The sequence below is a fragment of the Nyctereutes procyonoides genome, unplaced genomic scaffold (genome assembly GCF_905146905.1).
Source record: "Nyctereutes procyonoides isolate TBG_1078 unplaced genomic scaffold, NYPRO_anot_genome, whole genome shotgun sequence".
Taxonomy (NCBI): domain Eukaryota; kingdom Metazoa; phylum Chordata; class Mammalia; order Carnivora; family Canidae; genus Nyctereutes; species Nyctereutes procyonoides.
In genome coordinates this window covers 31,297,888-31,368,090 of record NW_026575047.1, presented here as the reverse complement: position 1 = coordinate 31,368,090, position 70,203 = coordinate 31,297,888, and the positions used below count along the sequence as shown (strand labels likewise).

The 70,203-nt window shown below is 57.8% G+C and overlaps 1 protein-coding gene across 1 annotated transcript; it reads right to left on the bottom strand.

Annotated features, from left to right (window-relative positions):
• Positions 1-43,658: 43,658 nt before the first annotated feature.
• Positions 43,659-46,002, bottom strand: ADRA2C (adrenoceptor alpha 2C). Its single transcript, XM_055326539.1, has one exon. The coding sequence runs from the start codon at positions 45,633-45,635 to the stop codon at positions 44,217-44,219; it is 1,419 nt and encodes a 472-aa protein (XP_055182514.1). The 5' UTR covers positions 45,636-46,002; the 3' UTR covers positions 43,659-44,216.
• Positions 46,003-70,203: the final 24,201 nt, after the last annotated feature.

The window sequence follows — 70,203 nt, the reverse complement described above, 5'->3', positions numbered from 1 at the left end:
AAGCTGAAAGCACAGCCCCTGTGCACGCACACACATTACACACGTGTAGCATGCCCATACACTCGGGGCACTAGTATAGCCCCAAAGCCTTCATGCCACATAGGACATGCCTTCAAGCAACCAGAGCAGCTGGTGGGGCTGCCTTGTGTGGTAGTGAGCATCCTGTGTCTGGAAGCATCAGGAATGGCCTAGACACCCACCTTTCTAAACAGTTCTCAGAGGGGTTTCGGCCTTGAGTATGAAGGACCTTCCAAAGCCAAGCTTCTGAGCCCCAAAAGGATAGCTGGTGGTTGGATGATCAACCATGGACACACCTTCTGAGACAGAGTGAGCGGGGCCTCTGAGCGCTGGGCTGGCTGAGGCAGGGGAAGCTGCACACAGTCCTCCGGGCATCTCATTAACCTCCCGAGTCCCACTCCAGAGGGTTGGGCTGAGTCTCGTAGTGCACACCCACAGCAAGCCCATGAGCAGGAGGGCTGTGGGGGGGGGGGGGTTGGGGGCTGAGGGCAGGCCCAGGGTGGCAGCTGGCCTCCTCTGGGGCCTCCTAAGGGCCTTCTCCTGACGTTCACTATCCTCGTTAACACCCCTTAGCAGGTAAGAAGGCAGATGTCCATCTGGGGGTGTAGCTATCCTGAGGCTGGGGTGCCACCCAAGGGGTGGGTTCTCCACGTGTCTGACCCCTGGGACTGTGCTCAGGATTTGCTGCCAGACCAGCAGTTCTGCTCTCTGAAATCCAGGCACCAGAGCCCGCACCCAGCCTGACTGCCCTCCAGAAGAGCCTTGTGGGGTCAGTGGGGCCGCCTCCCCACGGGGAAAGGATCAGGCTTACTGCCAGCTTCCCCAGCAGCCCTCACATGGTGTCCTTTCCTGGTGGCACACAGCCCGGTGGTTCCATGTGCAATAATCTTTCTAGAGCCGAAGGAGAATGGGCAGGTGCCGACCTGCATGCGGGTCTGGGCTGCCCCGGGGTGCAGGCACCCTGCTGCCAGCCCTGGGCTGAACCAGGCTCCAAGTAGCCTAGGCCCGCTCTGCTCTGGTCCCTTGGTGCCATGGGACTAGTCCTGCTGGTGTTGGATGAGCAGCACTGAGCCCATGCCCAGGGCTCCTTTGTCATGGTGGACTATTTCCTTGGGTGCTGCCCCAGAGTGGGGGTGAAGTGAGGGTACCAGGTAGGTCAGACCCTGTGCATGGAGCCCAGCCAACCTGGCACTCCTGGGTCCCTCGGGAATCACCGTGTCTCACGTGGGCATGTTGTACCCCACCCAGACTGATGCCCCTAGCCCGCCCCCGGAAGGGCATGTGTCAGCTCCTGTGCTAGGCTGTCGGGCAGCAGACAGCAAGGACGGGGCAGGGACAGACTTGTAGGCAGTCCTGTTGCACCCTCCATAAGAATGTGTGGATCAAAAGAGGGGGCCATGCTCGCCTCCCAGGACAAGTGAGGAATCGGGGGCTCTAGAAGGGTGTGCTGAGGTGCAAAGTGTCCCCCAGAATTCATGTTCACCTCGAAACTCCAAATGTTGTGTTGTCCCATGGAAACAGGACAAACACCATCTTTGCAGATGGAATTAGTAAAGCTGAGGTCTGCCTGGATTTAGGGTGGGCCCTGATCCCACATGACTGACGTCCTGGTTAGAGAAGGACAGACACACAGAGGAGGAGCCATGTGAGGATGAGGAGGGGCTGGCCTGATGGGGCCATTAGCCCAGGAAGGCCTGAAGCCCCAGAAGGGTGGACGAGGCAGGAAGGACTCTTCCTGAGAGCCCCTGGAGGGAGCCCAGCCCCGCTGACGCCCACACTTGGACTCTGGCCTCCAGCGCCGTGACAGGATGATTTCCTGCTGCCGTGGGCCAGTCGTGTGTGGGACGCATTGCCACGCTCACAGGAAACTGAGGGATGGTGACTTATCCGAGCCGTCACGGTCTCCATGCTACATCAAACCAAATCTCAGCCAGGGGGAACGGAGCAATGTGGCCTCTACCTCCAGAGGCCAGATGTGGCCACATGCTGCTCCCAAGAGCCCTGGGCGGAGGCATTGCCCGTAGGGGTCAGACCAGGGCCACACGGAGCCTCTGGATCCTGGCCAGGCCAGGGGCAGGGGGTGGGTGGGGGGAGGACTGGGCCTCTCTGGGCCTCAGTTTGCTCATCTGTAAAGTGGGGCTGGGGGGTAGTACCAGCCCATAAGTGTGTTGTGGGTTTGCTCTTCTCGGCCTCGGGAGTGTTTGTAAAGCACTTACCCTGCGATCTGGCCGTGAGTCAGCCCGTGATGACCGGCGGCGCTGTCATACTGATGACTGCCTTTTGGTGTTGTATCAGGTTTAATGAGGCCGTGCCTGCCCTAGCACCAAATCCGCAGGTCTCAAAGCAGGCGCAGCCCACTGGCGCACAACTGGCAGCATCAGCGCCCCCCAGGCCCCAGGCTCCTGCTGCTGTAGTGAACCTCCCTGGATTTGGTCATGCCAAACAAGAGCCGTTTCGTTCTAGCTCACGGCTCCGTGGTCAGGCATTCCGACTCGGCACTGCTGGGTGGTTCTTCTGCTCCCAGGGCCCTCGCCTGAGGTCTCTTGGTGGCACTGGAGGCCGGTCTGGGCTTCAGGGTCTCCTGTGGCGGCACTCACACTGGCTCCTGGGCAGGCCAGGCTCTGCTGGGACTGTGGCCAGAGCGCCGACGCACCGCCTGGCCTGCCCGGTAGGCTCAGGCAGTCAGGCTTCCACTGGGAGGACGAGGATGCAATCATGACTTCATTTGCTCCTTCATTCAAGAGACAACTGTGGTGCGCTCCTGCTGTGCCAGGCCCGGTGCTCAGGCTGGGGATTAGCAGTGGTCAATAAAAATTCCTGTCTGCCTGGTGCTTTCCTTCTGTGAATGAAGCAGACAAAAGCAAGATCAATGAAGTGGCTCATGGATTAATGATAAGAGCTAGATAGAAAAGGCAAGAAAGGGAAAGTGAAATGTCGTGGGGAAGCTTCTAGTTTTTAGATTCCACATGTTAAAATTCAGGGACCACCTGGAGTCAGGGCGCCGGGCATGCCAACGTCTTAGGAGCGTTGCCGGCAGAGGGAGCGGCAGGTGCCGAGGCCCTGTGGCAGGGTGGGTTGGCCACACAGATGGGAGAGCCAAGAGCTGAAGTGTGGGAGCTGATGAGCCCAGAGGGGGCACCGGGTCAGGTCTTGTGCAGCCTGATTGACGTGGAATTTAGTAGGACCTCTGGAGGCTCTGTCGGCACGGGTTTCGGGGTCAAGGTGATGGCAGAGAGCTGTAAGTGGGCCTCTGTGGCCATCCAGGCCAGGCTAAAGCTTTTGGAGCAGGATGGGACCACTGAAGGCTGCACCTTGGGGCTGCAGGACGAGCCAGCAGGTCCTGCTGTGTCCACACACATGCAGGAGAAGAAGGGAGGACCCACAGGGGGGTCAGGGCAGAAGGAGCAGCATTCGTGGTGAGAGGGCAGTGGAGTAGGTTGGAAACAAAGTCAGGGAGTCCAGGGGTGTGGTGAGTTGGAGCCTGAGTCAGACCACCCGGTAGGACATCGGGAGGCAGGTGGATACAGCCTCAGGGACCCCAGAGTGAAACCCAGGCTGAAGGCGGGTTCAAGATGGACTGCAAAGTGTGACCCTGAGTGAGGGCACCGTGGGTGGGTTGGGGGGTGCCCAGCGTGGAGAGGCAGGGAGGGCAGCCAGCAGAAGGCACCTAGGGCAGCATCCACGGAGGGGTGCAGCAGGCGGGGCGGAAGGAGGGAGGGGAAACCAGCCCTGAGAAGCCTTCATGGAGGAGTGAGCAGGATCTGGGGTTCAGGGCCCTGGGGGCCATGTGAGGATTTGCAGAAGACCCAGATGGGGGTCCCCTAAATGGGGACCTGGAAGGGCAAGGCAGCTGGGGATGGACCGCCAGAAATGGGGTGCTGAGGGGCCCACATGTTGATGGGGGCCTTTCCAATGCCATCCCCCCCACCCCCCCTACACTGAGCTCCAGGCCTAGGGCACACAGAGCTCCCAGCGGCTTGCAGGTGGAGCCAGCAGAAGGGAGCTGATCTCTTTGTGATACGCGTCCGGCTGTGCGTCCAGGGGACACCTCAGGCCTGGGCTGGGGAGAGGGAGGTAGCTGGGCCAGAGGCCTCTGGTCCTCACCTTAGACCCACCAAGTCAGATGGGGAGCCATCAGCCTGGGAAGAACAGGAAGAACAGGGCCCAGGGGCACGTGTGCATGTGTGTGTGCACCTGCATGTGCAGACCATGTATGTGTGTGTGTGTATGGGCACCCACCTGTGTGCCTGTCCGTGAGCACACATTTGTGTGCATGTGTCGGGGGAAGAGACAGAATGAAGGTGCTTCCCACCTGCCCCCACCACGTCCAGCTTTCCATAGTAGTGACATCGTCAGAGGAGGCCGAGTGTGGTCCTGACCACAGGAAGCAGGGACAGGGTCACAGGGAGAGCAGGTTTCTTTGGCAAATTGGGGAGCCTTGGAAAATGCTGGGATTTCCAGAGGCTGAGACAGGAAGGGCCTTCCAGTGGTCAGTCAGCAGGAACACAGGGCTGAGCTGGGCACAGGGCGCAGGGCGCAGGTGCCATGGGCCACACGGCTTAGTAGGAGCTGGATCCTGGGCTCAAGAACTGTGAGGAATAGGCTCCCCAGTCTGGGGTTTTGTCATGGCGGCCCCAGTGGACGGACACAGAGGGGATTCCTCTGGTGTAGGACAGGAGGGCAGGAGTCCCTCCCGACCCCGGGCAGCCACCCTGGGGTCCCCAGTGGGTTCTGGGTGCCTCCATCCCCACAAGTCTCTGAACCAGAGGAGAGATCGTCCTCACCAGATGGTGTTTTGAGTGACACACTGTTGGCCTTCCCAGTGTTTTCAATTTTTTCCCATTTAAAAATAGAATAATTTTATATTTAGCAAGTTTAGATTTCTGGGGTCCTCTGGAGAAAACTTCAGAAGACCCACCTCCTGGACACACTGGCACAGAGGCCACCACGGGTGGGATGGGGGAGTGGCTGCCCCCGGGAGGGGTGTGTGCTCCCACCGCCGTCCCCCCCCCCCGGCACTGGCTACCCCTCACCCCTTCACAGGTGTGCTTGCGCCGTTGCTTTGTGCCAGAGCCTTGAACCCAGGGCCTCTGCCACGGGCCCAGAGCAGCATAGCCCGAGTGAGAGAGGCCTTCCTCTCACTCAGTAGAACTCATCTGGGGTCAGTCCAGCCCGACGGCAGAGGGTAGGTTATCCCAAAGGCCCTCCAGTCCCGGGGAGGTCCCAGCGCCCCGCGGGAGGTGCCTGTACACCATGTTCCTTACTAGCAGCGGCAAGGTACGCACAGACTCCAGGAAGGGGAGTGACAGGCGTAAGAGAGGGTCTTCTGGGGAGGGTGGGTCATCCTCCCTGTCCTGTGATCCCCTTATCCCTCTGCTCACTGACAGATGCTGCCAGAGGACCACGGTGTGCTGTGTGCCCCGGCCACCAGACCTCTGCCCCGATGCCTGACCTCTCTGGGTCTCAGTTTCCCTGCCTGTGATGCAGTGGGCTGGAGTCCGTGTTCCTGAGGGGTCTCCCAGCCACGCTCTCCTGGGGGGTCAGGACACAGAGGTAATACAATAGGGTTCCAGTCCTGTCCCCCATGTTTAGGCTGGATCGAACCTCCCCTGAGCCACCCCCAGCAACCTGGAGAGAAGCTACTAGAACGTGTGGCAGAGAACCCTGTGCTGGCAGCGTCCAGTCCTCCCCGCTTCCTGGGTGCGCGGGAGGATGTGATGCGGGGCACATGACTAGCTGTCCCCGGGGCCCGTGGGTGGTTGTGGTGCGTGGGGCTCACTGGGCTGCCCCCAGCATGACTGGCCACGCAGCTGAGCACCGCCGCCACCCTGGTTGGACGCGAGCCTTTGCTGTTTGGGTCACAGTTTCCAGGCTTCGTCTGCTGGCAAGAGCGCCGGGCCAGTGCTGACGAAGACGCGTGGGGCTTCTCTTCCCACGCTGCCCATCGCTGCTCCAGTGAGTCTCACGTTGGGGTTGGCTCCTGGGGAAGTGCGGCTGCTGCCTGGAGCCAGCGCTCCGTTCCTGGGGCAGGGCCAGGTCTGGGTAGGCCCACCTCCTGCAGCATTCCCGGAGCCCGAGATGGTGCAGAGGAGGCCAAGCAGGCCTACAGAAATGGGGGCGCCAGGCCCCATCAGAGAAGCAAGCGGATGCCCCCCTCCTCCCAGTGAAAGGGGGACAGTGCACAGCTCGAGGGTGGGTGCCGGAGGCCTGGAGGCAGGTTGATGCCAGGAGGTCCCCACCGGAGCCTGTCACTGCTCCTGGGAACGCGGCTCAACGGTGGTCAGCCAGCCTGCACCAGGCCCAGGGGTCGAGCCACCGTCCCTGCCCGTCCTCCACTCTGTCGGCCACAGGCCCTCCCTCCCGCTGCCCGCAGGTCAAAGGCCACACTCCCCCTGCCGGGGTCCATTTCTGCAGCACCCGCTCCGAAGTCCATAACCTTCCTTGGGTGGGACGTGGGCTTCCCTGGCCAGCTCCCCACTCGCTCCAGCACCAGCTCAAAGGCGGAGTGAGGCCGGCCCCCAAACATGGGGAAGGGGATCGTGTCCAGGCCAGGGCTGCAGTGAGCGTGCTGTGGGAAGCACAGGGGGACAGAGCAGCAGCAGAGGAAGGCAAACAGAACTGGCCACCGTGGGGCGAGGGCCTTTCTCTGAAGCCACCTCCCCTGTGAGGAGGGCGATGCCCGTCACCCCAGGGAGGCCAGCACGGACTTGTTTGTTCGACGCCAGGCAGCACTCCTGGGGGCCAGTGACAGGGAGCTGGCTGGAGTAGGAGCCAGCACAGTGCAATGTGGACAAGAAGGGTACCATGAAACAGATCATAGTACAGACAGGGAAACTGAGGCATATCGGAGGGAAGCGAGGTCCCCAGCGTCATGCAGCTGGATGTGGCCATGGGAGGATTCAAACCCGGGCTTCTGGGCTGCTAGTTCCGTGTCCCCAACATGCCAGACACGGCAGGGAGAGCTCAGGAAGCTCGCCCCAGGAGGGCTGAAGTCTTAAACCTAATAAAAGGGCCCAGACCCCTGGCGATGGCCATAGGAGCCGTTGTCTTGTCCTTCCTGGCCACTGCGAGCAAGGACATGGTGCTGTGGAGGCTCTGCAGAGCTCGTCGTGCAGGGGAGGAGGCACCGAGACAAACCAGGAGCAGGAAGGACGAGCGCAGGGGACACAGAGGGATGTGAGCCAGAGAAGAAGGTAAGGCAGCATGTGGGGTGCGACAACCAGACCTGCGAGCCCCCGGGGGGGATGAGGGGAGAACTGTCTCCGAAGGGGTGAGGCCGGGAGCCGGGCAGGGGAGGCCCAGGTTAGTCGAAGGTGAGGAGACAGCAGAAGCCACTGCACTGTGGGGAAATGGGGCCGGTGGGCAGCAGTGGCGTTCTGGTAGGTTCTGTGCATGCAGCTGGCGGCGATGGTGCACAAGGGTGCAGGCGGGCGGGGCTGGGGCAACGAGAGGCCCAGGCCAGCCTGGAACGTGCGTTTTTCAGACGCTATCTTGACCCGGTTTGAGCCCCAGCCAGAGGCCGGTCAGCTCCCCGTCTAGATCAGCTGATTACGTCCACACCCCAGACCCCTCCCCTCAGGTTCTCACACTTGGAAGCCCACTAAGCACCACCCCCCATGCCCTGGGGCCAAGCACCACAAGCACCACACAGCAGGGCCAGCCCCAACGTGGGCAGCCCCCAAAAGTATTCAAGTGCGCCCGGCTGCAGGGAGTCCTGGGAACGAGCTAAGCCTACCCAGCCTGGCACCCACCCCACTCATGCTGCCAGCTATCACCCCGTGTCTGGGCAGCCAGCATCGCCCCGTGGCCTGAACGATCCCAGGATGGCCATCAGCTCAGGTAGGACCAGCAGGGGGCTGGCAGGGGTCTGAGCCGCTTCTGGGGGCCGAATGTTGGGGTGGGGCGATGGACACGGGCCCAGGGTTGGGATGGTGCCCCATGTGGAGATGTGGTTTGGGAGTCCTGAAACCCTGCTGCTGGGTGAGTGTAGACAACCCCAGGGCTGGGGGCGTAACCAGAGCTGGGGACAGGAGGAGGAACAGCAGGGAGACATTTAGGGAGCAGCGGTGGGGGACCCAGCAAGGGAGGGGAGGGAGCCCCTGCTGGGGGTCCTGGGAACCCAGAGAAGTGTTTTGGGGTGACAAGCCACACTGAGGGTGCTGAATGGGTGATGGTCGGGCGGCAGGGGGAGCTCCATGGGGCTGAGGATGGGCTCAGCACACCCCAGCGGCCAGCCGCTTGTCCAAGTGGTTTGGGAGGAGGAGTCGGGGACCATGGAGGACGCCCAGGTGACGCTGCCCCCAGCCGATCCCACCTGCATGTTTAGAGATCTGTTTCCGCAATAAGCGTGGTGAACCGTGCAATCATCAGAGCAGTAACAAGCACGTACGAGGCCTCTTTGCGGGCTCCGCTGTCTCTACCGCTGAGTATCTGATGAGTGTCCAAGTTCTCCCAGAGGTGAGCATGAGCGTGGGACACCCCTACCCAGCCAGGGGATCCCACAAGAGGTCCCCACTGCACCCTACACAGGCCGGGCCCACGGCAGGCAGCACCATACGGTGAGGTGTGTCATCCAGAGGCCGAGCCAGATGGCACGGGGAGCTGGGTCCCCATTTCTCATCCCTTTTGCTGCTTCAAGGAAATTGTCTTATTTTCATTCAAAACACTGGTGCTGTGGACAAGGGGAAGGTGACTGAATTCTCCTCCTTTGGCGGGTTCTCTGCTGGCATCCGAGATACCCCTGCCCCAAGCTCCGCCACCCCTGGCTTCCCAGGTCCCTCCTGGCTGCTGTAACAATTCCCTTGAATCTGTGGCATTGAACAGAAATTTAATCATTTGCCATCGTGGGGTCAAAAATCTAAAATCCACATGTTCCTCCGGGGGTGGGGGATGTGCAGGGGAGGATCCAGCTCCTGGGTTTCTCTGGCCTCTGGAGGTGTGCGTGTTCCTGGGCTTGTAGCCCCTTCTCTGCACGACCCTGACCTCGGCTCTGGTCATGTCTGCCTCTCCCCTCTGACTCCTCCCCCACCTTCTGCTCCCAGGGACCCTGTGATAACCTGGGGCCCTGCAGGTCAGCCGGGGTGACCTCCGTATGCCAGGGTCCTCAATCACATCTGCAGTCTTGTCACATGAGGTGACAAGGCCCGAGGTTTAGGGATCAGGATGTGGGTGTCCGTGGGAGCCGTGATCCAGTGCAGCAAGCTCCCCAGCCAGGGCCCGTGGGTGTGAAGGCGCACGACGCCTGCCAGGCGGCCACAGGAGGGTCTGGGCCACTGAAAACACAAGAGCCTGGCCTCAGCTTTCCCTGCCTCCAAATGGGACGGGCCACCAGCAGGCCACAGGGTTACCACGGAGAACTGAACAGGGGCAACGTGGGTCCCCCAACACGTGCCAGCTGCCGAGGGCCATGGCTTCAGGATCTGTCCCGGGGTCCCCAGGGGCACGGAGTTCAGATGGCAGCAAGTGGACACCCACAGAGCAGAGCCGCAGGGAGGTGCCCACCTTGTTGGGGCTCGTTGCTCATCACTGCTGGCCCCCTGCAGGGAGAGACACCATCCCCTGAAACTCCTGATCCCGGCTGCCCCTAAATGTCACCTCAGTAGACGTCGTGCACCGCCACGCCAAGCCACCTATGTGCCTGCAAGGGCCAGGGCAGCTCTTAGGAGCAGACTCTGGGTGCGACCGTCCGAGGGCCCCTGCTGGGGGTGGGGGGATCTTCACGGGACCCAGGCTCGCCCGCGGACACGGAGACCCCGCAGCACGTCCTTGAGAACAGCCTGTCCAACACCGTGTTCTCACCAGTGATGGTTTGGGCTCAGCTCAAAGATAATTAAACAGAGCTCCATTCCCGAACACATCGAGCGGTACCACTTCTCCACCTGAAAACCCCCGAACGCTCGTTGTCACTCTCAGAAAAGAATTCACAGGCGCTTTGGCAGAGAACCCACTGGTCCCCACCGCGTGTCCCGCCTCTGCCCCTCTGCACTGGCGTGGCCGCAGTGGCTGGGCTGCCAGCCTCTGGAAATGCTCTCCCTCTGGCCTGGACTGACCAGCTCTGGCCCCCACTGGCCACCCCTTGTGCATCCTCCCCTCTCTGACCTGGGACACCCCGTGAGAGGCACCCCCGCCAGGCCCCCAGCCTCCGCGCACCTCAGGGAGGCTGTGCCGACCAAGAGTGAGGTCCCCCCCCTTTCCCGCTGGCACCGTGAGATCCTGGACCGTGGACCCTGGATGGGAGGTCCAGCCAGCGCTGGCACAGGACTGGTGTCCAGGGAATGCTTCCGAAGCACCACTGGCAAGCCCGCCTGTGGAGCACATCCAGACAGCCCGCCCGGTGCCCAGTGTGTTCTGGGCGCTGCTCGCTTTATCCCTTAAATGGCCCCCCATTTCCAAATGGAGAAGCAGAGTCTCCAGGGGGCCAGGACCCTGCGAGGGCTGCAGTGGCAAAGTAATGGAGCCGGGGCAGGAACCTGCGTCTCCCAACTCGGCCCCTCCACGCAGGCTTGAGTGCCAGTCGTGCACCTGGCCACAGGCCTCACAGGGCAGGGATTGTGCGGCACGGGCTCTGAAGATGGGGGCAGAGGACGGAGTGAGCTCGGGGCTGCTCCATCACTGGGCAGGGAGGACCGCGTGGGCCAGGAGCCGTACCCCAGCTCAGCAACAGTCCCTGAGCCGGCCCCTTCACTCATCATCGTCCCCGGAGCCAGTGTCCCCCAGGCGCCCACCCCCTCAGGGTGCTGGGGGCAATCAGGGAGGCCCTCTGGAGGAGGCACTGTGGGAGGGGACAGACGGCACTCCAACAGGAGCCAGCAGCGGGCATGGACTTGGGTCCTGCCCCGGGGGCCTGGTCCTTCGTCATTGGCATGTCGGGAATCAGTCCACACAGGCCCTGGAGCACCCAGTTCTCATGCCCACACGTGTTCGGCGATCCTCTCGATGACCCTGTGGGCACTGCCCCCATGCCCCACCTTCCTGCCAGAGCAAGGAGGTGAGAGCCAACCTAGGCCAGGAAGCACCGGGTGCAGTGGGTGGGTGGGTCGGTACCCGTGCGAGGGGCCTCGCCTGCCGGGCTCCCAGCTCTGTGGCAGGTTCGCTGAGCTCCAGAGCTCCCTGGAAAGTCAGCCTCCTCCAGCCCCCTGCACAGGTGAGGAGAGGGTACTGCCGGGGTCGGGGCCGTCAGCTTCCAGGCCAGTGCTGGTCCCAGGACCCATTCTGCACCCCAGGGGCCCTCCAGTCACAGAGGCATCAGGTACTGTTGTCATATTTGCTTGCTGTGTGGCCTTGGGAAAGTTACTTAATCTCTCTGAGCCCCCATTCCAAATTCAGGGCAGTTCATTTCTATGTCCCACCTGTGCTTTGTGACCCTTGATGTGAGGGTCACATGAGATGATGAAGCCCCCAGATCCCTGTAAAATTCCACAAGCAAAACATGCAAGAGATGACGGGCAGGACAGGAACAAGGGTGGCAGGACCAAGTCTCATGAGAGCAGTGGACATGTTACCCTGACTCAGTCGGCACCGTGTACTGGGCACGTGGTGCGTGCCTGGTGTGAAGAGTGACACCTGCCGGCCTTGTCACTCCCCCACCAGACCCTCTCCAGGGCTCCTGGTCACCGAGACCCCAGGGTTTTGGCCTGGGCGCCAGCTGGGTCACACCCCTGCTCCCGGACCTCAGCCCCTGGACTCTGCCCGCCAGGCCCAAGCGTGCTCTGACCCAGGCTGACTCACCCCTCTCTCATGCATGTGTGAGACACGTGCACCCCCTCTACCCCGTGTCCAGCTGCGGAGGCAGACACCGAGAGAGGTCGAGATGTTTGCCCTGTGGCTGCTGATCCCCCGCCAGGCTGATCCCCCGCCAGGCTGGTCCACACAGGCCTGTCCCACAGTCCTGTGTCACGAGTCTGTGCCCTGCAGCTCTCCTCCCTCCCCAGGACACAGGGCTCTCACCAGGCCTATGCCGCTGGCCACCTCCATGCCGTGGGCACACAGCCATCACCTAAGACACCCAGACCTCCTAATTGTCAACTCAGAACCTGCTCCTTGTGGTCCTCCCATGTCAGCTGTGGGCACCCATGTCCTTCCATAGCCAGGGCCATGGGTCTGCACATTGTCACCACCTCCAGGCTGCAGGTAAGTCCTATGGGCTCTGCCTTCTGCACGTAGCTAGAGCCCACTGCCTCGGCTTTCCCCAGGCCGCTCCAAGCCCCCACCATCGTGCCCCCGGTCCCCTTGTCCCTGCCCTCCACGGCCATCCTTGATAGGCAGCACCAGAGGGACCCTCTGAGACACAAGGCAGGAAATTGACCTCTGCCTCCTCTGCTCAGCATATCCCAATGAGGGCCCATCCCACCCACAGTCAAATCCAAAGTGCCAACACCGTCTACAGGATTCCACCAGACTCGGCCTCCTGCTCCTTCTTCTCCCCATGTCTACACCTCCTTGCTATATTGCTTGCCTGCACCAGCATGCTTTTGCCCCAGGGCCTTTGCACATGCTCTTCCCTGTCAGGAACTCTCCTCTGATGTCATCATAGCTCACACCATCACTTCCCTCTACTCCAGTGACAAAGGTACCCTCTGGGAAGGGGAAAGAATCTTCTCTGATCTCATGTAGAAAATAACATCCCCCACCCAACACACACACACACACACACACACACACACACTCTTTCTCTAACGCTCTTGCCTCTTGTGAGTTTTCCCTTCAGTTGTCAGTCTCTCCCACTGGAATGGAAGCTCCGGGGTGTAGGTATTGGGCCCTCTAGCGTCCTGCGGCACGCAGGATACACTCAGCAAACAACTGTGGGGTGATTCTGCTGCCAGTGCTTACAGATGCTTCCCAGGGTTTCCTCCGGGCCCAATGCCACCAGCGAGTGCTGGGGACAAATGAGCTCGGCGACATTTCATTTCACGTTTGAAATTTTCATCAAGGACAAGTCTCATGGGTTACAGAAAGATCAGTAAAATTAATTCTCAAGGACCCAGATTAAATTTAAACAGAAAAGCACTATTTATCCAGCCCAGGAAAGCATTTATATAAACGCGTTTATATAACGCGTTAGGACACCGAGGGACGCCACTTGTGTGGTCACATTCATAGTTCTCATGCGGACACCGTGTCCACGAAAACCGCTCAAATCCGTGCCAAACCTCGGGATCAAAACTCTGAGATTAAACCCACGTGCCTTTACCCGTAAAAACACGTCCTTTCTTTGTTTGACTAAGTGGCTGGAGGTTTTGCGATTCCAACATGGGAGGAAGCCATCGAAGGGGGTGGGAGCCCCGATCATGATGCTAAACATCCTTCTCTCATTTTCCTCAAACTTGCAAAGGCCTGTCAGTGCCTGCAGGGGTCGAGGGGTCAGTCGGCTTAGCGGGCAATCCCCCGGTGCCAGGAACCCGAGCAGGCCGCTTCCCGGGCAAGGGTTTGTGCTCCTGGCGCTGCCGGCGCGCAGAGCTTCTGTGCATGTTTCTTTCACAGGAGCTTTTGTTCCCTAAATAGCGTGTGACTGACAATCTATTCCTCAGGTTGGGGAACAGTCACGTGAAGGAGACAATCTCGGAAAACCCACATTTGATTTGGGGAGGGCTGCTTCAAACCCTGGAAGAGAAGGTATTTTGAATTTTTAAATGATGGAATATGTATATTTTTTTCCCTCTGGTTTTTTTGAGGTGGGTGACAGAAAAATCAGCTAATTCTTTAAAACCTGAAATTGTTTTAAAAAAATATATCACATATGTATGACAAATTGTACTGTCTCTGATTGCATTGGGTTTTATTTGGGGGGGGGGATTTTTAAAAGCATAATTCTCCTGTCCTCCTACTCACTCCCTAGTGCCTCCCGGCTGGCAGAGGGAAATGTTCTGCTTCAGTTCCTGAGGCTCCTGGAAGTCTTTGTTGGTGACCTTTGTATGTGAGGGGTCAGCAGATCTCCTGCAGTCCCTCCCCTAACATGTGGAAACTGCCTTGGTTAACCTGCCCCATTAAAAGGGATCTACAAGGTATAAATGGCACAGGCTTCATTTGAGCTGAAGATGGTATAAAGTTAATTAAAATATAATTTATTCTTCAGTCACATTAATAGGAGCAGAGGATTGGGAATAAAGGGGGTGATGGCTCTGCTGCGTCCTGGGCTAATGGCACCATTCTTTGTAGTATGGAAGCCTGCTTTGCCTGCTGCAAAGGGGTGATGATTGGCAGATTAGAGTAGGTTTATTAGCAAGGAGTCGCTTGTAAAGGGGACCTGAAGCTGGATCCTTGGAGGGGGGCATGTAAGAATCGGGGCTGTTTCTGAGGGAAAGAACTCTGTGGATCCGGCCACTGCCTGCAGACTCCTAAAGAGCTGTCACAGGGCTGTGTGGCCCCAATGGCAAAGCCAGGAGCACTTAAGGATATTCTGGTTGTGTACTGCTCTTATAACAACCCACGCCAAAATTTAGTGGCTTAAAACAACAATATCTCACTATGTTCGGTGGCTCTGTGGTTTGATGGGGCTCAGCTGGGAGGTTCTCCTTTGGGTCTCACACATGGCTGCTGTAGGACGTCGGGCAGGCTGCTGTCATCTGAAGGCTCGACCGGGCTGGATGTCCAGGTCGGCCACTCCTGCGGCTGGCAGCCAATGCTGGCACTTGGCTGGCAGTTTCACTGGGGCTGCTGACCACAGAGCCTCCACGCGGCTTCTCCGTGTGGCAGGGGCTCTTCTCGGGTGCCACTGGCCTCCCAGGGTGAGCACTCCAGGACACCCCGCACAAGCTACATGGCTTCTTACCACCCAGCTTGCAAACCCCTTGGAGTCCCTGCCACCGCACTCCGTTGGCCAAGGTGGTCCCGAGGGCAGCTGGACAGAAGAGAGTTCTAATGGGAGGATCGCATGCAGGCCAACGCCAGCTCTGCAGTGACGGCTCTCAGGGCATCTGCCAGAGGCAGAGAAGCCAAGCTGTCCGACTCCACTGGTTGGCTCAGCCACCATGAGAAGGACCAGACCAGTGGCTTTAACAACAGAAGCGTAGTTCCTCGGCTTCTGGAGGCTAGGAATCTGGGATCAGTTGTGGCAGGCAGTTCCCCAGAGTCCTCCCTCCATGGAGTGTGGACACTGTCCCCTCCTGTGTCCTCACGTGGTTGTCCTCTGTGTGTCGTGTCCTGATCCCCTGGTCCTATAAGGACATGTTGGGTCAGGGCCCCCCCAGTGACCTCATTGGACCCTAACTACATCTTTCAAGGCCCCACCCCCACCTCCAGCCACATTCTAGGGGAGCGCCTCAGCATGTGTGTTTGGGACACAGGTCAGCTCATGCACGTTTCTCAGGAGAGAGGAACAGGAGGCCACATCATGGAGCCCAGGAGAACATTGACCTGCTGTGAGGTGCAGGCCAGACCAGGAGAGGGTCCAGGAGTTCCAGGGAGGTGTCATCCAAGTGGACTGGAAGAGTGGGCTGGAGTTGGCTGGCTGAGGTGGGGGGCAGGGGGGCAGAGGACAGGCAGGGGTGCTGCGGCATCCCAGGAGAGGCCCCACAGGAGACACACCTGGAGGGCAGCGGGAGGCTGTCTTAGGCCGGGGTTCCTGGGAGCAGGCCTGAGTCAGGAGTCCTTCGAAGACCCTTCCCAGGAGGGCAATGGGAGGAGGGAGCCCCGAGGGGACATGGCCACACCCCTGAGCAGGGCTCCTTGCTCAGAAGGCAGGAAGAAATCTTTGTTCTCTGTCTTGACCAGTGGTGGGTTTCATATATGGGGTTCAATATGAACCCCCAGCACCGGGCCCAGGGCTATGGGGGTGAGAGCAGACCCCGGAGCTCTGTCCCTTGCTTCCAACAGCCAAACCCCGGGGCTCTGCTAGGGTGGATGGCAGGAGGTCACAGGGCGGGGCAGAGGGGTGAACAGTGCAGATGCCATCCCTGCAAGTCCAGTCTGGGCCTGGAGGTGATGGGAGGCAGGACCCCATGAGCTAAGGCCTGTGCATGCTCCACTGTCCCCTGGTCCTCCACACACAAGACACCAACTTGAAGATCAGATTGTCAGGAGTTTCAAGACAGTGACCTTACAGTATGGAGCCCTGCCTGGGGGCCCTTTGGGGAATGGGGGCCACATGTCCTTGGAGCTCCTGCTGCTTACTCTGCACCCCAGTCACCAGCTTAGCCCCCCCCACCCCTGAGTCAGGGGCCAGGGGAGCACACAAGACCTCCTGGGATCTTCCCTGGGGCCACCCGCAGATGAGGGGATGTGGGCCTAGAACCCTGCCCGGAAGGGTCAAGGCTCCTGTGGGCACCCCAAGAGCACCTGCCTTGGGGCCCATAGAAGGCTCCGGCATCCAGGAGACCCGCAGGTAGGGGGCTGCTTCTCTGCTCTTTCTGTCATCATCATGGCCATGGTTATCCCAGAAGGAAGCCCGGGCACCTGCACTTGAACTCAGGTCATCCCATCCTGCTGCACCTCCCAATCTCAGGTGGGAGTGGGGGGTACTGGGATGAGACCCTCCCCTGTCACCTGCCCCTGGAATCTGCTCCTGCCACCCTGTGCTGTCATTGGCTCCACCAAGCCAGGCGCCCGGCCCCTGTGTTCCCAGCATCAGCCCGCTGGGTGGGCTCTGGATCCCCAGCTGGGAGGACGAAGGGGTAGGGGTGGGGGCATGGTGGGTCCAGACTCAGCATCCTCTGCCAGGGCACTGGGCAGCGCAGCAGGTCCAAGAGTCCAGACAGGAGCCCTGGGAGCCAGGCAGCCTTCAGTAGTCACCTTGCTGGGACGCCTGGGTGGCTCAGTGATTAAGCATCTGCCTTCAGCCCAGGGCGTGATCCCAGGATCCTGGGATGGAGTCCCACATCGAGCTCCCTGTAGGGAGCCTGCTTCTTCCTCTGCCTGTGTCTCTGCCTCTCTCTGTATGTCTCTCATGAATAAATAAATAAGATCTTTTAAAAAAAAATCACCCTTGCAAAGACCACGTGGAGCACATTCGTGGAAACACCAGCGTCGTCAGGTGCACCAGGTCCTGTGGCGGAACAGCCCACCACAGGCACAGGGAGCGGAAGCCGCCAAGACAGGAGGTGCTCACGTGTCTGTGCAGGACGGTGCTCATGTGTCTCTTGCCATGGAATGAATTACTTAAAACACACACACACAGAGGAAAGGAAAACTGAATTTCCAGGCTTGGGGTGGGAGGTATCCCCGGGGAGGTCCTACAGGGATTACAGGAACCTTGGTTGGTCAGTCCTGAGCGTGCCGACTATGCGCTTACGGCATGTGCCTTCTTTTTCCTGGAAAATCAAGTGGGAGATGGAATCTGGTTTGCAAACGGCTACAGTGTGCGGGTCTCGAAGAGAGGGGGAGAAGGGCCCTCCCTGCCCCCCTGTCCCTCTGCCTCCTGCCCTCGGAACCGGAGCTGGCACCTGTGGGAGGGGGCCTGCTGCGCAGGCGCCCCGGGAGAATGCAAGGGGAGCTGCTGCTACTCTACGGCTGTCCGTGGGCGTCTGTTTTGTGGAACTAAGTGCTGGAAAGCCCCCCCTTGCTGCTGTTTCCCATTTGTTTCCCTGGCTGTGGAGTCCCTCAGCGCCCCCCACCCCTAGAGCTGTGTTTTATGTAAAGCACAAAGCAACTGCAGGTGCGCCTCTAAGAGGCGCCAGCGGCTCTGCTGGCGGGGGAGGGCGGTTTCCCCAGGGCTCCGGGATCCCAGGGATCGACAGCTCCGGGACCGCACAACAAGCCAGGGTCCCCCGCCCCCCACCCCGGCCAGGCTCCCCGGTCCCGGTCCCGAGGCCCAGTTCCGGGGTGCAACAGGCACCCACTTCCTACCGTGGGGGCGTGGAAAGCAGAGGCACATTCCGACAGACCCCGAGGCTGGCTCCGGAGGGAGCGGCTCTCTATCCCCACTGGCAGCCCATGGACGGGCTCAGGGACCCCGGTGGCACCAGCCAGCCCAGGTGCACAGAGCCACGGGGACGATGTGCCTGAACACGCAGCTCCTCGGTCCCTGGGACTGTCAGGCCCCCCGGGGACAGCTCACTCTGCTCTGGCTCTTGCCAGTGTCGCCTGATGGAGACAAGGGACGCCCAGCCGACCCTCAGAGAAACAAGGAACACTCCTTTCCTCTGAGTACCAGCATTTCCTGACGTTGCAGAGGCAGGCAAGACGCCATCGTTGTTCATCTGACTGGGCGTCCTGTAGTCTCTCTGCCAAGTCTGGCGCACTCCAGGTCTGGTCAGGAGCTCAGGGCCCCGGGGCTGAGTGGGGTCTCCCTCCAGGTGAGAGGGAGTGTCCTCCTGGACAGCCCCCTCTTGTTACAGCTAAATCAGAATTCAAAGACTAAGCGCAGGGTCTGGGGTAAGACAGTCTTAGGCTTGAATCCTCAGATGGCCGTCTTTGCTGTGGGTCTCTGAGTAGGGGACTCACCCTCTCTGGGCCCGTCTCTGTGTCTCTAAAGGAGAGTGTTGTTGGGATGAGCAGTGATGCTGGGGCTGTCTGTGGGACCCTGCCCTGGGCACCTGGCCCAGGGGCTTTGCCCCGCGGGCCCCAGCTTTTTCTTGTCCCACTGAAAATCCCACACGATGATATAAGCTATCTGTGGGATCCTTCTAAGGATGAAGCAGTCACGTGTCGGTAATTACTAAACCACGGTTTTGAGTTGTCACCTCCAGAGAAAGAATGACATTATTCGCCCTCTGTGCGCAGTGTCGGGAGGCAGGCACCTTTGATGCCCCAATCGTTATTTGAATCGGCTCATCTCGCAGAGACTAATGCCTACAGGCTCCAGTGCATGAGCGAGGTCGTTGGCCGGTGGTCCCCGGCCAGGAGGCCCTTCCGTTCACAGGAGACCGGCCGCCCTGTCCTGCGACCGCCTCCTGGCCCCCTGGCCCCACAGGCTCCTCCTCGGAAAGGCAGTTCAGCTCGAAGGCAGGGCCGGGCTCTCCCTGGCGCTGTGGGCACAGTTTGGCCCATGAGACTGGTTTCATTTCTTAAAAGTCAAAGAATGAAGGGAACTTTTGGTTTTGGCATATTGTATCTTCTGTTAATATTATATTGACTATTATATGTAATACATTAAATATAAACATGCAATAAATTAAAAAGTGGGGAGGGCAGGGCTGACCCAGCCTCAGTGTAAAGACCCCAGACCCTCCAGCATCCACACGGAGCCTCCGGGGGCAGCCAGAGCACCCCCATTCCTGAGAATCTTGGGGGGCTCGAGGCACCTACTGTCCCCCTTCCTCTGGGGCTGGCACCTGCTCCCCCAGCTCATGGCCATCTTCCCGCGACTGCCTCCCATCCTTATCCCACGTCTCCCTGCAGACAGACCCACCATATCTCCCCAGAAATGCCTGGAGGGAGGAGATGGAGGAAAGAACCTGTGGTCTAACCACCACTGTCCAGCTTTTGGAAAGATTGTTTCTGATCTTCGCTGTGTGTGTTTCTAGAAGTCTCCCCCGTCATGAACTCATGTCCCATGTTTCGGGATCGGCATCGTCAGGTGCTGCTGTACGGTCAGGAGCACCGACCACGTGGGTGGTCGACCACCACTGCTCCGCTGGAGGGGAGTGGGCAGGAGCCCTGGTGGCCCAGACCCCCGCCGGTCCCCCCACAGGGCAGGCTCCACCGTGGAACAGATTACGGCTGAACGCATGGATGCTCTAACGCCACTCTCAGTGGAGCCTCTTGCTGGCGTGAAGCAGGGAGGACGCTGCTGGGGAACCAAGTGGCCACTCCCGCGATCCTGCCAGTATTTGAGCTCCCATCACCTCACAGCTGAATCTGAGAGGCGATTGATCAGGTACGATCCCTGGTGTTCTTAACATGCTTCCCCTCTAACATGGTGACACCCTTAGGTGCCTCCAGGCTCCTGCCCGAGCACCGGGCGCACAGTAGGTGCCTGGCAGCTGCTACCTGTCTTTCATGTGCCCAGCCTGCACGGGTTTCTGACACCCTTTCACTCGTGTTTTTTGCACAGTGAGGGGCTGCTTGAAGCCCAGTCTGCAGAGAAGCCTGGAGTTGGGGCGGGAAGGGGGCTTGCCCCTAGATTCGATTATTTGAAGCTCTGCTTACAAAGCAGAGCTAACGCCAGCGGCACACAATCCCCCAGCTCCGTGCACGTGTGTGTAACTGGCTGTGCCCAAGCGAGTCGAGGTGGGGGTGGGGGTGGGGATGGGCCCTCCCCCCGTGCAGGTCATGAGGTCCGGTCCCCCCTCTGTGCCCCTGCCCCCTGCTCACTCCGAGCTCGCACCTGGAGGGGGGACGCTCTGACCAGCAGCTGGTCCTCTATACAAAAGCACCTGTGAACCGGGCAATGGTGGCCCAGCAGGAGAAGAGCAGAGGGCCTGGGAGGTCCCAGGGGCAGGGGGCTCATCCTGCTACAGCTGCTTAACAGCCTTGGCCTAATGTCTTCCCTCCTGGACCTCAGTTTACCCTCTTGCAAAGTACAGTAGAAGGGTATACCTTGCTGGAAGCCTCTCATGGAAGCTGGAGAGCGCGTAGCAAGCATGACCTTCAGGCAAGTGGTGGAGTCCAGTTTTCCTCTCCTTTCTTCACTTGTTCAAGTCCCTGGTCTCCCTGGACACCCCTCTCTCTGCCTCTCTTGACTCAGGGAGGGTTTGCAGAAAGCAAAGGAAGAAGTCCACACAGGGTTCCAATGACCCCCAGGAGACTCACACTGGAGGAGACAAAGGCACCCCTGGACAACTTGCATCTGAGATTGTGAGTGGCCCAGATGGTAATGGGTTGGAGAAGGGAGATAAATCACTGAGGGCTTCCTGAAGGAGGTGGATTCTCAGTTCAGAGCAGGAGAGAAGAGAGAAGACACACAATCGCAGTCCAAAAGTCTCATTTGGAGTTCAAATGTCTCCAAAACTCTAACTGGCACATTGAAAATATTGTTCCTAAGACTAACTACCCAGGGGCCATCATGCATTTGTATAAAGAGAAATGTCTAGGTAATCCATGAAACCATCCATCATTCTTCCAAGGGTCCTGTCTGGTAGCTCAATCCCCAGACGTCCCTGCCACAGGGTCCCACAGACCTATATGCATGACCCAGACCTAGTGATCATACCGGAGGGAAATTCTCTGAGGACCACCAGGCTCTAGACAATCCAGAGCCCCACGGCTCATGTGAGCAAAACAGTCTTGTCTAGAGGCACTGGGCCACTAGAGCCCCTGGCATCCATCTGGCTGAGCCGGGTATTAAATGGATGCATGATTTATAATCTGCCCCGAACGGAGGCAGCTGCCCGAGCCCCCCACACACAGGCAGGATGAGAGTCAGGAATCAGGGAGCATCTCCAAGCCAGGAGCCTGAAATCCAATTTCCACCCTGTCCTGGGGTCTAAAAGCTTTCTGTAAACAGCCGCACCAAATTCACAGATCCAATTAGCCGCTGCCTGAGCCACTTGCCAAGAGCAAGGGAACAAACCAGTCCTCTGAGTCCATCAGCCTCTGGTGCTGGGCAGCAGAAGTTGGACCGGCACCCAGAGGTGGGAACCCATCCCAGTGAGCAGGCTCGACCTCTCCTCCAAGGCTGCTGTGGACCTGCCTGGTCCCAAGTGTCAGGAGGACTTCACCCTTCAATGTCATGTACCTCCAAGCTGCACCTGCTGTTTGTGCATACCATACCCTTCTAAGCTCCTGTGCTGGCCAGGTCCTCCCCAGATGTTCCTGCCATCCTCAGAGATGATGAAAGGACCCTCCACAAGAAATGGCTTATTGCTGGAAAGCCAGCCTTTCCCAAACACGTCCCACAGAGCACAGTCCTGGGCGTGCGAATCAATGTGACACATGTGTACACACACATGTACAAGTTCCTCACCACACATTTGGGGAAATAATCTCTCAAAAGTTCAAAGGTGCATTCATTAGCCTATTATGGGCTATAAGAAGCCAGGCAATTCAATTTAATTGGGTTAACTTAGAATTTTCCAAATTATTGGACACAGATACATTTTTCATGGCACATCTATGATACGCTAAAGAGTGTTCTATGGAACGCCAATTTGGAAAGTTAGTTTGCAGAAAGGTACCTGGACTGGGGTGACCCACTTGGCAAATTGAGACAGAGATCTTGACATAGAGAATAGCAAGCTTTTGTGAGTAGCGTTTGCTCTGTGCTTTATGTATAAGAAGGCTTTCACTGCTCCCGCTCACCCTGATGGAGGCATAGCACACAGTGCTCTATGCCTGTAGCCTGGTGGCTCAGTCAGCTTCGGCCCAGCTGTGCTGCAGTAACAAACAATCCCCACCCCAGTGGCCGGTACTAATAGAAGTTTATCTCCTGCTCAAGTTAATATCTGGTCTGGCCTCCTCGTTCCAGCTCCCAGGCTGGTGGGCAGCCATCATTCCGGGTATTACTGAGAGAAAGAGCCACACGGACAGCCTTGAACTTCTGCTCCCAAGTGCGATGCGTCTCTTACACCCACCTTTCACCTGCCAGGGTAGGCCACACCTCCACTCCTGAGTTCAGCGGAGCAGGAGGTATGGGTGGGCAGTGAGTATTTGAACAGTAATAAGAACAGCCATGTTTGAACACTGGACACTGGGCTCCACCATACAAAGTTCACCCTCGGTGAAGAAAGCTGCCCCTCTTCCAGCTTGGACAACCCTAGTGAGTGACCCTCTGCTCCCCCAGTCCAGGGCAGGACCAGCCTTGGGCATGCTTTTCCCTCTGTGGGGCTCGGCCACATGTTCCACCCTTAAACTGCCTTCCTCTCAGAGTGTCCTTCCCACCTGAAGCTTCCCACAAGACACTTGCAGGTCAATGTGAATGCCACCCCTTCCAGGACTACCATCCAAGCCCCCTGGTGAAAGACGCATCCTACTCTGAGCCTTTGCCAGGACTTTCCTTCACATTCTGGCCATCAGCAGTCCATGATCCCCCTGTCCCCCTCTCACCCTACTGTCCCTGTCTGATAGCCTTTCCATGCCACCATCAGGATGCCTCATGCGTCCCAAAGCCCAGGAGCATGACCCTGGCCTCACAGACTACAGGCAGTCTGCCTACGGGTTCAATGCATCCCAAGGAATTGCAAAATTAATAATCTGGGGTCACTTGTCTGCAACACAACCTAGTTGCAGAAGCAACTCTGAAATATTTAGAAATACTGAATCAATTTAATAGAGGAACCCAGAGTGAGATGCTGCTCATCTGAGGCAAGTCAAGAGTCTGGTGAGCTGAGGAAGATTACTAAGCCTAGAGCCAGAGCTGGGCATTAGGGCCAGCTACAGAGGGCAGGCAGGCAGAAAGGGGACTCCAGTGGCCAGTTTGCCCTAAACAATAATGGTAATTGCAGAAATAAAACTGTAGTCTTATTAAAACTTTTTGGTAATGAGGGCTCACCCTTGCCCTCTTCCTACTCTTTGGGGGAAGCACTCAGTCTTCCACCAGCAAGCATGAGGTTAGCTCAGGCTTTACACAAGTGCCCTTCCCTGGCTTGAGGAAACCCCCCCCCCAATCCCTAATTTACTGAGAGTTTTTTTTTAATCAGCAAAATGATGTTGGATTTTATCAAATGCCTTTTCTGCATCTAAGATGATCATGGATTTTTCCTTTCATAAGCTATTAATATAGTGACTTATGTTGGTTGACTTTTATGTGTGTTAAACCAACCTTGCATTCCTGAAATAAAACCCACACAGTCATGACATATTATACTATTTATGTATCACTGGACTGAATTTGCTAAAAGGTTGTTAGAATATTTTTATGGCTATGTTAATGAGAGATATTAATCTAGAGTTATCTTTTCTTGTACTGGTTTTGTCTGATTTTGGTATCAGGGTAATACTGGCCTCAAAGGGTTAATTTAGAAGTGTTCTTTCCTCTTTTATTCCTTGAAGAGTTTGTGTGGAATTTTTTTCTTTGAATATTTGGTACAATTCAGACATTAGTGAAGCCATCTGGGCCTGCAGTTTTTTGTGGGTGAGAAGGTATTACAAAGCCAATTGCCTTACTGGGAAAAGAACTACTTAGGCTCTTTATTTCTTCTGGAGTGAGCTTTGGCAGTTTGTATCTTTTAATGACTGTGTCCATTTCACGTACAAGTCAAAGGTAATGTTGCTCATAAAATTGCAGGATCCATGGTGACTCACCTATTTCATTTCTGAAATTGCCAATCTGTTTTTCACTTCTTCTCCTGATCAATCCACTGGAGGCTTATCAATTTTACTGATCTTCACAAAGAAACAGTTTTGGGTTTTTTTTCAAGATTTTATTTATTTATTCATGAGAAACAGAGAGAGAGAGAGAGAGAGAGAGAGAGAGAGAGAGAGGCAGAGACACAGGCAGAAGGAGAAGCAGGCTCCAGGCAGGGATCCTGACGTGGGACTCGATCCTGGGTCTCCAGGATCACACCCTGGGCTGAAGGCAGTGCTAAACCACTGAACCACCCAGGCTGCCCCAAACAGTTTTGGTTGTATTGATTTTTCTTTTTTCTTTGCTGCTGTTCATTTTCTATTTTGTTGATTTCTGCTCTGATCTTCACTATTTATTTTCCCCTGCCCAATTTGGGTTAATTTGCTCTTCCTTTCCTAGTTTCATAAGGCAAGATCTGAGATCACTGACTGGAGACTGTTTTGCTTTTCTTATCTAGACATGAATGTATAAATTTCTCTCCAATTGCTGCTTTAGCAATATCCCACAAGTTTTAATATGGTGTTTTTTTTTATATTCATTCCATTCAAAACACCTTCTAATTTCCCTTCTTAATTTTTTCTTCAACCCATGGGTTATTTAGAAATGTATTATTTGGCTTCCAAACATTTTGGGATGCTTCAGATATTTTTCTGTTATTAATGTCTGATTTAATTCCACTGTGATTGGAGAACATACTTTGTATAAATTTAAAAAGTCCTGGCACTTGTTTAATGATCCAGAATACAGTCTATCATGGTCATTGTTCTCTGATACTTGAGAAGAATGCATGTTCTCCTGTTGCTGCATGGAGTATCTAGAAGTGTCAGTCTGGTCAAGTTGGTTGCTGGTGTTGTTCAAGGCTTCTGTATCTCTGCTGATTTTCTGTGTACTTGTTCTATCCATTATTGAGAAAGGAGGTGTTGAAATCTCAGATCATTTTGCGGGTTTTCTGTTTCTTCGTTTAGTTCTATCAGTTTTTGCTTTATTTTCAAGCTTTGTTATTAGGCACATACACATTTAGGACTATAATATTGTCTTGTTGAATGAACCCCTAAATCATTATGAAATGATTTATAATCATGATTCCTCTTTTCATCCCTGTTAACATTCTTCTTCAGAAATCTACTTTGTCTGACATCATTTTTAAAAATGGTTCGAAATAACCCAGCAATTTGCGATAACTTGGTCCAGCTGTCCCAGGCATATTCTTGATACATGGCCAGCTGGGGAATGCAAAGCCAGTCTGCTCTCCATCCAGGCACCCCACACACACACACACACATATAAGAGGACTATCTGGGGTTGCCTTAGGCCCCCTTTCACATGACTTGGAGGAGACTAGCAGGCAAGGGGGTGCCACCGTGCTCCCCATGTCAGGGTGCCTGGGTGAGGATTCATGCACAGCACTGGTTGCTTTTTGGCCAGGGTTGCACAGATGTGTTCTCTGGACTTGGAGATGTACCCAGTGCTGCATCCAAACCTGGAAATGGTGCCCAGGAAGGCGGCATAGTTCTGCTTTGCCAGGCACAGGGCATGGCAAGGTTGGGGCAAAAAGGATATGCTGATAATCCTGGAAAGGTTGATTTGGGGTGAAAGGAACTTATGTGGACTTGGAGATAAGCCAAGCTCTCCTCCTGTTCCTTGGAAGCTAAAAGCCTGCATGCTTGGTGGGGACGGTACAGAGGCCCCTCTCCCACTTCCAGTCTGAGTCCAGCCCAGAAACACTTCTGCCTCACTAATGGGAGCAGAAGGGTCTGAGAACACCATACTCCATTCCATTCATCCTACCAGCTCAGCTTCCACTTGGCGCCAGACTCCTTGGAGGGCTCAGGGCACCAGACATACCAACAGGGCCCTGGCCAGGGCGTGGGGCAGACTCAATGCAGACAGTCCAATGGGAGGCCAGGGGGCCAGAGTCTGCCTGGGACAGGGTAGAAAAGATGGTGGCCACTGGAGCGAGGGATGGCATTGCAGGTGGAGTGAGCCACAGTCTAAAGGCACAGAGGCACGGGACATAAGAGGGCCCCAGTCAGTGGGGACTCTGGGACATCTCCAGTCACCGGGGCAGCCCCCGACCCTCACAGCCATGCCCACGATGCCCAGCACAGCCTTGCTGACACCGAGCACTGGTGCTTCCACTTCCCACTCCTGCCCTTGGCAGACATCACTAGTTGATCGCAGTCATCTTTCCCATAGACCCCAAATGCAGTGCTCGGTGTGAGACTGGGAACCTATTGCACACATCCGGCCTGAATCCTCTCCTGCCACAGCTGCACGGCATTAATTGTAACCTGTGAATTGTAACTGCTGTGAAAGCCTAGGGACAAAGGGAACAGCATTCTCTGTGTCTGTTCACCTCCCAGGAGGCCCAGCCTATCTCAGGAGAGGAGCTGATCTGCTGCTGCCTGTCTGCACACCACAAACAAAACCCAACATTTCAATACGCAAGAGCTGTGGAAGAAGATCTGGGAGGGAGAGAGAATGAGTGGGGGTGGGGTGGCAAGAACAGAGCCCCCTACCCCCACCCCCACCCACATGCCTGTGGGTACCCGGCCTCGAGTCTGAAACTCAAGGAAAGCCAGGAGAGGCCGTGGTAGCGAGTAAAGGGGCAGCTCATCTTCTCGTGCCGGGGAAATTAATGAGATCCCCGTAGCGATCCGGGCCCTGCTCTGCCCGTGCAAGCACTCTGCAGTCTGCCGGAGAGAAGTGTTATTTGTTTTGGTCTTTTGGAGAAAGGAGAAACTTATAATGCAGCCTGCATCTTGTCTCTGGATATATAACCTGAGGAAATCCTTTATTTACAAGTACATGGCAAAATGTGTACTCACACCCACTTGCATGCCCTGAGGGCACATGGGCACACACACATGACAGGCCCACATGCACGCACAGGTGTCATGCCTCACGAACCCCGTGCAGACATGCATTTGCATTCAGGCTGCATCTGATCTATTATCCAAACGGCCGGCCTGCACGTGCCCTAGTGTCCCTCAAACCGGAGAGGCAGGACATCCAGGAAAGAGCTGCCCCCAAACCACCAGCTCAGAGGACCCTGGGCGTGGTGCCGGGGAAGCAGGGCTGCGTCAGACCCATGGTGCTTCTCAGAAAGTCTTATTCTGAGACCCCAAGGTCTACACAGGCCAGTGGCTCGGCTGCAGTGGACACTAGGCCACCTCACACCCATTTTGGAGGTGAGGGGTGGTTGACATGGTTGAGGATTTCTCTTTTCATCTCCTGGAATTGGCCGATGTGTTTGGGTGCCACTCCATCCACAAGCAGGTACTTTATAGGTGGTGGGAAGTCCCCTGGCCTTGCAGCTAGGGTCTGGGACCCCTCCAGGTGACAATGAGCAAGCACATCCTATCTGCCAGCCTCAGGGAGCTGACCCCACAAGGGTCAACTGGTCAGCAGATTTGTGTGGCCACTGACTTACAGTCCTACTGGGGTACCCTCTTCTGTGTCTCCTTTAGGTTGAACCCCCGAGACAAAGCACTTGCACTTGTTTGCACACAGGGCTTGCTCCCCAGGCCCCTCACCCACCACTCTGCCTCAGGCACTGTCCTGTGACTGGTGGCTCCTGTGCATGCATGTGAGGCCCAGCCCTTCCCTCACTCCCCTTCCTCCCTCCATGGTACCTCCACTGGGTCCAGAAGCCTGCTGGGGGGTGGGGGGGTGACAGTATGTCCCCCATAGCATGTCCTCACATCGTGGCCCCCTCACAGCGTGTCCTCCATGGGGCTCCCTGTGGCCTCTAGCTGCAGATACTGACAGGCATGCTCTCTTGGTACCCCACCCCCACCTTGGGTCCCTTCCTCAGGAGACACAAGAACCCAGCCCCATCGTTGCTGCCTCTCCTCCCTCCTTACCCCTCCTCCATTTGTGCTTCTGGGGTGCAGTAAGGCCTGGCCTCCTAGTCTGCACTGGGGGGGCCCTGCCTAAGGCCAGTGTCTGTGCCTAGAGTAGCAGGTGGGGCCCAGGCCTGGCCACTCTGCTCATGGATGCTCCTCCTGCTGAGTCACACTCGGAAGGCCACCAGCCAGGAGGGGCAGGGCTGGGCCCCGTGGGGACACAGAGCTGGCACCTCACTTTATCCCAAACACATGGGGTAGCACCAGGCAAGCCCCTGTTTCCAGCTCTCGAATGCAGTCCCTGCCCAACCCCCTGGGGCCCCTCTTGGTGACCTGCCCTGCCCCCAGCCTCTCCTTCTCCATCCACCCTATGGAAGCTAGCAGGTTATCCACTGAAATGCACATCGGGTCCCCTCTTTCCTATCCAATGGGTCCCATGTCCCTCTGGGGAAAGCCCCCATCCCCTGATGTGGCTCTCAACACCACAGATATCACAGAACAGAGCAGGTTCCCCACGAGGTCCTTGTCCCAGCCTCCCTGCTCCTCCTCTTGGTCTGGAAGCTACTAGCAGGTGCCATCAAGTCCCTCCAGGACCCATAGGTCAAAGGCCAGGCTTGGTGCTTGGCTCCCACAGCCCTCAGTGTGCCCATCACACTGGGCTGCAGGGTCCTGGAGCAGGTGGGTCACTCCTAGGGCTCCTCTGAGCTGCTTCCTCTGGGAGACCTTCCCCTTCCATATATTCCAGAAACATTTACCAAAATTCAAGCCAAACACTGTCTTTGGTAGTCAGCCTGAGCAGAGCCCCTAAGAGAACCAGTCTTCAGGGGTGTCCTGCTGGCTCAGTAGGTAGAGTGTGTGATCCTTGATCTCAGGGTCATGAGTTCAAGCCCCATGTTGGGCGTGGAGTTCACTGAAAATAAAATTAAATCAAGAACTAGTCTCCAGATACCGAGAGGCCCATGGAGGGCCCTCTATAGAGCCCGGGCCAACGGGCCACTAGATGTATGTGGTTTTCCCAAGAGCTCCTTCCACCCCCTGGCCAGGCCATCCCAGGACCCTGCTCTGTGTGTCTGTCTGTGTGTCCCCTGATGATGCTACATTCCCAGAGCAACTAGCTCCCAGTGCCTACCATGGCCTGGAGCGTCGTAGAAGATCAATCAATTACTGAGTTGGGTGCCCTGGCATGAGTCAATGCAACCCAACTCCACCCTGACCCACATTCCAGCCAAGGCTGGAAGCTAGGGCAGGAGCCAATGGACGAGGTGGCAGGGGACAGGGTTCAGCTTCCCCATACATAAGGCCTGTGATGCTCTCTGTCGGTAGCCATTGGAGACCCAGCCAGGAAGGAGGAGCCGAGGCACATCTAAAGCCTTGACAAAAATCACGCCGCTCATTAAGAGAGCAAACCTGGCCTTGCAACTTCGGGAATCCTGGCGCCATCGAGGGATGTGGTCTCATCCCCCTGCCTCAGCTGGACCCCGCAGCGGGGACCGTCCCAGCATCTCCGGACTGGCCCCCAACTCTGAGCTGGAGCCCAAAACAAACTTGTGCTTTGAAGGTTTGCTAGAAATCCAAAGGTCAGCTGTTCTCATGTTTCCAGAATTTATTGATTTTGTCTGGGCTGGAAAGGCAACAAAAAGGCTTTTTACTGCTAGTTTTTGTGGCTGCTTCAGAGGCACCCAAGAAGAGTGACGCTGTCCCCCCGGAACCACCCCAGGGGCCTCCTGGCCAGCATTCGGTGCAGGGCTGTCCCCTACTCAGCCCTCCTCGCATGCCTGGCCCTCAGCCCTCAAGCCCCGCCAGCACCCATGAGCTGACTGGACAAGCTCTGCCACAGAGCAGGGGCCCCCATTCCCTTTTGAGCTGCCAGGTGGCCACACAGCTGACCTAGACCGAACAGGCCTGCACCCGGACCTCCCGGCTGCTCCATCAAGCCTCTGCACGCTGTCGTGGGACTCTCACCTGCCCAGACCCCACTGACAAGAAGGGGCTGGTGGAGATGAAGACAGGGGGCCGAGGGTGGGCCGGTGAGGGGAGCCTGGGCAGAGGCTGGCACCCTGCTGGCAAGGGGCCCCAAAACATCACTCAGCCCAACCCCAGCTGAACCCACAGTCATGAGCCTGGCCAGTGCCATCCACCCAAGAACCTGGGGTCCTCCCGGAGCCCCTGCTCCTCCTGCTGGGCTGCTTGCCCACATCCTTCCAGGGCACCGGCCAGGCTGCACAGAGGGGCCGCCCTGGGGCCAGTTCTCTGTGTGTTTCGTCAATGGACCACTTTCTCATTGAACACACAGCTGGGGGCCCCAGGGGCCTGCTCATCCCTGCCAGGCCGGGTGTGTCTCCTCACTGTCCCCCAGTGGATTCAGCACTCAGCAGTGCCATGGACCCGCATGCAGTCATGAAGGGCCAGGGACAGGCGGCAGCTCCAGCTGGGCCCCCTTCTCCTGAGCCCCATGCTTCCTCTGTGAAGTGAACAAGGGCTGCCCTGGGCCCCTCTGGTCCCTCTGAGATGCTGATTCCTGGGAGCCACACACAGAAAGCGCTGACCAGGAGCCAGGAATCACACAGGGGGCACCAGGGCCAGCCCCACCCAGTGCACCTCCCCTCCTGGTGGTCTTCACTTAGGCCCCCCCCAGCCACCCAGACTCCCTGGCTGGGCTGCACTGCCCTGGGGCTCCTCCCACCCAGTCCTCCTTCCCTCTCACAGGGTCAGGACTGCATCCCAGTCAGAAGGCTCTCCCTGGCCGCACCTGCTACTTACCCTCCACCACAGTACGCCCTGGACAGCTAAGGCCACACATCTAATTCCTCCCTGTGTGTGCTTCTCGGAGGACCCCCCAGTGAGCCAGGACTTCAGGCTCAGCATGCAGCAGCCTCCTGAGTGCTGGGGCCAGCGGACCGTGGGATGGTGCCCACAGTGAGCAGATGCCCATGCGGGGTGCTGCTCACTCACTACAGCAGGTGCAGAGCCCTCCAGCTGACACGGGGGGCAGGGGTCTGTTCCAGCGTCTGCCAGCCTCAGCACAGGGCCCCGGGTGCAGTAGATGCTCAGTAAACCCTGTGGGATCAGGAACGGCAGGGCCAGGAGCTTGGCGGCCTGAATGTCAGAGTGTCCTTCTCCTGAAGAGGCTCAGTAATGGGCTGCATTGGGACATGGTGGGCAGAGATCACTGCAGGTGTGCAAGAGGGTCTGGGAACCATCTGGTGGGGACATCACAGGAACAGCTGTGACATCTGGGTCAGCATAAATCTTGACTTCTTCAAACTCTCCTTCCTAGTTCAAAACATCAAAAAGTCATTTGCTGATTCAGAGAAGCCAAATCATAAAGACAAACTGCCGTGGTGGGTGCCAGGGGCTGGGTGGGGTGGCCGGGGGGTGGGGAGAGCTAGTCTTTTATGGAGACAGACTTTCGGTTTTCTGAGGTGAATGAGTTCTAGGGGTGGGTGCTGGTGATGCTTGCACAAGAATGTGTTTAATACCCCTGAAGTGGGCACTTCAAAATAGCGACGATGGTAAATTTTATGTTATGTGTGTTTTGCCACAGTAAGAAGTGCTGTGCTGGTCGCATGGGGTCCCAGAGGAGCCATGAATGCCAAGCCTGAGATCCTGCGACGTGGCCGCCTGCCGATACCCAGCCCCGGCGCGCACCTTCTTCCCCGAGCCTAAATGAAAGCTGTTCATTAGGGAAGACAGGTTTACCGTTGTGCAGTGGGAAGTGTTTGGATATTTTTCTGCAGAGGAGAAGCCACGTGTCTGAGCAGCGAGGCTGGCAGGACGGCTGACGCTCCGGTGTCGGCCTGCGGGGCAGCTCGCTCAGGGGGTCTGCTCCCGGTGGGAGCGCGGCAGGAGGAACCGGCCACCGGTCTGCGGCACCGCCAGGATGCTGGCGCCGGGAACTGTGCCCACTGTCTGAGCCGAGCATTCAGCCCGGGTCGTTGGGGGTTAGCAGCCCAGCCCGGGGGACTCCTGTCGGGGTCATCCTGAGGTTCCCAGGCCACGGGCTGGGAGCCCAGCCTCTGGTAGCATCACCTCCAGCCTCAAGCCCAGCAAAGCCTCAGCTCCAGTGAAGGAGAAAAGAATCAGAGTGGGGAGCTAGTAGCAAGAAGCCCAGTCCCAGGGAGGGGTCCCTCCAGGAGGGGTCTCAGAGGTGGCCCTGGGCAGAGGAGAGCCCTGACTGGGGGGACTCACCAGTGTGGTCTGAGAAGAAACTTCTCCCGGGACAGCAGGTGCAGAGATGAAGCAGAAGCGGGCTGGGCCTTTCAGCACATGAGGAAAAGCATGATGGTCCCAGGGGCACAGAGCCTTGCCCTCGTGAAGCACATGGGGGTCGGGAAGGGACTCTGCAGGGGAGGGCATCTGGATGCAGCACTGGTGCAGGCCCAGCGGGGAGGCAGCCTACAGATGCCCAGAGGCCACAGGGCTCGCTACTGGGAGCCAGTGGGCAAAGCAGGGCCCCCGCGGGCCGCCTTACCCCTGCGGGCTGTCCATTGCCCTCCTAGCCCGAGCACCTGCTGCTCTGTGCAAAATCATTCGCATTCCCACCCTCGGTTCCTTCGCTCAAGGGGGCTGACCCCTCCTGCCTTTCAGGCTGTGCACAGGACCTGACCTGACCCCTGCTTCTTGGGATTGCTGAGGGGCAGGGGGCATCACATGGAGACCACTGATGGCCGTCCTGCCACCTTAGTGGGGAGACTCTCAGAAAGCAGGCAAGCATAGGGGGCCTGGAAAGAGAAAGACCTGGTGACGTCACCTCTGAACCGGGTGTGCCAACCCCTCCCCCACCCTAGTCTGATGCTGGCGTGAAGGGAATTTCCTCCTGGTGGCCCCCAGCCCAATGCATAGCCAAAGCCTGTAGCAGACAGTCGCTGAGCCGGAGCTTCCACCCAAGTCGTGTTTTCTAGCAAGCAGCCAGCTACAAGTTCACCGCTGCCCTGGGGTGGGCCAGAACCAGCCTGAAACCCAAGCACGCTGGAAAAATCGGGTTGCCAGGCTCCTCCACCCATGAGCTCTTGCTCTCCCTGGAGCCTGTGTCCACAGAAGCTACCCAGGAACTGTGCATTGACTGAGACCCCCACCCAAAGCCGCGAGAGGTGGGTGACCCTGAGGGAGACTTGCCTCCCTCAGAGTCCACACTGGCCCCCCAAGGCAGAAGCCCTTGCTGGGAGACCTGGGGAAGGAGGGGACGTGGCACCTGCTCCTTCAGAGCACCAACCCCTGGCGGCATGGGGCCCTGGGGTCACTGGTCAAACCCCAGCTTTGGTGTCAACAGTTTGCCTCCTCGGGGCCTGGATGAGTTTGTGAGGACAGGTCGTGGTGAGGTCTACACAGGTGCACGCAGAGTAGACACAGCTGTTGGAGAGATTTGTTCAGAGAGACAGAGGGAGGGGCTGAAGTCGTATGATGGGGAGATGAGCCCTGGCCCTGAGGACAGGCCATTCCTGGCTCTGCTTCCAGGGGGTCAAACCTCAGCCACCGGGGGCGGGGACCTCACTTAGGCCGCTGTGGCTGCTGGGGCCCCAGAAAAGGCCCATCTTCTGGCCGCTGTGTGGGCCTCCAACTCCAGCCGAGGAGGCTCCCTGCCCCTGATAAGGGCACCCAGCTCTTGCTGCCCCTCGAGTCCAGGCTGGTACTTTCCCATCATTACAGCAAATGACCTGGAAGACCGACAGCCTCAGCTCTGAGCGACCTGGCCAGGGTGCCTTTCCAGAACCCTCCGACTGTGCTCAGGGGTCAGCGTATCCAGCTGGCTGCAAGCCCAGTGGCCAGCCAGCCACCTCCACTAAGTGTTCACTGAGCCTCTGAAAATCACCCTCATCCTGGGTGGGCACTTTATGGTTTACAGCATTCCCTCAGCCGCGGCCTAGTAGGATCCCTGCCCACTGCCAGCCCCACAGCGTCCACCTGTTGGTTGCCCAGGTAGCCCCTGCAGCTGGAGAGTCATGGAGTGCTCAAGGAGGTGCACAGGAACTGGCTGTACTCTCAGCTCAATGGTGCTGGGAGCCAGAGACTGCTCGAAAGTAGGAAGTCTGGTAAACAGAGTGTCATGTGAGGGGAGCCCCCAAGGGTGGAGCCTTGGGTCCGGCTTCTCTAGTGCCCATGCTACCTGGACACTCACATCTCCACGGCGTCCACGGAGGGTCCTCCGTGCAGCCGAGTGGTTCTGTGCTGTTTGGGTGCACCACAATGTCCTCGTCCACTTACCAGTGGACTTTTGGGTTGTTTCCAGGTTTTTGGCTATTATAAATAAAGGTGTTATAAACATTAAAAAGAAAAGAACAACCACTCAAGGCCTGTGAGCCTGGCTCCACAAGGAGCAAGCATCTCCCCCATCGGCAGTGAGCACCACACGGCTGGGGCAGCCTCGTGCTGCATGGCCACACAGAGCAGGGCCACAGAAGGAGTGAGGAGGTCACCATGACCCCATGGCCCCATGCACCTGCCCCCCCGGTCTGCACCCCAGGTGGAGGGATCTCACGGACCGCTCCCACGCTCAGGGCCACGGGCACTTTCCAGCAGTTTCCTGTCAGCTCAGGAACAGGAGTTTGGGGCCACCTGGCCGTGCTCACTGCTGTCAGTCCTGGGATTGCTCGCCGGCTCCCAGCCCCCCACAGGCTGGGCACAAAGATGGAGCCCAGCCTCCCCTGAGGGCCAACTGTGTGCCAGACACTGTCCTGGGACTTTCTGTGACCCCTGTGAGAAAGGCACGGACCAGTCCTTGGGCTACAACTGGGAAAATGAGGCAGGAGAGCTATGTGTGGGGCCAGGACATGGACTAGGGCACATTCCTAGGTTGAAGTTGTGACCCTCCCCCCCTTCCCAGGACCTTAGGACATGACTATATTTGGAGACAGGGTCTTTAAGGAGGTGATCTAAGTAAAATGAGGTCCTGTGGGTTTTATCCAATGTGACTAGTGTCCTTACAAGAGGAGGGGATCAGGACACAGACACACACAGAGGGACGGCCACGTGAGGACACAGGGAGAGAAGACGGTGTCTAGCCAGCAAGGAGGGAGGCCTCTGGAGGAGCCGGCCCTGCCCACGCCTCCAGGACAGGGAGGAAATGCATTTCTGCTGAGTAAGCCTCCAGGCCGTGGCCCCAGGATGCTCACAGAGCCACCCCGGGGCCCAGGCTCCCAGCGGCTCTATCCACAGATGAGACTGTGTCCCAAACCCATGTGCCCTGAGGAGGCTGCTCGCGTTCAGACCCCTCCTGGCCCCGGCACTCACCCCAGCAGCAGGCCACCTGCACACAGCAGCCCACAGTCTGTGATGTGATATTTGCTGGTGTGGTTTGTGGCCACCGCCTGGCCCCCCCCGGAGGCTGCAGACTGCGCGGGCAGGGGCGTGCTCACCCGGTGCCAGGTTGGCTGTGAGCTCTCAACAGACGTTTTTAAAAGAAGTAATTACCAGTGTGTGTTTTGTTTTTGCCTTAACAGCAGTAATAACCACAGGGCATCTCATCCTTGCAGGGTCTCCCGGCGCTGTGTCCTCCCAGCGGGCCACGGCAGCTCGGGTCGGGTCAACGCTTCTGGACCCAGCGAGAGGGGCCACGGGCTGAGCCGAGCAGTGTAAGAATGAACAGAAGCCCTCGGTGAACTTAGCCAGAGACCCACGAGCAGAACCACCGCCAGCAGCTCACAACGGGCCATTTGAGACACAATCCCTCTGGAATGAGCATCAGATCCGGATTTTCTGCTGCTTCCAGAGAAAAGCCTTGTTAATGCTCTTGGCAGCAAGACCGTGCGGCCCCACAGGCCCAGAACTAGGGGGGCTCCCTGTGGCTGTGCCCAGGGGTCAGTGTGCTGTGGCCTTTCCAACGTCTTAGCCATTGTCTCTGACACTGTTGGGTTTTGCAGTGAAGTCCGGTGGGACGATGCAGACTCCAGAACGGTCCAGAAGCCAGGTGCGCTGCAATGTCTCAGGGCAGGCAGAGAGGAAGTGCCAGGCACGGCGGGGTGGGGGGTAGAAACAGAGGCTGCAATTCCCTCAGGGTATCTCATCCACCCTGTGCCAGGGCCCCGGGGCCCATGGGGAGGGGGAACAGGACCCCCACCCACTCCAAGCCCCATGCTGGCATTGTGTGCTGGTCCCACAAATGATGCAGCAGGCCTTGCCGCCAGTCAGACCCGGCTCCTGAGCACAGCCATGCCTCTGGAGCCTGCTCTGGTGGCCAACACCACTGTCCCCATTTTACAGAAAAGGACATGAGGCCCCCAGAAGGCGGGAAAGTCATGGTGCTGGTCAGGGCAGCCTTCCTTCCTTCCACTGTGTCCTAGAGCCCAGCAGAAGGTGTGAAAGAATCCAAAAGGCTCCTGAGCAGGTGCTTGACAGCAGGCAGGCCCACCCTGGAGGGGACTGGTGACCCTACCACTGAGTCAGGGGACCCCCTCTCTGATGCCAGGTGACCCCATCACTGAGTCAAGTGACCCCATCTCTGACACTCAGGTGACTCTATCTCTGATACCAGGTGACCCCAGGTTATGACTTTCTCAGGCCTCCTGGCCACCCTAGTTACTGTCCACTCCCACTGCAAGCAGCATGAGTGCCACTGACAGATAGCTTGGCTCCACTCGGCGTCATGTCCCTTTCTGGTCTCCTAGCAGGCTGTGTGCTCCCTGGTGCCTTTATGGGGGTAACCCTGCAGGCTTCATTCCTACTCCCTAAACCCAGTGCCAGGAAAAGCATGAGCATAGGCATATGTGTAAAGAAAGCAAGGGGGGGAAAGACACGTAGGTGAGTTTGGCGAGCTCTCAGCTGGCCTCAATGACATCTCTGGAAGCATCCTGACACCTGGGCTTGAAAGTTCAGGGAGGCAGGTCCCTCCTACATAAAATGGACAAGTTGGGGCAGTGCTCACAAGGACCAGAGCGACTCAGGGGAGGAGTGAGCTCTCCACCACCAGAGGTATGTAAGGGGGAGGGGAAGCTCAGCCTCAGGGCTGGGACATGGGACCTGTGGGTCTCTTCCAGCCTCAAGGAAGCCTGTGCTCTTCTACTCGCCTTCCAGCTGTGGCCTCATACCCCAAATGCCGATGCCATAGGACCAGGGCAGGCTGCCCCTCCAAGCCCACCCTATACTCCCCTCTGTGGCTTTTCTGATGATCTGGAAAATCAGCAGGGGGACCCTGGCCCCCCAACCCTGTGTCCCAGGACTCCGGAAGCCCCTCCCCTCCCTCGATGGCCTGTGCCCCCAAAGCCCAGTGGCGGCCGTCATGAAAGAGCCTGCAGGTCCAAAGCTGGCCAGCCTGCCCTTGGGGAGAAGCCCAGCTGAGCACAAATCTCTGCCTCCGCATTCTACAGTTGTCACAGGGTCCCCACAGAGGCTGTGTGAGGCAGGAAGGGTGGCATCATTGCCCGTGCCTATGGTGCAGACAAGGACACAGGTTCTGGTATCCCACAGCTCCCTTTCCACCCAGCCCAGGCCTTGGGAATCCCAAAATCACACTGAGCGCCCGGCCTTAGCAACCCAGAGAAACCCATCCCAGGCCTGATGACAAAGGGGCCACCTTGAGGCCACGCCCCCCCATCGTGTTTTGGGGGTCCCCGCAAAGGTGTCCATGTGACCAGACCCTGGAAGTGGCAGGCCCGAGGGTGCTCAGGCAGCGTGGGTCAGTTGTCATTTCCTGCGGCTCCAGGCACATCCGACACCGTCACTTGTTCAGTGTTGGCAGGTTGCACAGGCGCCGAGCGGTGGGCACACCCCACCCTGGCGGCGAGGGCCAGGCTGGCGGGGACTTGCGGCGGCGGAGCGGTGTCCGCACTGAGAGGACCTCCTGGCTTCGCCTCCTGCTCCAGGCCTCGCAAAGCGGCAGCGACCAGCCAGCTGTGAACAACGTCTTCATTTGAACCAATTAAAAGAGGGCTCATTTTGCTTTAAATTTGATTTGCGACGGCAGGGCACTCCAGGAAACGGATAAGGGAATTGTTTTCACAAACATTTTGGCTTTCTATATCCTGGGTGGGGTGACCTTTCACAGTGGCTCCAGCCTTTGGAATCGTTTCTACGACGACAAAATAAAAACAGAGCCAGCCCCTACCCGCATGGCGCATGGACGGGGACCTGTCATTGTACAGAGAGGCTGAGGTTTGGGAGTGCGGATTACATCAAAAATAACGAAGCAGTGTGAGTGAGAAATGTGTAAATCCTGGGCCGGGTCTGATCTCAGCAGCTCAACGTTTAATCTCAGGGCTGCTCCTGGTGGAGCAGGAGCAGAGAGAAGCAGCCCGACCCTATGCCCACGACACAGAGGACTCTGGGGGGCGCTTCCACACCCGGAGCCTCTTTCCTCTCCAGAACATGCACTAAATAACACCACTATGGGTGGCCCGTGGGGACTCAGGGTGGCTTCCAGGGAGCATCTCTTGACTCATTCCCTCTGGAGCTCAGTTTTCTTGCCTGTGAAACGGGACCGTCCTTCCCCACTTGGCAGAAGCGTGAGAAGCGGAGGGAGCGCCCTGCCCAAAGCCGGCATGCAGAAGGCACTCGGCAGGCACCTGCTGCCGGGCCCACGCTCCTGTCTGTTCATTTTTATTATTATCCTTAACGACTCCCCTCTCTGGAGCTCTCTGTAAAGCGGGGAGGGGGTTCTCGACCTGAGCCACCCTTTGGGCATCTTCCATCCAGAGCTCTACGAGGGCTGCACGAGGTTCTTCTGTTTCCGTGGATGCTGTAGTTAAGAGCTAATTAAGAGCAGGGCGGGCGGGTTGGGGGGGGGACCCGCCCACCAACATTTGAACATGCGGCTTCAGCAGCCAGGGCGCACGTGCAATGGAAAATCCCCCGCAGCCCAGAGCCCAGGCTGGAGCGCCTGCCTCTTGCTCTACGTTTCTCCCCGACTCCCTGAGAGCCAGTTGTGGGGCGTCCACCACAGTGCTCCCCGAATGGCCTGGGACACAGAGCCTGGCACAGCGGGCACACCCTGGCGGGTCTTGGGGTCGGGATCCAGGGATGATCTTGGTCAGGCTTTGTGGATAAGGGAGGCCCTGCCTGACCACCTGGCCAGGACAACACACCATCTGTGTGCTTGGGACCCTCCCTGTACCCCCTCCCATGCTGGGTTTCCCACCCCGGGTCGAGGAGGCAGCCCCTGGTCCAGCCTTGGGGGCCTGTGGCTCCAAAGGGCTTTCTGGAGATGAAGCCTGGTCTGAATCATGAGGGACATGTGAGGGCCACTCAGGTCAAGACGGGAAAGGTGCACCTGGCAGAGGGCAAAGCGTAAGTAAAAAAAGCACAGGAAAGGATGTCTGAAGGGAGGAGCCGGTAGGGGTGGAGGGTGGAAGAGATGACAGCCTGAGAGCTGATGGCAGTGTGGGCTTGTCCTGGGGCCCTGGGGTGGGGGGGTGGCTGGGAGCGCCTGCGGTGGCTTGCACCAGGTCAGCTTTGCAGCCCCAAAGCCTCTTTCCAGCGTCAGGTGTACAGGCTCCAGGCAGCACAGCTGTGCGGGCCCAGTCTCAGCTGCTGCCGCCCCAGTGCCTCCCAGTGACTGTGGTGCTCCACAGCCGTATCCCCCCATCCCCCCACCCCTGTCCCTGCCTGCACCCAGCTAGGGCTGGGCGCAGGGAGGAGCAGCCTCGGGGCTGTCTGTCGGTGGGTGGAATACACAGGAAATAGCCCAGTCTGGTGCACCTGCAGTCAACTATGCCCCTGCCCCAACAGAGACGGTGCTCGAATGCCCTCCTGAGGTCTCTGCAGCCTTCAAAGCCCTCCTCTAGAGGAGGCTCCCCAGTGTCAGGGAGGCCTGGGGGATGGCACCCAGCATAAGCACAGCCGCCCTGTGGATCTCCAGGGACTCCCATCAACCTGGCAGCAGAGCCAGCGTGCATCCTGTTTCCTTCCTCTCCATCACTGCCAGGCAGCTCGGACCACATTTTGTGCTCAACCAGGAGAGCAGGATGCCCTTAAACGGGGCTTTCTGGTCCAGCATTCCCACTCTGCCCTGCATGGTGATCCTTATCTTGACAATAATAATCCCATTGTACCCCAGGCTTTCACTGGGAGCAGCCGCAAATCCTCTTGGCAAGAAAGAAACACGTTTCTGGTCCCCAGGGCTCTCTTTAGGCCCCGAGTTGGCGGTTGGCTCTGCTTCCCAGGCAGACTTCAGAGGCAGGGCACTGCACCCCGCCTGCAGGTCACAGACCCTTTCACACATCCCCCTTGCCCTGGCCCTGCCAGGAAAGGACATGCAGCCTATTTATGGCTGGTGGGAGATAGGGTCGGGGTCATGCAGCCAACAGACCCACTATGAGTGCTCAGGTCCCTCTCTGGCAAACCAGATGCTTCTACCCCCACCCCCCTCACTCTGCTTCTCCACCTCACCAGCATGCGAGGCCCTCAACAATCCAGCGGGTCAAATGGAGGATGACCCTTAGCAGTGGGGGAGGCAGCTTGAGGTCCCCTGGATACTCGTGGCGGCCCCAGAGCAGGGACACAGGGTCCTCAGGGTGGGAGACCCTCAGCTCTGAGGATCCGGACTCCTGTCGTGGGACTCGCTCCATCCCATTCATGTGAGCCCCCCACCCACATCCACAGGGCACCCCTCAGGTGTCCCCTGGCAAGCAGGGAGGCTGCTCATCCCGGCCCACAGAGAGCCACAGGCTGACACGTGGCCAGATGCCCATGTGATCACACACGGAGCCGTGGGGCCTGTGGGCGCCCTGGCGGGGCCCAGAGCATCTTCAGCCTGTTTGCCTCCTGCCTCTCCCTGGCACGAGGGGGTCTGCGTGGGTGGGGGCGGCTGGCGGTGGTAGGAGCGCAGCGTTCGGCTTGGCCACGGCTGCCCAACCAGACTCAAGACGGGCCCGCAGGCGCATGTGTTTTGATCCCAGGCTGCTCTGGAATATTTGAGTCCTGCCGACGGATGTGATATAAAAAACAGCCGGCTGCCAGCACAGCCAGGAAGGACCGTTTCCTCGCCAGCAAGTGCCACGGCAACGCGTTCTCTCCCACCCCTCAGCCCCCACCCCCGGAGCCGGGGGCAGAACACAAAGAGTGGAGTCGCTTTTCCAAAGTATTAATTCTGCCTGCTTCGAGTAATTTTTTTTTTAATTCCATACTGAGCTGTAATGGATTACTTGGATTATTCCTTTTTCCCCTTCTCTACAAGCTCAGCAATTGAATTAAAATTCAAGAATTAATTTAAACCAATGTATGTCTCTGTATGCTCGCTAGAACTGTATCTGCACCGGGCTGGGCCTGGGTAGAGTGTTCAGGCCGATGCCCCCCAGTCCCTGATCTTTTTGTGGATTTCTTTTTTTTTTTTTTTGTCTGCAATCTCCCAAGAGCCCAAGGGGAAGCATTGGGCAGAAAGGAGGCAGTGTTAAATGCTTCTCTGGTGGCAAGGCCCAGAAGAGAACAGCCGTGGTCACGGGACACCAGAGCCAGGTGCTCAGGGCATAGGCTCTGGAGCTGGACATTTGTGGGTTCCTGGGGTGTCCTGTCCCTCACACCTGTGGGGCCCAGGGCTCCTTAACCTCAGCCACGGAACGGGGTTGACAGTGAGCCTGGCACCCTGGTGTAGATGTGGAGATGCCCGGACGAGAGAGCCCTATGTGAAGGGACAGGGCGCAGTGGGCTGACCTGCCGACGAGCGGCGGACAGGTGGCCAGAGGTCTGGGCCCCCACTCTGCACATTAGAGAAATCCCCCCCAAGACATTTTCCTGGCCGCACTGGGAGCAGCTGGCACTCGCGGGCACCCTCAGGGAGATGGCGACATCCCTGCTGCACCGCACGGAGGAAGACAGCGAGACTCGGAGCAAGCCAACTGGCCCGTGTCCCTGCGGCAGGGCAGGGTGAGAAGCCAGGTTCTGTCTCTGTTTATCCAGCTGAAAGGACGGCCTCTCCAGGCGGCAATCACCATCAAGTGGTGAACATCTGCTGGCTGAATGGGGCATGAAGCACCAGGCGCCGGCAGGCCCAGCGACAGCCTCCAAAGGTGCAATTCTCGCAATTAGGAGCGAACAGAGCAGGGTGTGCTGACATCCTTCCGTGGGCCGCGTTCCACGCCGCGTGCTCCTGTTGCAGGCTCAGGAGTGCGTCCCCCAGAAGCCCTGTGTGGGGGTGTCGATACCCCACCGCACGGAGGAGGCCCTGCAGCCCTGAGGGAATAATACCAGAGCCAGCCATGCCGTCTCCAGGGGAAGGTCACCTCTCCAGGCCCGCCAACCCCCCACTCAGCTCCCAGGTTGGGCCACGAATCGGCCAGCCCGGCAGGGCCTGAGCTTCCAACAACCCACACCCCCCAGCCACCACTTCACAGAAGGGGTGCTGAGGCCCAGGAAGGGCAGGGGTTTGTCCAAGCTAGCTCAGCAATGCTGCAACAGAGCCCGGCCTATGACATGGACAGCCTGTCAGGCCCCTGCCTGGTAGCAGGTCAGGGATGCCCCACTCAGTTTTGACCGGCCATTCCCAGTGTCCCCTCCATCCCTCCATTGCTCTGGGTCTCAGCTTCCCCACCTGTCACTGAGCCATGATTGAGGGTGGGCATGGTCCTGGAGAGCTCGTCCCAGGTAGGGTGTCCTGAGAAACCTAATTTGAGGTGATGGGAGTGGGGCAGCTGCAGAGGAGGGGTCTCCAAGGGACAGCCCCAACAAGTTAGGCCAGCTAAGCACCGCCCCCCCCCACCCGGCTCCTGATTCAGGGGTCAGTGACTCAGGAATGAAGGCAGGACCCGGGGCTGAGGCATTCAGAGGACACACCCATGGCCACCCTAGGTCAAGGACAGGTGGATGGGGATCCAAGCAAGAGCTCGGCTGGGCAGGGGAGGGTACATACGGAAGGCCAAGGAGAACCAGAGAGGGAGCAACAGGAGGACAGCACGGCCACAGCAGGGATCTGCAGAAGGAGCCCCCATCAGCCAGAGGTTTCCAGACTCTGTGATAGGGACCGGAAGACTCTGGGGGGAGAACTGCTACACTTAATGCCAGCTTCTTCTAGCCACCTCTCCTCAGTGTGGAGTGAGTACAGACACCTGGGGGCAGGGGGAGCTGAGCAAGAAGGCAAGGCTTGGCTGCATGGGCAGTGGGGTTTCGGGAGGACAGGTGAGGCCCCAGCCCCGTCCCCAGCCAATGCAGGTGGTCCCACTGCTTTTGACCCTCAATATCCAAAAACAGCAAGAAATTGATAAAGGTCTCTGGTATAGAATAAGGATCTGGAAGCTTGTCTTGGCCTGGACCTCACCCCATCTGTGGATGGGGCTCCCTTGGAGGCAGCTCTCATTCATGGCAATTCCTCCAAAGTGGCAAACCCACAAAGTGTTCAGAGGTGGGGGACTGATCTGAAGTTACTGGGGAGGCAGGTGGAAGTGGAGCCTCAGATCCCGTGAGAGCCCTGCCTCCCTCCACCGAGAAGGGGCTCCCAGGCCAGGAACTGGATGTGGGGGTGGGGGGGAGCAGGGATAGGGATGAGGGAGGGAGGGCAGACCTCCAGGATCTAAACTGGGACCCAGTGTGTGTGTGTGGGGGGGTGCTTGGTTTCTTTTCTCTCTCAGCCAATTACAGCACAAGAGTTTTACCTTTAGTATCATTAAAAAAAAAAAAAAGACACCCTCCTTCTCCTGCACGAGGGGATGTTGGAATCTGGAGACCCGGAGTGTCCCCCTTCCAGGACCCCAGGGGCAGGGTAGGCAGGGTGAGGTCTGGAAGGTACCCCCCTATCCTCCCACCATGCGGGCTTAAGGACTGACAGCTGCACCCAATACTTAGATTACAAAGGTTTATTTAGAAAATAGTTTGGTTGTTTTGGCTGTCATTTTTGGCAAACGTGTAAATACTTTCAGTAACCAAAGATTGTCACTGCGTCTCTCCTCTTCCAAGACAGCCGCCCCCACCAGGTCCTGGGGAAGTCAGCCCTTGCTCAGAGGCGGGTAGGGTGGTGGTGGTGTGTGTTGGGGGGGGGGGCTCCTTCCTTCCCAGTTTGGGAGATTGCACTCACTTCTGCTAAGACCCTGACCCCCCAGCCGCAGCTCTGCAGGCTCCCCCAGAGCCTATCCGAGCTGAAGCCCAGAAGCAGCCCTTGGCTGAGACGGGAAGGCAGAGGGGTCGCCCCTCTCTCCTCCCCGCTCCCCCGGGGGGGGGGGGCCTGCTCCTTCTCAGCCCACCCTCCTGCCCTGCCCGTGCGCTCCCCTGCGCCCTGGAGGCAGATGGATCCCGGGTCTCTGGGGCAGCTGCCCCGCCCCCGTTTTCCCCTGGGGGTGGGGGGTTGTCGAGCCTCCCCAGGCCCCAGCCATCCGCGGTCTCCGCGGGGCCGGGCGCGCCGCTCACTGCCTGAAGCCCCTTCTCCTCCGTCGGAAGAGGATGTGCTTAAAGGATCGCCGGAAGTCCTGGTTAAAGACGGTGTAGATGACCGGGTTGAGCGAGCTGTTGCAGTAGCCGATCCAGAAGAAAAACTTGAAGAGCGGGTCGGGCACCTGGCAGGCCTCGCGGCAGATTCCGTACAGGCTGTAGCTGAAGAAGAAGGGGAACCAGCAGAGCACGAACACGCCCATGACCACGGCCAGCACGAAGGTGAAGCGCTTCTCGCGCGCCTGGGCCACCTTGCGGCGGCACACGCTGCTGCGCGCCCGGCGCCGGCGCGACAGGAAGAACTCGACGGAGCGCGAGCTGGCGCGGGACAGACGCCCGCCGGGGCCCGGGGACTTGGCGGCGGCCAGGGCGCCCGCGTCGGGGGGCCCCGGCCCCGGCCCCCGCCCCGGCCCGGCCCCGTCCGCGCCTGCGCCCGCGCCCCCCGCGCGCCGCCGCCCGCCCCGCCGCAGCGCGCCCCGCCGCCGCCGCCGCTCGGCCGCCGCGCTGCTGTCCTCCGGGTCCACGTCGGCGCGCGGGCGGCGCGGGGGCGCGCAGTGCCCGTTCTCGCCCAGGCCGGCCGCCGCGCCCAGCCCGTTCTCCGTGGTCGGGGACGCGCCGTCGGGGCCCGCGGGCGCGCGCTTCTCGCTGAGCGTGCGGGTGCGCAGCTTGGCCACGCGGTAGATGCGCGCGTAGACCAGGCCCATGATGAGGCAGGGCGCGAAGAAGGAGCCGATGCAGGAGGACAGGATGTACCACGTCTCGTCGTTGAGGCCGCACTGCGGGTAGGCGGCACTGTCGGGCTGGCGGTAGAGCGAGACGAGCGGCGGGAAGGAGATGACGGCCGAGATGAGCCACACGGCCACGATGGTCGCCTTGACGCGGCGCGGCGTGCGCTTCAGGTTGTACTCGACGGCCTGCGTCACCGACCAGTAGCGGTCCAGGCTGATGGCGCACAGGTGCACGATGGACGAGGTGCAGAAGAGCACGTCGAGCGCCAGGTACACGCCGCACCACACCTGCCCGAAGTACCAGTAGGCCATGAGCTCGTTGGCCAGCGAGAAGGGCATGACCAGCGTGGCCACCAGGATGTCAGCCGAGGCCAGGGACACCAGGAAGAGGTTCTGCGGGGCACGCAGCGCGCGGCTGGTCAGCACGGCGATCACCACCAGCACGTTGCCCACCACGGTGAAGACGATGAGGAAGCCCACCACGGCCGCCAGCCCCGCCACGGCGCCCGGCGAGTACTGGCCCGGGGGCGGCCCCCAGGCGGCCCCCGGCGCGGCGCCCGAGGCGTTGGCGGCCCCGCCGCTGCCCCCCTCGCCGGCGCCGCTCGCGTTGGGGCCCGCCACCGCCGCCGCCGCCGCCAGCGCCGCCGCCAGCGCCGGGGACGCCATGGTCCTCCCGCCAGCTACGCGGTCCCGCCCGGAGCCGGGGCGCAGCCGCGGCAGCTCGGGCGCCCCCCAGCCCGGGTCGGCGCCTGCATCGCCGCCTGCTCCCGGGGCGCCCCGCAGCCGGCCTTCGGCCGTGGTGGCTCGGCGGGCGGGCGGCGCGCCGGGGAGCGTGGCTGCCGGGCTCCCCGCAGCTGCCGCGCGCGTAAGTGCAGAGCAGGAGGCTCCCGGAGCGAGCGGCGACGCGGCGGCGGGGGGGAGGGGGGCAGGTCCCGGGGTCCTCGCGCGGCCCCGCCCTCGGCCCAGCTCACGGGGAGCGCCCCGGCCGCGAGCCCGGGGTGATGCGGCGCCCGAGCGGGCGTGCCCGAGCGGCCCCGCGGCCCCGGCGCCCGACCGGGGCGCAGGCTGCAGGCGGCGGCGGCGGCGGCGGCGGCGGCCCGGGCGCTCCGCCTCCCATCCGGCCGGCTAGGGCTGGGCGCACCGGGGCGCGGGCCGCCGCTCCTCCGGGCCCCAGCGCCCGCGCGCAGCCCCGGGCTCCAACTTTACTTTCCCGGGCAGGGCGCCGGCGCCGGCGCGCGTCCTTCTCCCGCTGCTCCGGGCGCGGGCGCCCCCCGCGGTCCGCGTTCGGCCGTGCGGGCTCCGCCTCGCCTGCCTCGCTCGTCTTAGCTGCGCTGCAGCCGCCGCCGCCGCCGCCGCCGCCTCCTCCTTCGCCGCCGCCGCCGTGCGCTCGGCGCGAGTGCAGCCGCCCGGCCTCGGCTTCCAACTTGGGTAGAGTTGCGCAGCGGGGCGGGCGCGCGGGGCGGGGCGCGGGCGGGCGGGGGCGGCCTGGCGGGCAGGCCAGCGCTGCCGGCCCGGGGGGAGCGGGCCCGGGAGCCGGAGCCCGCTGCCGCCTCGGCGAACCTGCCGGCGCGGCGCCGGGGAGGAGTCCAGGGCGGTGGCGCGAGGCGCGCGCGCACGGCGAGGGCGCCCCCTCCAGGGCCGACTGCGGTCTGCGGGACGGGGTTGAGCGCTGGATGGCCTGGCGGTGAGTTCCAGAAACCTGCTCTTTCTAAGACGAGAGCCTCCTAGCCTCCCCCGGGCACACGCGCACGCACACGCGGGCGCGCACACTCGCGCGCAGCACCGGTCGGCGCGGGGTCCGCCGCCTGATTGGAGAGCCAACCCCTCGCTGCCTGGCGGAGGACGCGATGCTGCCTGGGTGCGCAGGGGTCCTGCGGGGTCCGGGTCGGGCTGCGATCCCTGGTGGTGGTTCCAGGGCAGAGCCACCTCCCTGCCCCTCGGCCTCAGCTCCCTTCTCTGCCCACTTCCAAGCGCTGCTGGAGCATGAATCATGACGGCGGTGCCAGTGGAAGCCCTGGGCAGGCTCCCAGGCTCTGCATCCATGTTGGCAATTATTGAAGTTTAATTCCCATGCTCCGTGCCCCTGCTTTTAAAGGGGGGGGGGGATGTTCAAAATCACCGCCTCTGACAAACACCCAGACTGAATTTCCCGGATGATGGGCGGGTTTGCGTGGGTGCCTTATTCCTGCGGGCTTAGGGGCAAGCCGTTGGAGTATCTCCCCCACCCCCGGCTTACCCCTGCCTTATGTCCCTCTGCATTCATTAGGCAAACGTGCACTGTCGCTCCGTCGTGTGCAGAACGCTGGTTCCCACCTCCAGGCAGCTCGAGGTCTGTGGGAGACAGACCCTGGGGAGCAGGCTGGAGTTCCCAGGCCTGACATTTCTTGCCAGGAGGAGGGGAGGGCCTTTCCTCCCCGCAGTCCAGAAAAGCACCCAGGCAGGCCAGCAGCTTTCCCTGTGTCCCCAGATGGAAGGGTAGGGGCCTGTGGCTGGGGGCCTGGGGATGGGGTGCCTCTGGGTTCTACGAAGGTGTACAGGGGAGGATTAAAGCATCCCGGTAGCAAAGCCTGGAAATGTGTGTGGCTTTGGGGCTCCCTTTTGTCTTCTCTGAGCTCTGGAAAGGTTCAAAGGGTCTTATGTGGCACAGCACTGGTGTCATAGCAGAGATGCCCACTGGGAGCCCAGCATTCTCATCAGCCCCCTTACATGGAGGAGGAGGGGTCAGGCCAGGGCCAGGCCAGCAATCAGCTTCTGGATGGTGACACTGCCCAAGAAGGGCCAAACCACCCTAGCGAGTCCTGGGCTTTTGTGCACTTTTTGGGAGCAAAGCCATAAGTGCATATGAGATGCATGTGGCCCAGAGAAGGTAGAAGGACTCCATCCCTGGGAAAGGGTCCCCTGGTCCAGGAAGGAGGCCTAGATTGTGCTTGTATTCACATCCTCCGTGGTTGGCATACACCCACCCTGGTCCGTACTGGGCCTTTTGTCACCTGGGATGGTTGGTACCACACACTGTGATGCTGCAGTGGATGCTGTCAGTGCCCTGGACTTCTTCCTTCAGGCTGGGAGTGGAGTTGTCAAGGAATGCTTCCTGGAGGAGGTGACCTCTGAGCTGCCTTTGGAGAATGGAGGGAAGTTATTAGGAAGTGAGAAGCCCCTATGGGTTGTTTCCTCTGGGGTAGGGGGATGGGTTTTGTCCTAGAGGCAGGGGGAGCCAGAGTCAGATGTAGGTTTTAGGGAGCTCCCTCCCCCCAGCAGCTGGCCAGCCACGTGGGCTTCCTCCTGACAATGTGGGTTCTCATCTTTGTGGGGGAGGGTGCCTGGGGTTGTTGGGACATCCAGGGTCCTGGCTGCACTGGACATCTCACATGTTCGTAATCAAGGATGGCCAGCCCGAAGAATTTGGAGGAAGAAGGACACAGTACCTGGGGCCCGAAGCAGACAGGACTTCCCACTGCCCAGGAAGTGGCTTTCCAGGCCAGGCTGGGACATCCGGAGTGCCTGGATGGCCCAGTGACTCAGGCCCCTGGGGACGCCTGGCTGGCCTTTTGACCTCAGGAGCGCTGGCACCGTCTCCCTGGCACAACCCAGGAGGAGGAAGGAGGCAGCACCTCTCCTGTGCGTCAGGGCCCAGAGGGGGAGACGAGGGCTGAGTCTCTGAAGAGTCCTCGGGGCAGAGAAGGCCTTGGCTGGGCTCCGGGGCTGCGCTGTATGAACGCAGACCTGCCTGCGTGCAGGGAGGGAGGCCCCAGGGACTGCAGCTGTTCCAAAAGGAGCTAGAGAGGCCTCTTACCCCAGACATTGAAAATGAGGCTTGACAAACTGCTCCTGATTATCCTGTAACCAGCGAAACAGCATGTGCCTGAAGAGGCTGCCTGTCCCCGTGAGTTGCTGATGGCCCAGCCTGGGCTTGGCAGGACCCAGAGGGATGACAGGGAGGATGTTTTAAGGCTTCAGGCTGCCCTGGTGGAGGGGGCAGGGGAAGGCGCTGGGGAGGGGCGTGGGACATCTTACAAGGAAAGCCCTATCACAGTGAAGCCTCTTGGAGCTGCCAAGGCAGGGTGGCCCTTCCTCCCACCCATGATGAGTGAGTGGAGCCCAGAAGGAATGGTTGGTCCCCCCAGGGCCACACAGCCGTAGGACATTGGCTCCTGGCCCCCAATGCTGTGAGAAGGGAACTGGAAGCATGCCTACCAGGTGCACACCTGGGGGGCAGTGCTCTGTGTTCCACGAGTGGCCTGTCCTGGTGGAGGAGAGTGTGTCTCCGTGACCTGCTTCCCTGCATGCAGCTATGCATGCACACACACAGACGTGCACATGTATTCAGGTGCACATGCACACACGTGTCTGCATGCACTTGTTCATGTGCACACACATACCCATGTGTACATGTACACACACATGCATGTACACACATTTTTGTGCACACATATGCTGGTGTAACCACATACATATGGACACACATCCACGCATGCTGCATACATAGGTGCATACACACGGCCATGTAAGTTATATAGGGCTTTCGTATGAATATCTATGTGCACATGTGATGTGCACACATGCATGCATGTGCTTCCATAGGCAGGCAGGCATGAACACACTTGTGTGTGTTCTTTCACACACTACACACACAGATATTCATGCACACACAGATACTATCCACATACATGTTCATAGACCCCGATCCTCACACCTGCATAAAATCATGTACGCTTGTTATATGCATATAGGTGCATAAATCTATGTATGCCTCACATGTGCATGTACATGTATCCATGCACATTGCTGCACATAGCCACTCATACGTGCATGCACTCACATGTATCAACACACGTGCAAGCGTGTGTGCTCACCCCCCACATAGGCATGCATGCACACACACACACGCACAGGTGCCCGAGGCCTTACTCACCCTCCCAGGCCGTGGGGAGGATGTGTTCAGCAGCCCCATTGCCGGTAGCTCTTCCTAGTTTCCGGCTGGGCTCTGCTTCCTCAGCCTGCTCACCTCCGCCCAGCTCGTTCAGATGGCTCTTCAGCCCACTCCCTCCAGGCTGCAAGCCCATTCGTCACTGCCTGCCGCGGACTCTGGGCCTTGGCACATGCTGTTCTCCAGGCTGGCAACCCTGGGCCTCGTCTATCCCCAGGGCTCTTCTCTTCCTTCAAAATGTGTTTACACGATTCCCCAGCAGACTTCCCTGATCTTCCAGGCTAGAGCAGAAGCCCCTTCCTTACTTAGCTGGTCGCCTGTGCGCCCAGCAGGGGCAGGCCGTCATCAGACCCTCTCCCTCTCGACTGGGGGTTCCTGAGAGCAGGCCATGTCTCACCCACTGCCTGGTGCAGGGCCCCACTATGGCTCTTGTAGGGGCTCAATCAAAGCTGGTGGCGGAGTTGGGGGTAAAGGGTGAGTCAGGAATACAATGGAGGTCCCGAGGTCCTCCATGCTCCTTGGCCAGGCTGGACATCTAGAGTGTGCTCAGCACAGGTGGTGCCCGGCAGAGCATAGGGATGCCTCACCCCGGAGCTGCCAGGCCCCTGAGCCACCGCCTGGTGGTTCCTCTCTACCTCCATTCTGTGGACGCTGCTGATGCTGGATGTGCACAGGAGCTCCTGCTCATCACTTGCTTGCTACCTGGCAGCCTCCTGGCCTCAGTCTTCCCATCTGTAAGGTGGGGATATTAGACTGGAGAGTTGTAAGGTCCGTGCCAGCTCTGACCCCACTTGGCTGTGAGCTCCTGGAAGTGGGTGTTGCATCTGGTCCTCTGCTGGGCTCCCGCAGCGGTGGAGAGGGGCAAGGGCCTGGAGGCAGGGAAACAAGCCTCCTTCCTCTTCTGTAGCAGGTGCAGTGAGAGGGAGACCGACCTGGCTTCCCAGGCTCCAGACCAAGAAGACCTGTTTCCTTCTTCCAGCCGAGCTGAGGATTTTCGCCCCCTGTGTTTATTTGAAATTTCATTTTTAAAGACAAGCAGGGGAAAATGAGGCTTGCCTCTCTGCCTGCCCCCTCCCTGAAGAATTCCAGAAGCGCTTTGTCTTGTTAGACCGTGGCCTGGATCTGCTGGCCCGGGGCCTGGCTCTCCATGCACTAACCCGCAGACCAAATCCATTGCAATATTGATCACATTGATGGATTTGGCACAGCTGAGTTCTCCCAGAGCTGGCGCAAGTCCTTCTAGAGAAAGAACTGCTTCAGGGACCGGCTTTGATTTGCAATGAGGGTAAGAGATGAAAGCAGTGGGTCAGCGTGTTTTCTTCAGCACCAGCTGTGGACCGCACTCAGCCCAGGGCCTGCCGGAGGTCAAGCTCACTCCTGTCCCCTGCGCATCCTGGCTGCCGCACCGTCCTCTCGTGGCATCCTGCATCTGGCCTGCCCCTCTGCCGTCTGCTTCCAGGCTTGATGGGGTCCTCCCTACCAGGCTTGCTGCTGCCCAGATGCCTGAGCCTGGCATTCAAGACCCTCCTAGGCCTGGCCTCTAGAGTCGGGCTGACCAGGTGTCCCCATGCAACCTTAGCAAGCTGCCTTTCCTTTCGCTCAGCCTGTAGATGGCAACAACAGAGTCATGTCCCCGAGGGCTGACGTCCCAGCTCTGGGGGACAGTGTCTGCGGGGCTCTTACTTCAGGGCCTGCTTGCTGCAGGGTCCCTTGCCGTGTCCACCATTCTTCTGCCTCGGTTGCTACTCCCTGGGCCTGGAGCACTTGCTCTCACCTCTGCTCATCACACACCTGAACAGGTAGAAGACATGGCTCCATCAGCCCCCGCCCTGGGCTTCGGGAGCCGCCCCCCTCAGGGTTCCCTGGACCACCATGACCCTTGGCATCTCTGAATCTTAATGATCCAGAGTCCACCCTGGCCACCTCCTGCCCAGGCCCCCAGAGCCCCTGCCCGTTGGCAGCACTCATAGGAGCCACCGTGAGGGAGCATCTCCCCTGGGCCAGGCCTGGCCTGAACAGTCCATGGGTAGTGGGCCCATGTGTGATCGCCCCATTCTGCAGGAGAGAATAGTCAAGCCCAGAGGTCTTGCATGTGGGTCCAAGCCTGGGACAGGGTCCCTCCCCTCCATCCCACTGTTAGGCTTTGGCACCCACTTGCTTTTGCCTTGAGTCTGCCCCAATAACTGGCTTCCATAGTGGGTGGCCTCGGAAGGGGTCTCCTGGGAGTGACCACCAAGCCGAGGCCGGAAGGTGGAGAATTTGAGGCCTGGAGTGACCCTGTCCACCAGTCTGCCCACCCACCAGAGGGCCCTCCCCATCCCCGCTCTGGGGCAGATTTCAGGTGTGGCCCCTCATGTCACCCCCTGGAAATTCAGCATCTGTTCAGCAGGCATCTCCTGGGCACCTGCTTCACGCCAAGTGTGGCCAGTGCCTGTGAGCTACAGAGAGCAAGGTGCTACTCAGACCCAGCATGGGGGACGAGGCACAGGCAGTAACCAGCTCGGAGGTGCCAGAAGATGGAGGGAGCAAGTAGCAGGGCCCAAGGGGGCTTTCTGGCCTGTCTGGGGGCTCGGGGAAGACTTTCTGGAAGAAGTAAGGGCTCCGCCCAGACCAGAGGATGAGGAGGTAGTAGTCTGTCCAAAATGAAGGCAGTGGAGTATCTTCTGGGTGGGCATGCCATGTATCCAGCAGCTAGCACTCATTGCCTCCTGGGCCACTGAGGTTGGCAGGATTCTCAGATAATCCCCAATGACCCAAGCCCTGGAGCGATCCCCTGTTTTGATTGTGAATATGATAGAGTTTCACTGTCTTAGTTAGGCCCCTGATAAGTTGACTCTGAATTAATTAAAGATTATCCTGGGTGGGCCTGACCTAATCAGGTGAATCCCTTGAAAGTATCAGAGAGGTTCTGCTGGCCTCCAAGATGAAGCAGTGTCATGAGAGGGGATCCAAAGACAGGATCTAAGATGGCCTTTAGTTGCCAGGAGTAGTCCCTGACGAATAGCAACCAGAACACAAGGACCATGACCTCAGGGAACTGGGTTCCACTGACAACTGTGTGACCCTGGAGGGGACCATGGGCCTCGGAAATCTCAGCCTCAGCCGATACCTTCATCTTGGCCTTCGGACACTGAGCAGGGGACCCTGTCAGCCTGCACCTGGACTCCTGGCCTACAGAAACTGTAAGGTAATAATAGATGTGTGTCATTTTAAGCTGGTCCATCTGTGTAATATGTTATACAACCTTGATAACTAATACGCCCATGCACCCAGTTCGTTTTGGTGGAGGAACAGCGATGTGTCTAGGAAAGGGGTACACCTTCCCAGCACTGAGGAAGAGTCCTGATGACACTGAGCCTATCACAATGGACCCATCTCCCTTTCCCAGTGGCTGGAGGAGAGGCCGCATGGCCAGTCTCAGCCAGTACCACTTCCCTGATAATGAGCAAGAAACGTACACGAAGGCCAGCTGCCTCTCTTCTTGTTTGGTCACCCAAGTGCAGGGGTGCAAGGCTCACAGCGGGCAGCTCTTAGGACCTGAGGAGCTGGACATAGGGATGGTAACTGGAGGGGGAGGAGCCAGGGTCCTTCATGCTGTTGCTCTGGAGCCTCCAAGTGAACCCACCCGAGATCCATCCTTGGTCAGGCTTCCTGCAGAGGGGATGCTAAGTGGCCTTGCTGTCTGAGCCCTTTGTGAGGAGGTTCTGTAGCTCGGGGCTGATTGCGCCCTGATCGATTTGCTGTCCACAACCCCTGCTGCCTCCTCAGAATCACTGTGCCAGTCTGTGATAGACAAAATACACACACACCTGTGCCCTCACTGCCCCAACTGGGACATGTGACCTGAAGCCCTAAAAAGATCCTTCGGGTAGGATTCAGCTGAGGACTGTGAGCTGGCACGTTATCCCTAAATGTAGTAACGAGGGTCCTGCTAAGTGAAGGACAGAGACAAGGTGGGTCACAGAGCAGTTGTGATATCAGAAGCGGGTTGGGGACCGGAGGAAGAGACCACAAGCCTCTAGATGCTGGAAAAGAACCAGGACACGGGTTCTCCACTGGATCTTCCCTGAGGAACCAGTCCTGCCCACCCATGTTAAGCTTCTGGCCTGCAGAACTGCAAGATAATAAATGTGTGTTCTTACAAGCTACTAAGTGTCTGATCATTTGTTCTAGCAAAGAGGAAATGAATACAGAGCCTGTAGGTGTTTGGGGGAATGAATGAATGAATGAATGAATGAATGAATGCCTCCACAAGATAGGCATTTTGATTCTTGTTTTATAGTTAAGACAGGCGAGGTCCAGACAGCCCCAAGGCTGACTTCTCAGCAAGCCAGGTTCTATCTGCTCCACTGTGCTGCCTCTAATTTGCTGAGCACCAAGTATGTGTGGGGCTCAGAGTGGGGAAGAGTGAGACAGATCGATCCATCACTGTAACCCAAGGCTCTGGGCCCCCCTGCTCTCCTGAGTGTGCAGGGAGCACCGTCTGGGCTGCGTGGACATGGGGCATGTGCCCCCATGGATGTTGGCGCTCGCTAAGGGACCCCCCTCCATCGTGAAGCCCGTGTCCCTGCTCCCTGGATCACAGTGGCCCCACATAGAATTTGGGAAGAAGTCTGCCAGAAATGGTTAATTACATGAAAGCAAAGTCACGCCCATGACCTATGACTGGGACCACAGCAGGCATATGCTACAGAGCTAGAGGGAGTCCAGAGATATTTTTAGTTTTGTTTGGCTTTTTTTTTTTTTCAGATTTTTCAGAAAATGCAGAAGAGCCCTTGATGTGTTTGGGGGAAAAAAAAGTGAAGAATGCTCCCTTTCAGCCTGACCCTGTGAAGTTTCCCCTGTGAAGATTTCCTATGCGGAGCCCGATCCCCAAGTGTTTCTGGAAGGCAGGGAGGCAGGCCCAGCAGTGTGTGCCGCTGGCAGGAGTGTTGGAATGTTTATGTTGGAACCTGGACACTGTGAGCTTGGGCTCAGCAATATCTGCTATGTTTCATTCTTGAGTTTTGCCTTCCCAGAAAGGCTCTGATTTAAACCAGAAATTTGTCTCAGGAGGGAATGGGGCCAGCCTGAGATTTAGGACTGTGAGTCAGGGTACCGGGGCTGCTGCTGTAACAAAGCAGCCCAGAACATGGTGGCTAGAGGGGCTGGAGTGATGAACCCCCGAGGGTCGGCAGGACCAGCATGACTGCCTGACCGGCGGAGGGTGCTGGTGCCAGCAGGCAGCTCCCACCTCCAGCTTGGGGTTGGCTGGGCCAGCGGGGGTCATTGCCGTGCACCCACGGTCAGCCCTCAGCCCTCAGCCCGCTGGGATGGAAGGACACACGGTCCTCCAAACGCAGGGCATCCTCACCGGGAAGTTGCACACAGTCCACATGCTGACATCTCATCGGTCAGAATGTGGTCACATGGCCATACCTACTGCAAGGGAGGCCTGGGAAATGTAGTCTTCAACAGGGTAGCCATCTGCCAAGATAAATGCAGGGAGGGTCTCCAACCTGGGAACTGTTGACATTTGGGGCTGGGGACCTCTGTGTCATGGGTGCCAGCCTGTGAATTGCAGCACGTTTAGCAGCATCCCTGGACTCTTTTGACTAATGCTAGGAGCAACTCCCCCTAACCCTGCCCACATCTTACCCCCAGTTGTGATGACCAAAAATGTCCTCAGAAATTGCCAGGTGTCCCCTGGAGGCATCACCACCCAGCCAAGAACATGGGGCCAGATTGAGGTCCCAAACTCTAGTGTCCACAGGGCAGGAATGCTGGGGCTGGGCTGCAGTGAGCCCATGGAGAATGCCCCATGAGGGGGGATAGCTAGCTCTCACTCCACCCTGCAAGTTCTCAGGCTGGAGCAGGACAAAGATCTGGATTTTCAAGTGAAATACCATAATTGCTTATTGATAGCATCTAATTAAAACAGGAAAATAGCTGTGTGGTTGCTATGGGTTGAATTGTATTCCCCAAAAGCAGTCTATGTGCTAACCGGCCAGGGCCTGTGAGAGTGACCTTATTGGGCCCTGGCAGATTTTCTTAGGCACACTGAGGTCATCCTGGACCAGCAGAGGGGGAGGACCCTAATTCAATACTGCTGGTACCTTATAAGAAGAGACGCGTGGAGAAGGACACGTGAAGACAGAAGCTAACATGGGACTCTAATGCCTGTCTGAGCCTCTGGAACCCCCACCCCAGCTTGACGGCCCAAGCCCCACTGTACAAAGTGGAATGCAAACTGTCAGCACCTTCATCTGGGGCTCACTGGGACAGTAGGACCGGTCAGCTAGGCAGGCCCTGTCACCAACCTCCACAGTCTGAGCCTGGCACAGCATGCGCAAGTCCCCTCCCACCTTGCCACAGCCTGGCTGTGGCACTGCCGCCTCCCCCTAGACCTTCAGTCTCATCTAGCAAATGCAGAGAATCAAGTTCGCTTGGGACAGGATGAGGCCTCCCTAAGTGAGTGCGGCTGAGTGAGGACAAAGACCCGCCATCGATGTGTGTGCCTTCTGTTCGCCAGGTGACCTGCAGAGTACCTGTGGGGGCCGGGGCCTGGGGATCCATCAGCAAACAACCTAGTGCCTGATACTACCCAGGATGCCAGGGCGCCAGCCACTCCCAGACACAGCAAGCCCTCCTCTGCTTTGCAGGGGGTTGGGTGGGGTTGAGAATAAGGTTGGGGGGGCAGCCCGGGTGGCTCAGCGGTTTAGCGCCGCCTTCAGCCCAGGTTGTGATCCTGGAAACCCGGGATCAAGTCCCATGTCAGGTTCCCTGCATGGAGCCTGCTTCTCCCTCTGCCTGTGTCTCTGTCCCTCTCTCTCTCTGCCTCTGTCTCTCATGAATAAATAAAAATCTTTAAAAAAAAGAGAGAGAATAAGGTTGGGGTTAGGATTTGCTTGGGATGGAGGGTCAGTATGAGTTAGAGATTAATTGGATTTTAGATGGGATTTGCATTGGGGTTCAGTATATAAACAGAATTTGTGTTGGAGAGGGTTGTGGTAAATTTGGGTGTTAGAGTCAATATTTGAGAAATGGTTTGGATCAAGACTAGGTCCGGTGTCAGTTTGATATTAGGAATATGGTCAGGATGTGGGTCAGGATTGGGGTGGGGAGGGGGTCAGGGTGGAGTCAGGATGGGGGTGGGGCAGGTTAAGGCACAGCTGGAATCTGACCCCGAGCCCCTTGCGGTGCTGACCACTCATGGTCACCAGGTTGTCTCCATGTCTCTCTTCATCCAGCACTTAAACTCCCAGCTCTCACCTTAATCTGATGCTTAATAACCCTTGCCCTTTGCCACACCCTGACTGAGTGGCTTGGCTTGGACTGTCCCAGCTCTGGAAGTCCCCAGGAGGCAGGGTCCTCTAGGTGAGCTGGGGTTGTAATAGCTGTAATAGCTGTAACTGTTGTCCTGGAGGAACACAGGGGCATAAAGGCACCTCCCTGGAGCCTGAACAAGAAGTCTGGCCGGTAGCATCAGTGCTGGGATTACACTCAGACTGTTGCAAAACCAAAGTACTTTTACTGCCACGTTCGTTGGAGCTGCCCTGGGAAACCGTGTTCTACTGTCACAGAAGGTTTGTGTAAAAAGGAGGTGTTATGGTCCCAAGTCTCAGAAGGAGGAGACACGAGATGCCTCCTTGCAGATACAGTTTCAATCACAGCAGAAAAAGGATAGGACTCCCGGGAGGAAGCAAAGACCTCCTTTTCCTCACGGAGAAAGCTCACTTCCCGATTCCAGAATTGCCGAGAATAACAGGAAACCCCACGGGGGGGCCCTGGAGTCTGGCAGCCTTGCCCTTTGCTTCAGGACTTCTGTGGATTAGGGGCTGAGGCGCCAGGGCTGCTTAAGAGGGAAAGCAGGTGCATCTGGACCCTGCGGGCATCCTCACTGCGCGTGGCTGCAGAGTGAGCCCGTGTCCAGGAGGGGGCGACGTGGCGCGGCCCCGCCCCTGCAGGCGGGTCCCCAGGGCTGGGGTGGGAGGGGTGCAGAACCACTGGGCCCCAGGCTGCAGACCTGGGCGTCACCTCCTCCCCCAGTGATGGCCCTGCCACCCTGCCACTCGGTCCCATCCTCGCCCTGCCGTGGCACGGTGGGAGCTGCCTGGAGCCAGACCAGGCTGGACCTGCCATTGATGTGTGTGCCTGCTGTTCGCCAGGTGAACCTCCAGCCTCTCTGAGGGTCCAGAGGGATGCTCCCTGCGGTGGCCAAGGCAAGAGGGAGCCCACGCCCCCACCCAGAGCTCACCTGGCTGTGTGGCTCGGCACCTGTAAGCCTGCTGGCTCCTGGCTTACGCATGCTCCCTTCCAGCCACCGAGCGCTCTGCTCATCCCCAATGGCCCCTGTGCCTCCCCACTTGCATACCTCCTCAGGTGTGCACCCTTCCTGCTCTGCCCTCCACAGGTCCCCTCTTCCTCAGCTATCAAATTCAGCTCAGCTGCCTCTTCCAGGAAGCCCTCCTGGGGCTCCTAAGGACACCTGAAGGCGGCCAAGACCCCTTTACTCTCTCCTGGGTGCCTCTCCATGAGCTTAGGGATCCTCAGGGCAGAGACCAGGTGCTTCATCTGCAGCATCTCAGGCTCAGCAGTGGGTGGAGTCCTTCAGAAGGACCATTCGTGCATCAGTGAGTGAGTGACTCACTGCGAGCCAGCAAGGAGCCCCAGGGGGAAGAACCCTACCTTCTGTGCACATTCCCAGACCCAGTGCTACCCCAGCTGCCCCATCACTGGTCTCCCTATGGGCCCCCATCGTCCCCCACCCCTGCACACACAATCACTTCCTCCCATGACCCTGCAAGTGCACCATCGGCTTCCTGACCCTGCACTAGCTGAGGCGAGGGAAGCTCCTGGCAAATCTGAGGGATGAGATATGGCCACTGAAGGCACTTTCAGGCTTCCCAGTGACAGAGGGTCGGCTCTCACCCCCACTCTATCGGGCACCATACCTGCACCTGCATCTGTGTGCACCGGTGGCCTACCTGAGCAAGCCCGCCATAGGGCACCTTGAGGATTAGCTGAGACCAAGGCGGTGAACCCCACCTGAATGCCTACTCAGATTCCGAGGCTGTCCCGACAGCCCTTCATTGCTGCTTCAGTTCTGTTAGAAATTCTGCAGAGGAGCATTCCCCTTGGGGGCTGTGTGCGCACCGGAGCATCCTGGGTCCCAGCCCCATGCTGTCTAAGTGAAAACAGTACACGCACTGGAATCTAGGAAGAAGACCAGCACCCCGAGGGGCCAGCCTGTAGGGAGGGGTCAAGGATGGGCCCGCTCTCTCCTCACATCTGTGCTCCACCTTGGGGAGCATCCAGGTTTCCAGCCTAGCCCTTGCTGCCTGCTCAGCCAGCTGCCCCAGGCCTCACCTGCAGCTGGGCGGAGCTCCCTGGCCAGTGTGCCCCATATACTCCGGAGGTTCCCCAGAGAGCCTGAACCTCTCATTCCCCGAGGGCAAACAGAGGCCCAGGTATCTCCAGGTCCAGTGCAGGCTCAGGTCAAGGGCTAGAAGGTCTGTGGGCCACTCAACACACGTCTGCCTCCTTGGCTCTGCCCTCCAGCTCCCTGGGGGCACACCGTTCCCAGCACATCTCCGGTTGGATGCTGCCAAGGGCAAGTACTCGGGTGAGGTTTAGAGGTCAGAGGGGTGTGGCCCCCACCTGCTTCCTGAGCACAGGTGGGCAGACTCATGGGCTGTTCAGACCAGGTGTTCCCCCAGGCCCACCTTCCTGGCGATGCACCTGTGCTTTCCTTCAGCCTCCTCATCCTGACCAGTGGCCACAGGGGGCCTGGGTTCTGGACCCCACACTCCGAGCATGTGACAAACGGTGGGGAGGGCACGGTGGAAACCAGCCAGGGCAGATGGCGTCCAGCACCCGGCAGGTGCTAGGTCCCAGGGACTCGGGGCTGGGTTTGGGCTCAGCGCAGATGTCACCAAAGCCACATATGGGGGGAACCAATTTGTATTTGTGAACTCCTACTCCAGCCCAGGACCCACAGGCCACCCTCTTTCTGCTGTTTCCAGGGAGAAGTCAGCAGAGACTGGCCCTGTGAGGTGGGGGTACTCACATCAGCGCTGGGGTGCGTGCAGGCCTCGGAAAACCCAAGCCCTTGTCTAATTAAGCCATTAGGAGTGGGTATCCATGGAAACCACTGTACTCCCATACTCAACACAGATGAATATTTATTCAATTAGCAGGGCACAGGAGCTGGGGAACCTTTGCTTCCTGCTGGGACCATCATGTGGGCTTCTAGGGAAATCATGTTTTGGGGAACCCCCTGAGGCCCAGCCCTTTCACCTGCATGATCTCGTTTTCACAGCCACCCCTCGAGATGGTCCCTGTTGCCCCCTCTGTATGGAAGAAACTGCGGCACAAAGCAATGCAGTCACCCAATCAGAGCCAGAGGCGGGACAGGAACCCCAAGGGTCAGGCTGGACCTGCCGGCTCTTTCTACAACCCAAGCTCCGAGGGAGGCAGGCAAACAGCCTTCTACATCCCGGCTGCCCAGGCAGTTATGGCCGTGGCCCCGGCTCTGGGTGGTGTAGCCTCCATGTGACCTTGAGCAGCCACTTGAACTCCCCATGCCCTTGTGGGTCGTCTGTGCCTGGGTTTGGTCATGGTACCGCAGTCCATTCTGGCTGCAGACACTTGGCACTCACAGTTCTGGAGAATTGGCGTCCAACATCAAGGTGTCCTCATGCTGAGGTCAGGTTCTGGTGAGGACCCTCTTCCTGGTTCTAGCATCTTCTCCCTGAGTCCTCACAAGATGGAAGGTCTGGGGGGCTCTCTGCGGACTCTATTATAAGGCACTGGCCCATACAGAAGCTCCACCCTCATGACCCAAGCACCTCCTAAAGGGCCACCTCCTAACACCGTCGCACTGGGAACCAGGATTTCAACATGTGAATTTAGGGGTACAGAAACCTTCAGACCATGGCAGTCCCTCCTCAGGCTGCTGGAAGCAGCCACAGGACTGGAGCATGTCCGGCATCTGGCACAGAGCCTGACACACAGAAGGAGCCCCGCCAGGCTGCGGGCCCACCATCAGTGCCAGGAAACTGGGACTCCTGGTGGCACCTGGTGGCAAGGAGCACACATCACACATCTGTCTGGAGGCTTTGTAATGCCACCTTCCTTTGCGCTTCTGCATTTGTTGCTGTGTATGGACAGGTGTGGCCTGCAGGACCCCTGCCTGGTGCCCAGGCGATGGTCAGGGTCTGGGACCCAGCACCCAAAGCTCCAGTGGAAACCCCATCTGTCACCAGCAGCGTGCCCAGGGCCCACTGCAGGCCCAGAGCTGTGGTGTGGCTGGGTTCGCAGAGACCTCATTGCTCCCCAGGTGCTGTTCAGATGCTGCCTGTCAGGTAGCTCCCCCACCCCCCACCCCGATGGGGTCAGTGTGTGTGTGTGTGTGTGTGTGTGTGTGTGTGCATGGGCATGTGCTTGCGTGCGCACGTGCATGTCCTCCCCAAGGGCTGACTTTCGGTAGCCACCCAGGGACACGTCTACGAATGGTTTACTGTCATGAATGTGCATTGAGTGATGGGGGTGGGGAGCCCCCTCTCTGCTGTACCCATTTCCACAGACAAGGGGCCCTCTGCATTGGACTGCGCCTCTGTCCTCGGTTACACTTTTTAAAAGGAAAACACATTCATTTTGACTATGGTTGCTTATCACCTAGAAAGTACCATTTGGTACATGTAAGTCTTCCAAAACTGGGGTTCTCTGCTAAAAAAAATCATTGCTGGTGCAAGGTGCAAGGTCATGGTGCAAATGAAGGGCAGATACGTGCCCTTCATCTATTGTGAAGGCAGGCCTGGTGGTGCCTCTGAGCAGGATTTGGGGTCCTACAGGGTGGGGATGGGATCCTGTCTCTGCCATGTCACTGCCGGGTCTCCATCCCCTCACCCGGTGACAGCCTCCACCAGGGATGCCAGGGGTCTGAGCCCTGCAGGGTGGCACCCAGCTGGGAGGGACCTCTGCCCCGACCCCACTTCCTCGTGGGGAATCTGGCAATAGTGGACGCGACCAGGGCACAGCACCTCTCCGATGCCAGCTGTGTGCTCCGAGCTCCAGCCCAGGATCCCACAAAGGGCCAGGCCCTTGGCTGATTCTGAAGGGCCACAGCTTCAGAAATTGTTCTAGAATCCCCAAACCTATAACTGCCAGATCCCATGGCATCTTTACCACAGCCCAGCCAAATAAATAGCTTAACCACCCCCACCTTTTATAACTGTTTGACAACTTTATTAAGGCATAATTTATATAACACGACTCTTACCCGTTCTGCAGGTATGTCAGGACCGCTGTGCACATCAAATAGGATCAGGTAAATGCTCCATAAACTAAGTGCTGTGCACCCAGGGGTCCATTATTATAGCAGATGATGACTGTTTTGCTACACACATTGTATTATTCTTATGCTGGGGTGTTCTGGTATCATTTATCTGAAGGGTTCCTGAAGGGCTGCTGGGCAGGGGGAGAGGGCTGGCTACAAATAGCAGAGATTTACACGCGTGTAAATCCGAGAACCTCACTTACACGCGGCAGGAAAGCAGGTGGTTGCCTTTTTTTCTTTTAACATGTCATTTGGAAATAATTTCAAACTGCAGAAAAGTTACAGGAATAAAAATAGTACAGAGAACACCATATACCTTTTACCTGCATTCAAAAATTGCTAACATTTTACCCCATTTATCATTTGTTCTCTCTCTCTCTCCCCTCCCTCCTCGTCTCCCTCCTCATCTCCCTCCTCCTCTTCCTCCCTCCCTCCCCCTGTCCCCCTCCACATGGAGGGGTGTGATTTTTCTGAACTATCTCAGACCAAGCTGCAAGCATCATGGCCCCTCACCCTTGGAGACAGGGCTATGGTCTTGCAGAGCCACAGAGAGGTGGCCCTGTCTGCAGTCCAGCACTCCCAATCCCGGTGTGCCAGCTGCCCTGACGGCACCCTTTACAGCCTCCCTCTTCAGCCCAGGACCACTCTACGGTCAGGTGATCATCTGTTTGTCTTGCCTCTTTGGCTTTCTTTCATCTGGAGCATTCTCATAGTCTTTTTTTTTTTTCTTTTTCTTTTTTGTCTTTTATGTCACTGACATTTTTGAAGAATACACTGCTTTTCTTAGTAGAACAGTACTTGTTTTGGGTTTTCTGATGTTTCCTCATGATTAGACTCGGTGTATACATTCTCAGCTGCTATGACACACAGATGATGTATCTCTCTCCAGGTTCCTCCTCCAGAGCACGAGAGGCCTCTCACTGGTTGTGTTATTTTTGATGAGCTGGTCAAGGAATTGTCTGAGTTGTCTGCTATGTAATTACCCTTCATTTCCTTGCAACTGATGAACAGTCTAGGAGGGAGACACATTAAGACCATGGAAATAGTCTGCTTCTCACCAAAATTTCCCCCGAGATGTAGCTCCTTTAATGACTCTTGCTGATCCCATCGTTAGCCACAAAATGTTGATTTTTCAAACCCAGCACTTCCTCCATTTTAATCAGTTGGCTTCTATCACCCTACTGTAGCCACATCTCTCTCATCTCCTCTGCTAACCACCCATCTGTCCATCCACCATCCATCAATCTCTCCATCCTTTCATCCACCACTTATCCATCTACCATTCACCATCCATCTCCATCCTTTCATCCATCCATCCATTCATCCACCATCCATCCATCCATTCATCCACCATCATCCATCATCAATCCATGCATCCATCCAAACATCCATCCACCATCCATCCATCTACTATCTGTCATTCACCCATTCATCCACCACCCATTCATCCAACCATCCATCCATCCATCCATCCACCCACCATCCATCCACCATTGATCCATCCATCCAACCCTCCACACACCATCCCTCTGCCATCCAACTATCCATTTATCCATCATCCATGCATTCATCCACCATCCCTCCATCTATTTACCCATCTGCCATCCATCTTTCTATCCATGTATGTATGTAAGTATGTATCCATCTAGCAATGTACCATCTACATAGTCACCCACCTATCCATCCCCCACCATCAGCAGCAGCATCTACAACCCACTGCTGCACTTCACTATTCTGGTGCTCAGATCACACTGAACTCTGGCTAGGGAAGCCTCATCAAGCTGGCCCCTGAGTCTTTGTGACACACCACATTTTTTTTTAGCACTTCTTTACTTTCTGGTATAATAAGATGTTCTAGCCTCATTTTGTGCTTTTCCTGCCCAGTCCTAATATCAGCCATTTCTCCAAGAAGCCCAGGTTCCTTTCAGTGGGAAATGTATCAGAAACCAAGCTCTTGGAGCCCAGAGTCACAGCACAGGGTCCTCAGGCCCTCAGCAGACCACAGGGACTGTGTACATGCACACGCATGTATGTGCACACGCAGACACACACAAAGCCTCACATGTGCACATCTCAGATCATGACTTCACATGGTCCCTCTCCACAGGGGCTCTTCCTGCCCTGCCTGGGCTGTGCTTGCATCCCTTCTTCCAACAACATGGACAGGTCATCTCACTGCAATCCTGTAATATACCCACAGTGTCTTCAGAGTTGCTTTGCCCATTGCACTGCGAGAGAAAAACATTATTCTGAATGTGTGTTCACTTTTCCCCACCCCTCCCCTCAGACGGTGGGCAGGACAGATGGTATACAGATCAGTACTGAGCCCCACAGGAATTTGCACTAGTTCTTTTCCCTGTCTGTTCTTTATGTCAAATATAGTCAAGACCCCACCACTCTGGGAGCCCAGCCTCGGCGCTGTCCCGGTGGTGCCCACCCACGTGTGTGCAGTTTGCCTGCTGCTTCCCCCACGTGCAGGTGCTTGCAGCAGGTCTTCAGCTTTGCCAAGGTCTGCTGACAAATAAAACTATAAGACATTTTAAGAGGACATCGTGATGATCTGATGCACCGACACACCGTGGAAAGATTTCCCATTGACTTAATCAACACATCTGGCCCCTCACATATTTATCTCGTATTTATCTCTTTTTTGGGTGAGATTTAAGTTCTACTTTCTTAGCAAATTTCAATTTTACAACACGGTGGCATCACCCTCGGTTGTCAATCTTCAAGCAAGGTCCTCAGACCTCATTCGTCTTACAGGTTAAAGTCCGTGCCCTTAGGCCAACTGCTGCCCGCCAGCACCGGCCACCGCCCTTCTAAGCCCTGTTTCTAGGAGTTTGGCTTTGTTTCGGTTCCCACATATAAGTGATAGCATGCAGGACTAGTCACTCTCCCCTTGGCTTATGTCGCTCAGTAGAATGCCCCCTGCTCCGTTTATGTTGTGCGAACAGCCCACTCAGGTTGCTTCCACGTCCCACCTGCTGTGAACCCTGCTGCAGCAAGCGTGGGGCGCAGGTCCTGCTGGGACATCCTGTTCTCATTCCCTTTGGAGATGTACCAAGCGGTGCTGGATCACAGAGAAATCCTATCTTCTTTGTTTGCAAGAGCTTCCATCCTGTTCTGCAGAGTGGCTGCACCATTTTCCACCCCACCAGCAGTGCGCGAGGGTCCCCTCTCCACTCCTGCCCAGCACCTGCTCTTGTCTTGTTGTCAATCACCATCTTGACCGGTGAGGTGGTGTCTCACTGTGGTTTTGGTGTGCGTCTCCCCGGTGATGATGGATGATGAGCATCTTTTCACGTGTCTGTTTGCCATCTGTATGTCTTCTTTAGAAAAATGTCTGTTTCACTCCTCTGTCCTTTTTTCTTTCTTTCATTCTTTTCTTTCTTTCTTTCTTTCTTTCTTTCTTTCTTTCTTTCTTTTCTTTTCTTTTTTTTTTTTTTTTTTGGAAGGTGGACTGCTACATGTAGTGCCTCATTTGGATGTGTCTGGAGTCTTGGAAGCTTGACTATCATACACTCTCCTACAAATGGAGCTTGAGAGCTTGAGAGCAGGGGAGTGGAGCTACTGGTATTTCCTTGACCAAAGAATGGTCCTCCTCTATCGGGGAAGGTCATCCTCTCTGGCCAAGCATGCAGCTTCACGGGAGACGCACATGGAGGGGTGAGGGAGGACGGGGACACCCCCAAGCCAGCTGGATCAGTTGAATCAACGCTGGCGATCACAGGGGTGACAGATGCCACAGCCAGAGCACCCTCACATCCTCCTCCGTCCATTTTGTAAGGATTGATCCTTCCTTCCTTCCTTCCTTCCTTCCTTCCTTCCTTCCTTCCTTCCTTCCCTCCCTCCCTCTCTCCTGGCTAATGAGCTGTGTGAGTTCTTTACGTATCTTGGACATTAACCTGTAATCACATATATGATTTGCAAGTGTTTTTTCTGCATCCATAGGTTGTCTTTTCCTTTTGTTGATTTCCTGTGCTGTTCAGGAGCCTTCTACTCTGAGACAGTCCTGCCTGTTTGTTTTTTATTTTGTTGCCTTTGAGTCTGGTGCCAACTTGCACACACAGCTCTCACTGTTTGGCAATGACAAGCAATGTGGTAGCGAATATTTTATGTTGCTGGAGGTGTATCTTCCAGGTAAATCCCTGGAGGTGGGATCTCCAGGTCAGAGGGGCAAACACCTGTCCATCTGTTAGAAGTCGTTCTTCCGCAGGCTACCACTCTGGGTCCCCACCACGGTGCCTGCCATGCTCTGTCCCCCCGCAGATCCTCCTGCAGTGTGAGCGGGTTGGACGCGAGACCTCGAGTGACCTCACTGTGCATCTCTTGCAGCAGTGAAGTCGGACCCCTCGTCATGCTTCCAAGGACCATTCACATTCCCTTTTCTGGGAATCGTTTCTCATGCACTTTGTTCACATTTCTATATGATTTTTGTGTTTTTCTTTCTCACCTTTTAAAAGTTCTTTGCATGTTAGAGGTATTACCCTTTTATTTACAAAGCAAGTTCCAAATATTTTCTCCTAGTTTATTCATCTTTTAATTTTGCCTATCTTTTTCCACTGCAAATGCTGTGTTTTTGCAGACAAATTTGTTGAGACTTTCTTTCATTGGATCTGGCTTTTTACTCACGTTCAGAAATCCCTTCCCTACACTCTGCTTGTAGAAGGATTCACCTTCGTTTGCTTCCGGGATTTGTATATTTTAACCTTATGCACTTAATCTCTGATTTTGTGAGTTTATTCTTATCTTCATGTGAGAAATGGATCTCATTTTATCTTTTCCCAAACGATTATGTACTTGTCCCAGCACGGTTTTATTTGGAAGATCACAGCTGCTGCTGGAGACCGAGGCGCCTCCTCTGCCCCGGGGCTACCTCTCAGAGGCTCCCCTCTGCTGGGCCAGCCCCACCCCGAGCTCCAGGCCACTCCTGCTGCAGTTTATCCTCTTCTGGGGCCAGTCACACACACCCCCGCCACACAGCACTTCCCCTTCTCCTTGGCTATTCTGGCATGTTTATTTTTCCATATGAACTTTAGTATCAGGGCTAGCTCCATAGAAAAATGTCCACTGGAATTTTTATTAGGATCACATTAAACTTATACCTTAAATTAGAAAGAACTGACATCTTGATGATGTTGGAATGTCCTGACCTCCCTATTTTGGGTCTCTTTGTGTCTTGCAGGCGTGTTTTATGGCTTCTTTCGCACAGGCTGTGAACAGTTCTCGTTAAGCTGCCGCTTGGGGAGCAGGGGCTCGGCTGCGTGAGGGCTGTTCTCTGCCCCTGCAGACCCTCCTCACCACCTGCCCTCCGGCCTGGTGCCTGCTGCCAGGGAGCCCTGCCCTTAGGCTTCTCGTTGCGTCTGGACAACAGGAAGGCTCCCAGAGAGAGGAGGATGGGATGGAGAGGAGGAGGCTGCAGCTTCTATGGGGCTGCCCTGTCCCTCAGCTACAACCACAGCCTTCTCTCCAGGGCCCAGCAGTGCTCTCTGCTCAGCCCTTCCGGCCTGGGTGGTCCTGAGTCCCGTGGGACTATCCCAGGGCTGCCTCACTGTCCACTCACTGAAGGCAGCCCCTTCTTCAAGCCCCAGGATCATCCTGCTGGTGTGAGTCCCTGTCCCTGCCAGCACCCACCCAGAACCCTCATCCTTCTGGACAGAGCACCTTGGTTTTCCATGAGGAACACACCCTCCTACTGCTCCCCTCCTACTGGACTCACCCCACTGCCAGACCTGAGGGTGGCCTGTGAACCAAGCCTGCCATCAACCGGCCATCAAGCCACCATTGCTGGTGGGAAGGTGGACGGGCAACGTGCTGAGTTCAGGCACAGCCTTAAGAGGCCAAGTGAGCCAGGCTGACAGTCCACAAGGACGTGGGGCCTCGGTGCCACAGCCGCATATATAACAGACCAGCGGGAGCCGTGTACGGACAGGGGCAGGGAGAATTATTTTGAGGGATTGGCTCACATGATCGTGGGCCTGGCAAGGCTGACATCTTCAGGGTAGACCAGCAGGCTGGAGACTGGAGAGGAGCTGGTGCTGCACCCGGAGTCTAGAGGCCGCAGAACTCCCCCGCTGCCCCCGCCTCAGATTTTTCCTTAAGACGTTCAACTGATTGGATGAGGCCCATCCATGTTATGGAGAATAATCTGCTTTACTCAAAGTCCACTCATTTAAATATTAATCTTATTTTAAAAATACCTTCACAGCAACATCTAGAACAGCGTTTGGCTAAATATCTGTGTACTGTGGCCCAGCCAAGGTGACACATAAAATTAACCCAAGAAACTGAGTTCTAGGAGCTTGGAACTGGATTCCCTCACACAGCCTCCGGAGAAGAGCGAGCGCAGGCTGGCCCCCACACCTTGACTTGGGCCTTGTGCAGGCAACCGGCCACCGGGGAGGCCACCGAACCCAGGGGGAACCGTGACGTAATGTTCAGCGCCAGAGCTGCTGAGTTTGTGACACTTGTTATGGCAGCCACAGGAGAGGAGCACAGTCGAGGAAAGCCGGGCCTGCTGGCCGCAGTGTCACCTGACGCCCAGTGCCATCCGGTTGCGTCTAAGCTGTGGCCGGTTCCGAGGTGGGCGGGCATCGGACCCCCTCAGCAGCAGGCAGGCAGCTCCCAGGCACGCTCCTGCTGAAGCTGGGCCGCGGGGCTTCAGGCCGGGCTCCGGCTCTGCTCGGTGGAGCCGAGATTGCCCTGCAGGGCAGGCCCGGCACTCTGAGCTCCTGGACCACATCATGACTGCAGAGGATTTTGAGAAACAACGTCTGTGCCTGAAGGGGTCCATTCTCTCAATGACCTGGGAGAGGTGACCGGGTCACCAGGAGGCAGGCAACCACCTGCCAGGGCTGTGGCGAAGAGTAGGCCCCTCGCACTGGTGGGGCCAGCCCTCAACAGTGTTTAAGTGTCCTGACCTGCTAAACCTCCACCAGGCCTTACGCTTCCAAGCCAAACCAGGCTCCAGGAGAGGCGGGTCTGGGTGGGGTCACCAGGCTGGCTGTGAACGTTGGCAGCATTGCCACTGCATCCCCACACCCCAGAGTCAATCCCAACGCCAAAGCCGACCGCTCGGCCTGCCACTCATGGGACGAGCCTACGGTGTCCCTGTACCAGCCTCTCCCCCTCGCCCCCAAACTCCCAGCCCATCTGCTCCCCCCTCCCAGCTGCCTGGGGTCTGCCTGGCCTGCCCACGCTGGGCCCCATCTGCTCGGGGACCGGGGTTCCCCAAGGGCACCAATCCTGGCCCATGGCTCCTGTGAGCTCTGGGGCACCTGGGGCCTGAGGTTCTGGTAAATTGGGGTTGCTCCCCCAGGCATCTGGGCACATCATCCTCTGTGCTCCTTCTACTTTGCTTCAGCTGAGTGAGGGGGATTCAGTCAAGTGTCACGGAACCATTAGGTGAAGTCCTCGGCCTCTGATGGAGAACACCACGGAGGCTTCTGTGTGCACTCCCACACCCATTGTGGCTTAGGCTCTGAGAGTGGCCCCAAATCCCCTCTCGCCGGACATGTCTTGCTTGTGGCCTCTCCTCGCTTTCCTCTCCTCTCCCCATGTCTTTCCCTTCCTCTGGGGGTCTGAGCCCCACACTCCCACGGTTCCCACTTGGGCATGTGACACCCCCCCCCCAACAGTCACTGGCCTGAGTGCAAACAGAATCCTCCCCAGATATCTTTCCGGAGCCACGGGGCTGCTGAGCTGGGAAGACACAGTGACACTCAGCCATGTCCTGCAGTGAACAGCAGCCAGTGCTGGGACAGAAGGGCAGCCCCTGCTGAGTCTCTAAGTCCTGGGCTCCAGCTTCCCTGGGTCTGTCCTGTCCCCAGACCCCAGTGACACCAGCCTACAGAATCTCAGGCACCTACTGAGTCCTGGCACCCGCAGCTGAGAGGTCCTGGTGGCCACATCCTAGGGGATGGCCCCTCCCAAGGAGCACTGCAGGTCCTTGCCACCCTCCATAACAGCACACCAAGCAAAGCCTAGCC

What these genes read in the sequence shown, in the direction of transcription:
- ADRA2C (XM_055326539.1), bottom strand. Translation starts at nt 45,635, where the DNA reads ATGGCGTCCCCGGCGCTGGCGGCGGCGCTGGCGGCGGCGGCGGCGGTG.